Source organism: Chlorocebus sabaeus, chromosome 23 (genome assembly GCF_047675955.1).
Source record: "Chlorocebus sabaeus isolate Y175 chromosome 23, mChlSab1.0.hap1, whole genome shotgun sequence".
Lineage (NCBI taxonomy): Eukaryota > Metazoa > Chordata > Mammalia > Primates > Cercopithecidae > Chlorocebus > Chlorocebus sabaeus.
In genome coordinates this window covers 54,453,787-54,525,875 of record NC_132926.1, presented here as the reverse complement: position 1 = coordinate 54,525,875, position 72,089 = coordinate 54,453,787, and the positions used below count along the sequence as shown (strand labels likewise).

Below are 72,089 nucleotides of genomic sequence, written 5' to 3'. Positions count from 1 at the left end.
CCAAAGCAAGAATCAGACAGGTACACTCGCTGTTCAGAAATATTCTATCTTCTGCAGCCTCTGCTGCTGATACCCAGGCAAACAGGGTCTGGAGTGGACCTCAAGCAATCTCCTACAGCTACAACCTACAGCTGAGGATCCTGACTGTTAGAAGGAAAGCTATCAAACAGGAAGGACACCTACACCAAAACCCCATCAGTACATCACCATCATCAAAGACCAGAGGCAGATAAAACCACAAAGATGGGGAAAAAGCAGGGCAGAAAAGCTGGAAATTCAAAAAATAAGAGCGCATCTCCCCCGGCAAAGGAGCGCAGCTCATCGCCAGCAACGGATCAAAGCTGGACGGAGAATGACTTCAACGAGATGAGAGAAGAAGGCTTCAGTCCATCAAATTTCTCAGAGCTAAAGGAGGAATTACGTACCCAGCGCAAAGAAACTAAAAATCTTGAAAAAAAAGTGGAAGAATTGATGGCTAGAGTAATTAATGCAGAGAAGCTCACAAACGAAATGAAAGAGACGAAAACCATGGCACGAGAAATACGTGACAAATGCACAAGCTTCAGTAACCGTCTCGATCAACTGGAAGAAAGAATGTCAGCGATGGAGGATCAAATGAATGAAATGAAGCGAGAAGAGAAACCAAAAGAAAAAAGAAGAAAAAGAAATGAACAAAGCCTGCAAGAAGTATGGGATTATGTAAAAAGACCAAATCTACGTCTGATTGGTGTACCTGAAAGTGAGGGGGAAAATGGAACCAAGTTGGAAAACACTCTTCAGGATATCATCCAGGAGAACTTCCCCAACCTAGTAGGGCAGGCCAACATTCAAATCCAGGAAATACAGAGAACGCCACAAAGATACTCCTCGAGAAGAGCAACTCCAAGACACATAATTGCCAGATTCACCAAAGTTGAAATGAAGGAAAAAATCTTAAGGGCAGCCAGAGAGAAAGGTCGGGTTACCCACAAAGGGAAGCCCATCAGACTAACAGCAGATCTCTCGGCAGAAACTCTTCAAGCCAGAAGAGAGTGGGGGCCAATATTCAACATTCTTAAAGAAAAGAATTTTAAACCCAGAATTTTATATCCAGCCAAACTAAGTTTCATAAGTGAAGGAGAAATAAAATCCTTTACAGATAAGCAAATGCTTAGAGATTTTGTCACCACTAGGCCTGCCTTACAAGAGACCCTGAAGGAAGCACTAAACATGGAAAGGAACAACCGGTACCAGCCATTGCAAAAACATGCCAAAATGTAAACACCATCAAGGCTAGGAAGAAACTGCATCAACTAACGAGCAAAATAACCAGTTAATATCATAATGGCAGGATCAAGTTCACACATAACAATCTTAACCTTAAATGTAAATGGACTAAATGCTCCAATTAAAAGACACAGACTGGCAAACTGGATAAAGAGTCAAGACCCATCAGTCTGCTGTATTCAGGAGACCCATCTCACACGCAGAGACATACATAGGCTCAAAATAAAGGGATGGAGGAAGATTTACCAAGCAAATGGAGAACACAAAAAAGCGGGGGTTGCAATACTAGTCTCTGATAAAACAGACTTTAAACCATCAAAGATCAAAAGAGACAAAGAAGGCCATTACATAATGGTAAAGGGATCAATTCAACAGGAAGAGCTAACTATCCTAAATATATATGCACCCAATACAGGAGCACCCAGATTCATAAAGCAAGTCCTTAGAGACTTACAAAGAGACGTAGACTCCCATACAATAATAATGGGAGACTTCAACACTCCACTGTCAACATTAGACAGATCAACGAGACAGAAAGTTAACAAGGATATCCAGGAATTGAACTCATCTCTGCAGCAAGCAGATCTAATAGATATCTATAGAACTCTCCACCCCAAATCAACAGAATATACATTCTTCTCAGCACCACATCGTACTTACTCCAAAATTGACCACGTAATTGGAAGTAAAGCACTCCTCAGCAAATGTACAAGAACAGAAATTATAACAAACTGTCTCTCAGACCACAGTGCAATCAAATTAGAATTCAGGACTAAGAAACTCAATCAAAACCGCTCAACTACATGGAAACTGAACAACCTGCTCCTGAATGACTACTGGGTACATAACGAAATGAAGGCAGAAATAAAGATGTTCTTTGAAACCAATGAGAACAAAGATACAACATACCAGAATCTCTGGGACACATTTAAAGCAGTGTGTAGAGGGAAATTTATAGCACTAAATGCCCACAAGAGAAAGCAGGAAAGATCTAAAATTGACACTCTAACATCACAATTAAAAGAACTAGAGAAGCAAGAGCAAACACATTCGAAAGCTAGCAGAAGGCAAGAAATAACTAAGATCAGAGCAGAACTGAAGGAGATAGAGACACAAAAAACCCTCCAAAAAATCAATGAATCCAGGAGTTGGTTTTTTGAAAAGATCAACAAAATTGACAGACCACTAGCAAGACTAATAAAGAAGAAAAGAGAGAAGAATCAAATCGACGCAATTAAAAATGATAAAGGGGATATCACCACCGACCCCACAGAAATACAAACTACCATCAGAGAATACTATAAACACCTCTACGCAAATAAACTGGAAAATCTAGAAGAAATGGATAATTTCCTGGACACTTACACTCTTCCAAGACTAAACCAGGAAGAAATTGAATCCCTGAATAGACCAATAGTAGGCTCTGAAATTGAGGCAATAATTAATAGCCTACCAACCAAAAAAAGTCCAGGACCAGATGGATTCACAGCTGAATTCTACCAGAGGTACAAGGAGGAGCTGGTACCATTCCTTCTGAAACTATTCCAATCAATAGAAAAAGAGGGAATCCTCCCTAACTCATTTTATGAGGCCAACATCATCCTGATACCAAAGCCTGGCAGAGACACAACAAAAAAAGAGAATTTTAGACCAATATCCCTGATGAACATCGATGCAAAAATCCTCAATAAAATACTGGCAAACCGGATTCAGCAGCACATCAAAAAGCTTATCCACCATGATCAAGTGGGCTTCATCCCTGGGATGCAAGGCTGGTTCAACATTCGCAAATCAATAAACATAATCCAGCATATAAACAGAACCAAACACAAGAACCACATCATTATTTCAATAGATGCAGAAAAGGCTTTTGACAAAATTCAACAGCCCTTCATGCTAAAAACGCTCAATAAATTCGGTATTGATGGAACGTACCTCAAAATCATAAGAGCTATTTATGACAAACCCACAGCCAATATCATACTGAATGGGCAAAAACTGGAAAAATTCCCTTTGAAAACTGGCACAAGACAGGGATGCCCTCTCTCACCACTCCTATTCAACATAGTGTTGGAAGTTCTGGCTAGGGCAATCAGGCAAGAGAAAGAAATCAAGGGGATTCAGTTAGGAAAAGAAGAAGTCAAATGACATGATTGTATATTTAGAAAACCCCATTGTCTCAGCCCAAAATCTCCTTAAGCTGATCAGCAACTTCAGCAAAGTCTCAGGATACAAAATTAATGTGCAAAAATCACAAGCATTCTTATACACCAGTGACAGTCAAACAGAGAGCCAAATCAGGAATGAACTTCCATTCACAATTGCTTCAAAGAGAATAAAATACCTAGGAATCCAACTTACAAGGGATGTAAAGGACCTCTTCAAGGAGAACTACAAACCACTGCTCAGTGAAATCAAAGAGGACACAAACAAATGGAAGAACATACCATGCTCATGGATAGGAAGAATCAATATCGTGAAAATGGCCATACTGCCCAAGGTAATTTATAGATTCAATGCCATCCCCATCAAGCTACCAATGCGCTTCTTCACAGAATTGGAAAAAACTGCTTTAAAGTTCATATGGAACCAAAAAAGAGCCCGCATCTCCAAGACAATCCTAAGTCAAAAGAACAAAGCTGGAGGCATCACGCTACCTGACTTCAAACTATACTACAAGGCTACAGTAACCAAAACAGCATGGTACTGGTACCAAAACAGAGATATAGACCAATGGAACAGAACAGAGTCCTCAGAAATAATACCACACATCTACAGCCATCTGATCTTTGACAAACCTGAGAGAAACAAGAAATGGGGAAAGGATTCCCTATTTAATAAATGGTGCTGGGAAAACTGGCTAGCCATAAGTAGAAAGCTGAAACTGGATCCTTTCCTTACTCCTTATACGAAAATTAATTCAAGATGGATTAGAGACTTAAATGTTAGACCTAATACCATAAAAATCCTAGAGGAAAACCTAGGTAGTACCATTCAGGACATAGGCATGGGCAAAGACTTCATGTCTAAAACACCAAAAGCAACGGAAACAAAAGCCAAAATTGACAGATGGGATCTCATCAAACTAAAGAGCTTCTGCACAGCAAAAGAAACTACCATCAGAGTGAACAGGCAACCTACAGAATGGGAGAAAATTTTTGCAATCTACTCATCTGACAAAGGGCTAATATCCAGAACCTACAAAGAACTCAAACAAATTTACAAGAAAAAAACAAACAACCCCATCCAAAAGTGGGCAAAGGATATGAACAGACATTTCTCAAAAGAAGACATTCATACAGCCAACAGACACATGAAAAAATGCTCATCATCACTGGCCATCAGAGAAATGCAAATCAAAACCACAATGAGATACCATCTCACACCAGTTAGAATGGCGATCATTCAAAAGTCAGGAAACAACAGGTGCTGGAGAGGATGTGGAGAAATAGGAACACTTTTACACTGTTGGTGGGATTGTAAACTAGTTCAACCATTATGGAAAACAGTATGGCGATTCCTCAAGGATCTAGAACTAGATGTACCATATGACCCAGCCATCCCATTACTGGGTATATACCCAAAGGATTATAAATTATGCTGCTATAAGGACACATGCACACGTATGTTTATTGCAGCACTATTCACAATAGCAAAGACTTGGAATCAACCCAAATGTCCATCAGTGACAGATTGGATTAAGAAAATGTGGCACATATACACCATGGAATACTATGCAGCCATAAAAAAGGATGAGTTTGTGTCCTTTGTAGGGACATGGATGCAGCTGGAAACCATCATTCTTAGCAAACTATCACAAGAACAGAAAACCAAACACCGCATGTTCTCACTCGTAGGTGGGAACTGAACAATGAGATCACTTGGACTCGGGAAGGGGAACATCACACACCGGGGCCTATCATGGGGGGGGGGGAGGGGGGAGGGATTGCATTGGGAGTTATACCTGATGTAAATGACGAGTTGATGGGTGCAGCACACCAACATGGCACAAGTATACATATGTAGCAAACCTGCACATTGTGCACATGTACCCTACAACTTGAAGTTTAATAATAATAAATAAATTAAAAAAAAAAAAAAAAAAAAAAAAAAAAAAAAAAATACAAAAAATTAGTCAGGTGCGGTGGCAGGCGCCTATAGCACCAGCTACTCAGGAGGCTGAGGCAGGAGAATAGCATAAACCCGGAAGGCGGAGCTTGCAGTGAGCCGATATCGCACCACTGCACTCCAGCCTGGGCGACAGAGCAAGACTCCGTCTCAAAAAAAAAAAAAAAAAAAAAAAAAAAAAAAAAAAAAAAAAAAAAAGGAAAGAAGAAAGACAAAAACCGTTTGGTCCTACTTGTATGAGGAATCTAAAATAGTCCAACTCATAGAAGCTAAAAGTAGAATGATGGTTGCCAGGGGCTGGTTTGGGGTGGGGTTGGGGTCTGGCGAGGTATTCATTAAAGGATGCAAGTTTCAGTTATGCAAGATGACTAAGTCCTAGATTTCTACTGTATAATACAGTGCCTATAGTTAATACTGTATTATGTTAAGTGTTCTTATTGCACGCGCGCACACACACACACAAATAATAACAAAACATGTGGGAGGAAAAATGAATGAATGAATAAATAAATAACCATTTAATTTCCAGAGTATCACAACAGATTAAAAACAAGACCCAACTATATGTTGTCTACAACAAACCTACTTAAAGACACAGATAGATTAAAAATAAAGAAATCGAGAAAGGTAACTATGCTAATACTAATCATAAGAAAGCCAAAGTAGCTATATTAATGTCATGCAAAGCAGATTTTTAAGAGCAAGAAATGTTGTCAGGGATAAAGAGATATATTACATGATGATAAAGGGGTCATATGTCCAAGAAGACATAACAATTCTTAATGTATATGCACCTAACAATGCAATGTCAAAATATGTGAGCCAAAAACTGACAGAACTGCAAGGAGAAATAAATGAATCTACTATTGCAATTAGAGACTTCAACATCCCTCTATTAGTAATTGGCAGATCCAGCAAGCAGAAAATCATTAAGGACATAGTTGAACGGAACAGCACCATCAATCAACTGAATCTAAATTGACATTTATAGAATATTTCAGCAACAGCAGAATACAGATTCTTCTCAAGCTCACATGGAATGTTTACCAAGAAAACCCACATTCTGGGCCATAAAATACACCTTAACAAATTTAGAAGAATAGAAGTTATTAAAAGTATACTCTCAGACCACAATAGAATTAAATTAGAAATTAATAACAGAAAAATACTGAGAAAATCCCAAAATGCTTGAGATTAAACAATATACTTCTAAATAATATGAGGGTCACAGAAGTCCTAAGGAATACTGAAAGTATTTTGAACTAAATAAAATAAAAATACAACTTATAAACATTTGGGGAATGCAGCAAAGGAAGTGCTCAAAGGAAATTTGTAGCATTGAATGCAAACATCAGAAAAGAAGAAAGATCTAAAATCAATATAAGGCTTCCACCTTAAGGAAGTAGCAAAAGAAGGGCAAATTTAATCCAAATTAAGCAGAAGAAAAGAAATAATAAACATAAGAGCAGAAATTAATGGAATTCAAAATGGGAAATCAATAAAGAAAAATGATGAAATTAAAAGCTTGTTTTTTGAAAAGATCAATAGAATGATAAAGCTCTAGCCAGGCTAACTAAGGAAAAATGAGAGAAGATACAAATTACTAATACAGAAATGAAAGATAAGGCATCATTCCTGATTTATGGGCATTAAAAGATAATAAAGGAATATTAGGAACAACTCTATGACCACAAATTGGATAACCTAGATGAAATGGACCAGTTCCTTGAAAGACACAGTCTACTTCTTAAAAGTGTAACTCTTAGGATTCAACAATGAGAAAATACACAATCAAATTAAAAAATAGGCAAAAGGTCTGAACAGACACATCATCAAAGAAGATATATAGATGGCAAATAAACATCTGAAAAGACGCTCAACATCATATGTTATTAGGGAATTGCAAACTAAAACAATATTGAGATATCACTACCACCTACAGAATGGGTAAAATCCACGACATTGACAACATCAAATGCCAGCAAGGATGTGGGGGCAACGGGAACCCTCATTCAAAGTTGGTGAGAATGCAAAATGGCACAACTGCTTTGGTAAGACAGTTGGGCAGCTTCTTCCAAAGCTAAACATGCTCTTACCTTTCAATCCAACAGTCATGCTCTTTGATATTTGCCCAGAGGAACTGAATACTTATATGTACACAAAAACATGTAAATTAATGTTTATAGCAGCTTTATTCATAATTGTTAAAATTTGGAAGCAACCAAGATGTCCTTCAATAGGCTAATGCATAAGCAAACTGTTACAGAGTTATGCAATGGACTATTTTCCAGTGATATAAAAAATGAGCCATCATGTCATGAAAAGACATAGAGGAACATGAAATGCATATTACCAAGTGAAGGAAACCAGCCTGAAAAGACTACATACTGTATAATGCCAAGTATACAACATTCTGGAAAAGGTGAAACTATGGAGACAATAAAAAGAGCAGTGGTTTCCAGGCATTCAGGGTGAGGGAAGGAGGTATGAATGGTTGGAATATAGGGAAATTTGGGGGCAGTGAAACTATTTTGTACCATATTATAATGGTGGATATATGAATCATACTTTTGCAAAAACCCATAGAATTGTACAACACACAGAGGGAACCTTAATGTAAGCTATGTATTTTAGTTAATAATAATGCGTCAACATTAGTTCATTAATTGTAACAAATTTACTACACTAATGTAAGATGTTAATAATATGAGAAACTGTGATTGGGGTGATAAACAGAAACCCTCCGTATCTTCTGATTATTTTTTCTGTAAACCTAAAACGGGTCTGAAAAAAATAAAGTTGATTAATTAAATAAGCAAGAGAGACAGAGTTTTGGAGCCTAACAAAGATTCAAATCCTGATTCTGTCATTTATAATTTGTGTGGGCTTCTGCCCTTACATTTTAGACATTGATTTTTTTTTTCTCATCAAAAAATAAAGATAAAAATATTTACCTCCTAGAATTATTTTGGATTTGAGTGAGCTAATACACGAGAAGCTCCCGAGAGAGCCTGGTACACGGTAGACACTCAGCATTTATTAACTCTTCCAGCTTTCCCTTTCTTTATGAACATTAGTGCTTGATAGTTACTAAACAATGTAGGAGAAGATGAGCAAGAAATCGCCAGGAGCAGTAGCAGAAGCAAAAGTGTAGTTGAAGATGTTGGAGATGATCTAACAAGATCAACTCTTGGGGCTGCATAACACAAAAAACATTCCTGTCGAGAGACTACTGTGAACAAGAGAATATATTGAGCAAATGAGGCATTGAACTGCATTGACATTTATACACTATGTGGCATTTGAAAAACAGCAGGCAGATACATTGTGAACTGACACTTTATCTTTGAATATTCCCCTCTCTGAGCATACTTATGCAGTGCTGCCCAACATAATGTTGTAAAATGGTGGAAAGGTTTTTGTCCACTGTCCAATAGAGCAGGCATTCACCAAATGTAGCTAATTAGCACTTGAAATGTGGCTAGTATGACTGAAGAACAAATTTATTTTATTGTATTATGTTTTAATTTAAATTTAAGTAGTCATATGGGGCTGGTAGCTGTCAAACTGGACAGTTTAGACAGTCTTCAAGAAAATGATAAGCACATAGAAAGGAAAATCAGAAAATAACTTGATATGAAAGAAAATGAGGAGACAACATAATGAAACTCACAGGATGTAGCTAAAGCAGTGCTTAGAAGGAAATGTATCGCTGTAAATACCTATATTCAGAAAGAAGAAAGGCCTCAAATCAACAACTTAACATTTCACCTAAGACAGTAGAAAAGAAAACTAAATGCAATGCAAACATGGAAGAAAATTAGGATTAGAGCAGAAATTAATGAAACAGGGCCTAGAAAAACAATGAAGAAAATCAACAAAACCAGAACTTTGTTTTTTGAAAGAATAGACAATATTGACAAACCTTTAGCTAAACTCACCAAAGAAAAAAAGAGGAGACTTAACTTACTAAAATCAGAAATGAAACAGAGGACATTACCTTACATAAATAAAAAGGATTATGAAGGAATACTATGAACAGATAATAACAAGTGTTAACAAGGATTTGGAGTAATTGGAACTCTCATATTGCTGGTGGAAACATAAAACGTTGTAGCCATTTATGAAAACAGACCAACAGTTGCTCAAAAGATTTGACATTGAGTTACTCTATGATCCAGCAATTAGACTCTGAAGTGTATACACAAGAGAAATGAAAACACATGTCCACGTAAAAACTTGTACATGAATGTTCACAGCACCCTTATTCATAATAACCAAAAAGTAGAAACAACGCAAATGCCCATCAGTTGATGAATGGATGAGTAAAATGTGTGTCATTCATACAATAGGATATTTTTCATCAATAATAAGAAACAAAGTACCGATACACGAATAAATTTTGAAAATATGTTAAGTGATAGATGCCAGTCATAAAGGGCCCCGTATTGTCTGACTCCATTCATTTGAAATAGGTAAATTGGAGAGGCAAATCTGTAGCAATGGAAAGCAGATTAATAGTTGCCTAGAACTAGGGATGACGTCTGCTAGGGGTATGGGCAGATGATGACTAAGGGGAATAGGGATTCCTTTTATGGGTGGTGAAAATGTTCTAAAATTGATTACGGTGATGGATGCACAACTCTGAATATACTAAAGCCATTGGATTGTATACTTTAAATGGATGAGTTGTATGTCAACTGTACATCTTATAGCTGTAATTTAAAAAAAAGAACAAGCAAAGTGGAAGGAGCAATACTTCAGGCACTAACAATTTACAAAACTGTAGCTTCAGCAGTGGTTGTGCTTTGTTTCTGGGGTTCCTAGAAAACCCAACACCATGTGTTCATAATAAAGTTTCCAGGTTTCCCTGGGCCAGCCCAATCCCCCCTTGTTAATTTCCTACTAACCTTCGACCTAATCTCACCCTCAACCATACAAGCACACAGGAATTGAACCTGCATATGGAGTCTCATGAAACAGTCAATACTTTTTTCATTTTGAGGAAAAAAATTTCTATTTTCTACTGCTGAAATTAAATTCACATTGCTTAACGTTTTGTCAAATTTGGATTTGATGATCACAATAACATGGTGGTACAGTTGAAGTTTTGATTTGATCATTATTCTTCCAAAGATAACATGGATGCAAAATTTCATTTTTTAAATTTGTTTTGACTTTTAAAAATGCTTACACAGTCAAGGTTTTATGTTAGAATTTTGTACAAGTAGGATTTTTTTTTTTAATACTGATTTTTAGTTAATTCTTTAAGGAGAAATAAAATCTCATGGCAAAATCAGACTATTGGAGTGTCTGGCAGGAGCAGTTACAACAGTTGCCAAGATCTTTTTAGGTCTGAAAACCAGAACAATTACCCTTAATATTGTAGTTTCATATTCTTACATCTTTGGCTGCTTGATGTGTTTTTCCAGCCAAAACCAGTTGTTGGTGAGTAATGTAAGAAATTTGTTTTTCCCTTCTCTCAAGCACTGTTCCTCTCTGCAGTGGAATGGTAATCAGTCCTAACACCTTATTCATGTTTAATCTATATACGTTCCAGTGAGCACACCACTCCTGTCTATTGTTCTTTCTGATAGATGTTTCTAGTTATATAGAGCTTTACCTTGCCTATATTCAGGTAGAAGGGTTCTGATATTCATAAATGAAGAAAGCCCACACACACACAAAGACAGAATTCATATCTCAAAGAAGGCAAAATATTTGCAACATGCATTGCATATACAGGTCTAATTTTCTTATAGTGTGAAGATCTCCCATAAACTAATTTTTAAAAATCAATAAGATAATGTAAGATGGAGATCACAGAAAAAGAAGCACAAATAACCTTAAACACATCAAATAATTTTACTCTTAATATGATAAATGCATCTGTAAATTAGCAAAGATTCATATCTTTGATAACAAACTATAGTTGGAGAAGAAGTAGGGAAGCAGGCACTCATACTTCACTGGTGAGAGTATAAACTGGTATGACATCAATGCAGAATGATTTGGCGATATCCACTGAAATTCCAAAGACACATATCATTTGATCAAACAACTCTACTTTTAAGAACTTATTCTACAGATAATACTTGCACATGTGTAAAGTGAGACATATCTAAGTAGAATCAATATAGCATTGCTGGGATTAGCAAAAGATTAAAATGAACTAAATATTCAGAATTAAAACAAGTTAAATAATTGGCAATCTACTCTATCCGTGGAAGGTTTAGGTAAGGAGGTAGTAGAGTTGAAAGTTGAATGGGACCATGTTAGTACAATCTGAAATCTAAGCTAAAGGATTTGGACTTTATCCGGTAGTCAAGTGAGGGAAATCAAAGTTTTCAAGCAAGGATCATGTGGTCAGCCTGGTGGTGGTATGCAGAAATCTGAGTTGGGGTCAAGAGTTCCAGCACAGGCCTTAAATTTGCACCAGAGCTGTAAGGATAGTAAAGCCACAGATGCACGAGGCCATAGAAAGCTTCACAGTTTCAGAATTTTGATGACTGTAGTTGGTGGAGGAGGGAGAGCTGTGGAGTATTATTTCTAATTATTGCATAATAATAACAGTATTAATAAAATTAAAAGGGCAAAATCTGAAAATAGTTTCATGGATAAGGTAATTAATTTATCTTTCAGCTGATTGCATTTGAGAAGATAGTGAGCTTTCTATGTGGTTAGAAACTGGAACTAGCATTCTAGAGAAAGATTAGAGAGGGAGATGTAGAATCAAGTGTTTCTGTTAAAGCTTTGAATGTAGATTCTTTCTCTTGTGTATAAGCAGAGAATGTACAATTGGCTTTGCCATCTTGTAAAGAGATATACCAAGAGTATGACTGTGATATGGTTTGACTGTGTCCCCACCTAAATCTCATCTTGAATTGTAGCTCCCATAGTTCCCTCATGTTGTGGGAGGGACCCAGTGGGAGATAATTGAATCATGGGGGGCAGTTCCCCCATACTGTTCTCATGGTAGTGAAAAAGTCTCATGAGATCTAATGGTTTTATAAGAGGAAACCTTTTTTTGCTTGGCTCTCATTCTCTTCTCTTGTCTGCCACCATGTGAGATGTGCCTTTTGCCTTCTGCCATGACTGTGAGGCCTCCCCAGGCACATGGAACTGTGAGTCCATTAAACCTCTTTCTTTTGTAAATTGCCCAGTCTCAGGTATGTCTTTATCAGCGGCATGAAAACGGACTAATACAGACCCTTTCTGTCTAATGTAATGGTGGGGTGAAGGGAGATAGATGGGGGCAGTGGGGTAGTGGCTGGTGATAATCTCTTGCGAGCCAAATGCTAAAAGTTAGTTGACTATGTACTGGTTCCTGCCATTCTAGACTGGTGCGGAGGAACATGGTTTAAGCCCTGGTGTTAGCTCTTATAAGTGTGCATCTGGGGACAGCAGAAATAAAATGTGACACAGCCATCCCTTGTTAAATGATTCCAGTGCCTGATACCCACGTGAAATAAGTATTTCTCAAATAAGAAAGTAGGGAGTCCTAAAATAAAATAAATTTTGGAAGAGATAAGCAGAAGTTAAAAGGAAGTTGGAGAACAGATTAATGCAGCATCAAGAACCCAGGGGAAGAGAGAGTCTTGAAAAGGAATGGCCTTTTTTTCCATAAAAGTAATAGCCAGGCCAGGTGCGGTGGTTCACCCCTGTAATCCTAGCACTTTGGGAGGCCGAGGTGGGTGGATCACCTGAGGTCAGGAGTTTGAGACCAGCCTGGCCAACATGGTGAAACCCCGTCTCTACTAAAAATACAAAAAAGTAGCCAGGCATGGTGACAGGCATCTGTAATCCCAGCTACTCTGGAAGCTGAGGCAGGAGAATCCCTTGAACCCAGGAGGCGGAGGTTGCAGTGAGCCGAGATCATGCCACTGCACTCCAGCCTGAGTAACAGAGTGAGACTCCTTCTCAAAAAAAAGAGTAATAGTGTATGAACAAGTATAGAGAATAACAAAACCGACACAGATCTGTTTCCTGACTGCCAGCTACAATGACTCTTCTCCCAATTACCCTTCTCTTTTCATACAACACTGTATAGTTATGCCATACAGTTTGTGTTCTCCCCATCATTTTCTGTGTACTTCTGGTATAGTATCTGGCATTTTTTATTCTTGCATTTTTTGTGTTTTGATACATATATTTCCTGCTGCCTGTAATCTCCTTTAGGGAAGGAATTAAGTCCTGTTATTTCTGGTCTATGGCTTCTAGCATAGTGTTTTACTCAATAAATGTTGGTTGTGTGAATACTTAGAAATATTTCCAGGAACTGTAGCTTCTAGAAATTTAAGCTGTGGGTAATGCCACATGCCTATGCATATAAATTGCGGAAGGAATCTTAGCTCCTATCTTAGATCATATTTGGAGGTCAAGTTTAATTGACTCACACTAAGTAAAATGAATTTTATGTATGTGAAGGAAATGAAGAACTAAATTATCTCTGGAATAATATTTTTGATATGATGGGAGCAAAATTATGAGCCTTTTGGAAAAGAATGGTAAGAGCACTCTGCAGCATCAGCAACTGCAGTGCACTGATGAAACTTTATGATCCTAGGTGCATTCATTTATTTATTCATTTAACGAAGATTGGCTGCGTGCCTACTAAGTACTTGGGGCTAACATTGGGGATACAGTGGTGAATGAAACGGACAAACTTGCCCTTGAGTTAATAAGCTTGTATTTATGGAAGATGGACAGTAAACAAATAGATTTATATTGTATATCAGGAAGTGCTCAGTGTTATGAAGAAAAATGAAGCAGGGTTGATATGAGGAAACAGGACTCAATTCAGCAAGAGGGAGCAACTGCAAAGAGCCCAAGGTGTGAGGGGCTGGAAACAGCACTAGGCCAGGGTGATGGAACAGAGGGAGTGAGGGAAAGGGCAGTGGGAAGTGAGGGCAGAGTGGGGGCCAGGGATTGGGTCATATGGGCCTTGCAGGCCACGGTAAAGCTCTGCAGGAAAGCACCATAGACAGGCAGACGTGGAGCAAGTGGGCTGTTACAATGCTAGTGAGATTTCCAAGTGACACTGGGTGAAGTTGGGGCTAGGTGGGGGCAGGAGCATGGCGGGGGCGGTGGTCAAACACTGTTTCCTCTGTAGAACTGACAGAATTTATTAAAGTACTGGATGTGGAGTGAGAGAGAAAGTGAGGAGTCATGGAGGTCTCCAAGGGGTGTGTGTGTGTGTGTGTTTGTGTGTGTTTAAAATAAACTTGTTTTTGGAATAGTTTCAGATTCACAGAAGAATTGAAAGGATAGTACAGAGTTCCCATATACCCCATACCCAGTTTGCTTATTATTAATAACATCTTACATAAGTATGGCACATTTGTTACAAGTAATGAGCCAATGTTGCTATATTTGTATTAACTAAAGCCAATACTTGTATTCAGTTTTCTTAGTTTTTACCTAATGCCTTTTTCTGTTCCAGGATCTCATGCAGGATACCATAGAGAGACTGAATACCCAGTGGGTAATGACAGACCATATATAAAAACAGAGCTGTTACCCAAAACCTGTAGCAACCGGTCTAGGAAGCTAAACAACAAGCCCTATAGCAATTGGTCCCACGTGGCCAGAACCTAATAATAAACAGCTTCCCTAATTTTTGCTGCAGCTTCCAACCGAGGAAAAACTAAAGAAAGTCGTTTAAGTCCCAGGTACTTAGGAGGCACTTGAGTGGTCAACCAATCTCTGTTGAATGAATGAATGTACCCGTAACCCTGCTTCTGTTTGGCCCACCTACAGCTTCCCCATGATAAAAGCCTCCAATCTGAAGCTTCTCTTTTTCCCACTCTGCAGCTTTTCCACTGCTCTGAGTCTCTGCCTTTGGGTTTCCACCAAATGCAAGTGATGGTGGCTACTCCTCTGCATAGCAAGGTCCAAATAGCCTCTTCTAGCTCTAATTTGGGTACTCTTTGTTTCTTTCCATGGCAGAGTACATTTAGCTGTCATTGTCTCCTTAGGCTCCTCTTGGCTATGAGAGTTTCTCAGGCTTCTCTTGTTTTTGATGACCATGACAGTTTTGAGGAATACTGGCCAGATATACCATATAAAATCCCTCTATTCTCATGATTACACTGGGATTATGGTTTTGAAGGAGGAAGACCACCGAGGAAAAGTGTCATTTTCATTACTTTTTATCAAAAGTAATGAAACATTCTCTCAACGTGACTTAGTACTGGTGGTGTTGGACTTGAGCCAAGGTGTTTTTTATCAGAGCAACTGGAAAAGTATAGTTGCCATTTACTGAGTAGGAAGAGTACAAGAGGGGCAGGATAGTTTGGGGAAACACTGAGAGTTTTAATTAGTCTTCTGCTTAGACACCAAAGTGAAGCTATTAAACAGTTATAGAGTTTAGGAGAGAAGTTATGGTTGGACATATAGAGATGGAAGTCATTAGCATACAGGTGTTGTTTAAGGCTGTGGACTGGTGAAGATCACTGGGAGCTTGAAAAGGAGTACAAGTACTACCTACTGGATCATTTCAACAGGAATTTTTACTACAAATAAGGATAGTTGTGTTTTTTCCATGTTTAAATTTTTTTTAGCTCTTTTTACATTGTTACTTCAAATGAAAGGCTTCTATCTCACTACTTAAGTGTGTTGGCTATGTTATTTTTTACATGTCCATTATCAGGTTAATGATTGCTTCTATTCCTAGTTTAACAAGAGTTATGAATAAGAGTTCAATTTTATCAAATTTTTTACCTGCATCTACTAGTATTATCAGATTCCTTTTCTTCATAAATTTGTTAAATCACCAATACATTTTTCTGAAGTGGGACCACCCTTCCATTCCTGGGGGGAAAACAACGCTACTTAGTCACAATGTGTGTCATCAGTCATCATTGTCATCACCATTATCATCTATCCCCCAATTCAATTTTCTAACATTTCATCTAGAATTTTTCTTTTCTTTTCTTTTCTTTTTGTTTGCAGGGCTAGCTCTGAGGTAGTGTGCCCAGAGTCAGCCTTTTAATCTGTGTTGACAAGGAAGAATGTCTTATTTTCTTTTGTCTAGTTAGGAAGCTAACCATAATGAACGCTCACTACAGAAATCATTTAACTATCCCACACTCATCAGGGGAGGAAATTAAATCTCAGAGAAGGTAACCCTCAGACAAGAGTTGCTTTGTTAATTAGTGGCAGAAGCTGTGCTAGATTCCTAATCTAGTGTATTTTCCACCTGACCCTGCTGACCTGCTTAGAAGCAGGTCTATGAGATAGGAAACAGAAGGACACCAAATGGCTGTTCCCATGCAGTTGGTTTGATTGGTGAGTTACATAAATTGGACTCATTCACCTCACAGGTTCTCTTGTCAAAATTTCACTTCTAAGCGTTAAAGAAATGCTGAATTGCCAAAAGAAAAAGCACATGGCCCTGAGCTTTAAATATTGCTTGAAAATGAAGGTGCCTGTAGGAACAATTGTGTTATGTTTCCCTTTCTAAACTATCATAAAAATTAAAAGGGAAAAGTGGAATGTTCTGTAAATTAAAAGTCTTGAGAAACACTACTACAGATATTAATATTTAGGAGTTATCATGCATTGAGAGTTATTGCTTGAAGTTATGCCAACTTTTAATTTTGTAAAAACACAAAATTCTATAAAATAATTAGAATACTTTGTAATATGTTATTGCATATTAACAGGGATTCCTTGGCCAGAGAACTAATTTTAGTGGCATGGTTTCTTATTCAAAGGAAATTTCAAATTTTCCAAAAGAAACATTTGTTCTGTCTCCTACAAGAATATTTTTAGTGAACTCATATTTTGAGAAGAAAAAAGATGATTATGAGGATGTTTTGCAATGTGTGTACTGCACATGAATCTTAATAGAAAATTCACCTCAATTCAAAACATGTTTGTAGTATTCACTCATGTAAAAATTTGAATGTAGTGGTATTCTAAACCCCAAGTTACTACCATCAAGGAACTCAAATGAATAGAGAATATAAGCATGTACAGCCAACAATACTACAATGTAAAAAGATTTTATGGTAGAAGAAAACTTTGAGCAAGTCCTTGAAAACTGAAGAATACCTATTAGTAGAAGGTGGAAAGAGAAAAACATGCTTCAGGTAAAAGGACTGATAGGGGCAAAGGTGCATGGCTTCAGGCTTGGGTAGGGCAGATTCTTGCAGTGGGTGCCTGGGAAATATGGAGCAGGATGTAGGAAAAGGAGAGGAGTCTGGAAAGCAAGGGTAAGTTGAGTTTTTAAGATTTTATCATGTGAGCAAGAAGGAGTCATAGATGTTTTTATAAATGTGTGTTTGAGAAAAATAATTAAGTTTGCTCTTCTTCTTTTTTTTTTTTTACAATTTAATATTACTGTATTTCCTTGTAAGAGGAACGTTTCAACAAATTTTACAGGTGTCAATCAACAATTGTTCAAATTGGGCACATATCAAATCTAGCATCGTGAGTGTTTTATTTATTTGCAAGTGAATTTTAATCGTTACAAATGTTAATATACTACACAAAACATCCACAGGAACTTTTTTCCTCTTTTTTTGAATTGTATACAAACACTTCCTACATAATCCAATATACAACAGAGAAATGGTACATCTTTTTCTTTCAATTTACATACAATGGAAAAACAAGTATATATATATATCTATTTTACAAAGTGTAATAAGACACTAGAGCAAGTTGACAGTTTATAATTGAGAAATTATCTAATAAAAATATCAATTTTTTTCAGCATCAGTCACTTCCATAACCAAGTGTTATTCTGATTAATAAAACTTGCTGCCAATCAGAATTCTGGTATATACTCATACCATTACTCAACTTGTAGTACTGCTCCCCACTTTAGTTCTTCACAACCACTAACATAGAAAATTGTTGAAAAGTAGGGGCAAGCATTTGCAAAATCAAACAAAAAATCGCCAGCTTATTGTAAGCATGAACATGTATGATGGAATTTCTTCCCAGCAGTAGGCTTTCAAACCATCAAGAAATCACCAGAACTAAGTTTGCCAAGTTATTTTGCCTATGTCCAAGAGGAGATGCACTTATATATCCAACAGAGGAGCTGAAAATCAAACTTAGTGTTCAGTTTCGGGATGAGGTGGGAAATTCAGCCACAATTTTAAAATGACTGTCTTTAAAAAAATGACCACCAAAAATAGGTTCACTAAATTTATTTTAAAAATCATAAAATGTTTCTTTAAAAAGAGCATTACATCCTGCCCACTGCTCTGAACAGATGCCAGGGACATGTGGACTATTGTTACTTTTCCTCCCTGTCCCACTCCCAAATGTTACAGTGGCCACAAAACAAGGTGTCTGCAATAATTACATGGGGGAAATTTTTTTAAAATCACCAACAAAAACAAAAAATAAAATCCATTCACTCTGCTGCTGTTTCAAAATTTCAAAGTTAGTTTTTGCACGCCCTTCCCCCCAACCCTATTTGTAAGGAACTAAAACATTACATCTGGTGAACAGCAAAGATTTCACTACACCTCAAATGCAGAACACTGACGAAGCAGAGGAATGTTGGCTTTTTAAACCGAAGCAGATTAAAAAAAAAAAAAAGAGATGCAGGACTCCTTCAGTTCTTCACTAATCTTAGAAAAACTTTCTGGAGTACTGCTTCACATTGTTCTGCATCTAATACTGTGCATTCTGTATCTGGTCCTGTGTTCCTGTAACGGTAATGATCCGATTTTCGGATCCTTTTAAAGGCTCATCAGTTTTGATCATAGCCCCCAACTCATGATGGGTTTAATCTGCTGACCACTTTTGCCAATAATAGATCCAGTCAATTCTTTGGGAATAGTTACTTGTATAGTAATAATAGGTCCACCAAGATCACCATATGAGCCACGACCCCCTGCATGGGAATAATCACATCTGGAGCCCCCCTGTGGTTCATAAGCCATCTGCCATTCTGATGGGCTCCATGTATCTATTGTACAGTTCCAAGTTTCATCAGGACTGAAACCAACCATGCCATTGTAACAGTCTTTAGGTCTCCCTCTTCTGTCACAGGCCATTAGGTCTCCCCACTCTAGGTGGTGGTGGTGGTGGAGGAAGAGGAAGATTCCAAGCTCTGCTACCACCCCGGCCATCTCATCCAGGAGGAGGAGGAGGTGATCCTCGACGAGGGCTCATATCTCTTCTAGATGGAGGCATGGGACCCTGACCAGGAGGCATTCTGTCAAAACCACCTCTTCCCCACATCGGAAATCCCACTGGGCATCCAGGGTGGTCATCAAACATCATTGCAAAACCACCATAATCATAGGTTTCATTGTAAAAATTGGGATCATAAGGCTGTACAGGTCCTTTGATGGGAGACTCAGATATAAGATCAAGGATGATCTTTATGCACTCTACAACCCTATTCGGTTTTCCTCCAATAAGAACAACTCTGTCAGTGGGATGAGAACAGCATTCCTAGAAAAGCTTGATGGTTGTTTGAGTGTTCTCTCAAAGTTCTTTGATTTTAGCACCTTTGACCCCAACATTCCTCCTGCTAGACTCTGATGAATCAACAGCCTCAACTCGCAGTCAAAGTCACTTCCTTTATAGTGTTGGTAATTTAAGCACTCAACAGCATCAGATTCCAGCGGGAGCTGGCTGGTTGCAGTGAGTAATGGCAACTTCATGTCCTCTTCCAAGTTAGGGATGATTTGATTCAGAATTTCTCCAATTGTTTCAATATCAGCACTGATACTCAGTATGCACTCGGGGCCACTGCTGTCTGAGACTGAAACACTAGCACTGTAGTCCGTACAGAGAGCCTCGATATTCTTGCCTCCTTCTCCAATCACTGCCCCAGCAATCTTGCTCTGAAGCAGAATGCGTAATTCAACTATCTCATCAGTGTTTCTAGATCTTTCCATGTTTGTTCCTATTCCATTTCTTCTGCAGGGCATTTACCAAATTCACCATTGGTTTCAGTGTTAGGGAAGGTTTCTTCTGGCTGTACAGTTTCCACTTGTATTAAAGGGACACACCAAGCTATAGGCCACGAATAAGTGGGACACAGGCCGAGTTTGCTCCTTTAAGGAAAATTAAAATAGACTCTAGTGATGATTATGAGTGTGGGGGCAAAGGACAGGTATTGAAATTTTCACACAAAACTCGTGTAAAAATGAGTGACTTCTTGATATCTCTGTAATAGGATAACCTATAAGTTCTATTGTCCAAATCGTAACACTTTTTAGAATAAAAGGTGGGTACTTTAAAAAATAATGCTGGGACAACAATCCTAAAGTGGGAGTGTCCCAGACAAATTGAGAGGTAGGGTCCCACTATAGCTTATTAAATTTCCTTTAGTTGAGAGCAAACAAGCAAACAAACCTTGATTTGGAAATTACAATTCAGACTCAACCAAATAAAAGTCCTTTTGGTTTAAAATAGTTATCATGAGATGAATATTCAGGCAATTTTAAACTCAAAGAATAAGAGCTAACACTGTGAGTTAGGCACTGTGGTAAGCACTCCACACCTATTAAGTCATTTAATCTTCATACAAAAACTATGAGGTAGGTATTAATATGACTATTTGCCCCACTTTATAGCTGAAGAAATGGAGAGGCTGTGTTTAGTGGAAGGTCCAAGGTTAACTGGTGACCCAGCAGAGCCAAGATTCCAATCCAGGTTTTTTGGTGCCAGCTGATGTCCTAGTCCATGCTACATTGCCTCTCACACTCTAAGCTTCAGCTCACTTGCCTCCTAAATTTGAATTTCAGATGAACAATCTTTTTTTTTTTTTTTTTTTTTTTTAGTACAAATGTGTCCTATGCAATGTTTGGGACAAGGCCCCTCCTTCTTCTTGGTTGCCAAAGGAGCTTACTTATCCTCAGCATGGTTGAGCGCTGAGCGTGGGTGTGGGCTTCTGATCTCTATGTCTCAGCCAGTACCCGTGGCGCTGAAGTGTTCTTTTTGGTTGTGTAACTCACAGCCTGTTCTCACAGCCTAGTCTCCCAGCAGAGCCCATCATTTCTCAAGCCAGAATCAGCTCTGCCTCTACTCCTGGTTATGCTGCAGATGCCTAGTCTCAGCCTCATCTCTTATCTGCCTAGAAATATTCATATGAATATTTTTGAATGTTTGCATATTCATATGAATATTATGAACATTAAGGACTATCTTAAGAATATTTAAGAATAGGCCGGGTGCAGTGGCTCAGCCTGTAATCCCAGCACTTTTGGAGGCCAAGGTGGGTGGATCATGAGGTCAAGAGATCGAGACCATCCTGGCCAACATGGTGAACCCCCATCTCTACTAAAAATACAAAAATTAGCTGGGTGTAGTGGCGGGTGCCTGTAGTCCCAGTTACTCTGGAGGCTGAGGCAGGAGAATCGCTTGAACCTGGGAGGCGGGGGTTGCAGTGAACTGAGACTGCACCACTGCACTCCAGCCTGGTGACAGAGTGAGACTTCATCTCAAAAATGAAAAGAACAAAAAACAAAAAATCAAGAATATTTAAGAATAGACCTAATAAACCTGATTTGGGCTAGAAGAAAAGCCTCAACTCAAATGGGAAAGAGTTTTTTGTTTGCCTATGTTTGTGAGTAAGTAAAGCAAAATTCCACCATAGCACTTGCTCACTCATTATAGCTCCCAAATGAATTCTATCATATGTTAGAGACGTCCTGTAAGGAAGAATTTGATGAGTTGTTAGCAATGACTGAAAAAATAACAAACTAAGCAGCTCGTCATTCTGCTATAATTTTCCATTGACTCCCTTCATTGTCTGCCACCTAAGAAGAAATCTTCTTACCTTACCACCCACAAAGCAGGCAAGCAGCTGAGGTACAGCCTAAGGATTCTAGGTTCCAACTCCAGCTCTATGCACCATTTTCGTAGCCTTAGTTTCCATGTTTCTAATACTGGAATAATAACACCTGCCACACAAAGTGTTTTTGACGTTCAAATGAAAAGTGGTAAGTAAAACATAAAATATAGTAACTGTAAACCAAGGGTAACTTCAAAGCTCATCTTATACCTCATTGTCCATGTAGTGGGTTGAATAGTGCCCACCCCCCCAAGAAAGATATGCCCACCTGGAACTTGCTACTGTGAACTTATTTGGAAACAGAATCTTCATAAAACCTACAAATATCTTGAGATGATATCATTCTGGATTTAGGGTGGGCCCTAAGCGGAATGAGTATGCACTTACAAGGAAGTATGCTTATAAGAGAAAGGCAGAAGGAGATTTGAGACACAGAGACACAGGGGAGAAGGCCATGTGGAGACAGAGGCAGAGATTGGAGGTATGCTGGTACAGGCCAAAGAACACCTAGAATCACCAGAAGCTAGAAGGGGCAAGGAAGGATTCTCCACTCGAGCCTTTGGAGAGGCTCTGCTGACACCTTGATTTTGGACTTCTAGCCCCCAGAACTGTAAAGGAATCAATTTCTGTTTTTAGCCAACAGAAACATTAGTTGCGGTAATTTGTTATGATAGTCTTAGGAAACTAATACAGCTTACTGCCAACCCATCAGTAAACCATGACAGCTCCATCTTCAAAATACATCCAGACCGTGTGCCACCTCTACCTCCATTAGGGACACTAAGCCACCATCATCTCGTTACTGGTCATCCTGCATTCATCCTCACATGCCCTGCAGTCACACAGCAATCAGAGTGTGATCAGAAATTGATGTCAGATCTTGTCAGTCCTCTGCTCGAAACCCTCCACGTGCTTCTCATTTCTCTCAGAATGTAACCAAAGGCTTTCTCATGACCTACAAGGCTAGACACGATCTGGCCCCACTCCCTGTCATCTCTTCTTTATCACTCTCATAGTCCTGCTTCCTTGTTGCTCCGCGCACGTGCCGAGCACACTCCCTCCTTGAGTCTTTGCATGCTCTTCTTTCTGTCCGGATAAGCACAGGTCTGCTGCATTACACATCTCTGCTCACATCTCACCTCTTCAGAGAAGCCTTGCCCCTTCATCCTATCTGAAGTGGTCTACTCCAATTACTGTCAATATTACATCACTCTTTGTTGACTCCTCAAAGTGTACATCACAAACAGTACTTACTTTATTTTCCTGTTCCTACCCTCTCTCCTATTATAAAGAACACTTCCTAGGTATCAAGACCTTGTCTGTCTTGTTCATTACTGCATTTCCAGTACCAATGCTCAGCTCATTGCAGCCACTAATAAATATTTGCTGAAAAGATGGAGAAACCAACATACCTTATAGCTATTAAGGGTGTTCACCGGAGAGGATGAAGATGGTATCTGTTTTTAGCACCACCCCAAACAGCACGTTCTGGACAATAACCTGGATCTCCACCTACACACAGTCTTAGAGGATAGGAGTCACCACCAAAGAAAACCACCCATGGTAGTTGCACAGTGAGATCGGAAGTCAGAGTATTGCTACACAGTATTAACTTTTCAGTGAGGTGTTTTAGAATGCTTACAACTGTCAAGTTCAAGAGAGAGATTAATGTTAAATCTATAAATGAGTTCCTGAAAAAAAAATTGAGAACAACAAAAACAATTTTTTATATCTTTAATGAAAAACAGTTTAAAAAATGTTTTCCGACGGGTGCAGTGGCTCACGCCTCCCAGCACTTTGGGAGGCTGAGGCGGGCAGATCACGAGGTCAGGAGTTCGAGACCAGCCTGGCCAACATGGTGAAACCCCGTGTCTACTAAAAGTACAAAAATTAACTGGGTGTGGTGGCGTGCACCTGTAATCCCAGCTACTCGGGAGGCTAAGGCAGGATAATCGAGCTGAGATGGCACCATTGCACTCCAGCCTGGGCGACAGGGCGAGACTCCGTCTCAAAAAAAAAAAAAAAGTTTAAGAAGTTCTCATATGCTCTATTTTATTTGACTCTGTCACCTGCCTGAGTCAGGGATGGTGGACAGTGTTATTCTCACTTTTCAGGTAGAAATATGGAGACTTATGGAGACTAAGTGACCTGTACAAGGTCAGACAACTGCACAACTGGCATTAAAGTAGTCTCAGACTCAAATCAAGACTTCTGATTTGAAGTTCCTTATTTTCCTCTATTGTACTCCATTAATTAATTTATTTAATGTACATTATTGAACACCAACTATTTCAGGTACTGTGTTAGGTGCAGCATATAATGATATGAAAGTTGATAATCTGTCTGCTATTTTACAATTTAAAAAAAGTGCATACACGTACTTGGGGGAAAAATCAGTATAGTAACTGCTACTCTTCTCCCCTCTCCCTCTTCTCCTAATCCCTCTCTCCTGATATAATCACTGTTATCTGGAAATCTTTGGCTATACAGGCTAAGTCCCCTGTATCTGCAGCAAGGTCCTTCCTGGAGGTGCTGACTGGACTAGATGACCTTGGTTAGATGACGACCAACTAGATGACCTTGGCTAACTCATCTCTATCCCTTGGGCGGCTGTGACACAGGATGAGTGAGCTACGCCTGGTAAAAAGAGTGCCACTCTCGTGTAAGGGGGCTGCGAAGCAGAAAGGAGGTCAGCCCTTTGGAGAATGTCTCTACAGGGTGTGGACAGAACCATGTCTCGGTGGTTAGGAAGGTCTGGGTACCTAAGTTTAACTTGCCGCGGCCGGGCCGGGTTCACAGCGCGTGGGACAGGCCGGGCGTGGCGCCGAGGGGCGGAGCGACGGGGCGCGGGCGGGGCGGCGCTGCGCGGTACGGCGCGCGGCCGACGTGGCAGCCGCAGGAGCATGCGCCGCCGGTGGCCATCTTGTAGGCGGGGACGCGTCGAGGTGAGCTCCAGTGCACACCTTCGCTGTCTGCTTCAAGCTGTAGTTCTGCGTCCCGACCTGCCTAACATACCCGACTCTTCAGCGACCACGCAGGCATTTTCTCGGTCCCCAGGTGAGCGCCAGGTGGCTGCGACGCGCGTGTATGAGGCGGGTGGCATGGCATGGCATGGCATGGCTTGCAGGAGCCAGAGCCAGACCCCGAGAGACGGTGTCCCTGGAAGGTGGGCGGGCCGGCCGGCGCCACTGGACGCCTGTGTCGTTTCCGAGACCCCTAGTCGCGCGGTTCGGGCGCAGCTGTGGCGGCGTGCGGAGTGCAGCAGGCAGGAGTGCACGTCGCATGATGAGCAGTTAACGCTGGGGTGGCACGGTGGGCGCGTTTCGGGGGTCTCGCCCCGCGACACTTTGCTCCTCTCCAAGGACCGAGGCTGGAGCGCCTTGACCCTCAGGCCCCACGTTCCAGTGCGCTGACTTCAGGAGAGACTGGCGGCGACCGCCGGCGGACCTTAGCCCGGCCTTGTCTGGCCTGGAGACGTGGCAGAGCCTGAGGGGAGGCAGCTGTCTCCTGAAACAGGATTTCGGCCGTCCTGGCCCTGGAGAGGCCCAGGAGGCTCGAGAGTCATCACACCAGGACCGGCAATGAAAGGAACCTTATTTTCCCTGAGGTTACCCCATCGGTGCTCAGCGCCACTTGGGAGGGGTTTTGCATTCTCTAGTTTCTTTGTTTGGTCTTGGGACCTGCTTCAGGCAAATTTGCAGGATGGCACGTTTCCTAGACTGACAGAATTTATAGCCAATAGTGTTTTTGTCATTCGAAGTAGTTATTTTGAGAGACAACGTGCATTTCTGCGATCGTGACACGTCTTGGCATTCAGTTTAATTCAGTGAAAATTTATAAAATTTTATTTCGGGGTCAGATTAGACTCTAGCTAACGCTCACTGTCTGGTAGTAGAGGCAATCTTGTGGCACGAGTAGGTCAGCAATATTTGCTCTTAATGCTTTAAAGTTTATCAGAGCTTCACTATTCCATTTCTTGTAAACTTGTAAATAGCCATCCACTTTTTTTTTTTAACAGAAAAACCAAGACACAAGCAAATTGGAACAACAGGGTCTAGCCAAACTGAGAGCTCAGTTTTCCAAATTGTTTTTTTCACTTTTTCTTTAGTGTTGAAAAATAAATAGTACTTTTCGTGACAAGATTTGAGCCCTAAAACAGTTACTGACTCCGACACTTCAGTGGTGTTTTATCATAATAGGTTTTTTTAGTAGGAGGCACTGTGTTTATGCATGTAAAATTTACCTTAGTATTGCCATTACGCCAGTTTTCATATTTTAAGCCATTAAAGACAAATAAATTATTGATTCCACTTAATGGCTTTGTATTCATTGTACAGTTTCTTTTGCAGACACATTTGTTAATGTTAGGGATTCTCTTACAGTAGGACTTCTACTAGTCATTGTAAGGATTAGGGAGCATCTGTAGTAGAAGGTTGAATGACCAGTAAAAAATTAAATGAAGAAAAGAGGTAGCCTTGGTTGAGGAGTGTTAAAATCTCCAAAGGGGCATTTCTGTCTCAGGTTGTCTACCTCGATGTATAGGTACTGAACGAAAGGATTCAGCCTCCCTGGATCCCTGTTCTCTACTTAGTGCCATAGATATTTCCTATGTTCACAGCCAAACTTTTTGAAAGTGTTACACGTGTTAGTCTCGCCTGCCACTGCTCGATTCAGTTTACGCTGGAATCTTTCTTCACTCTTTACATGAAAACCACTCTCCCTGAATTCGTCTCCAGTTTGGCAAATCCATTGAACTTCTCAGACAGTGTCCTATTTGGCTTCTCTGCAGCATTTAATACTGTTGCAGATTCGTACTGTTGCCCATTCATACTGCGAAACACTGGCTTTTGGACACCACAGTCTCCTGGTTTTCTTCCTTTCTTTTTGCTTATCTCTTATTCTCTGCAAGCTTGTCTTCCATCTTACAAAACCAATAATTAGTTTTACATCATTTTCTCTTATCTCTTTCTTGCATAATCCCTCTCAAAACATGACATTAGACTATCAGTACACTGATGACACCCACATTTATATGGTTGCTAAGCTCCAGACCAGGTCAGTGTCTCTACTTAGATGTTTGTTTCAAGGAACTTAAACAGCATGTCAAAGACTAAACATTTTATGATTTCCCCCATCGGACTCCCCCAGAAAGAACATCAAACACATTGGCCTTTTGCAGTGTTTCCTATCTTTGTGCATGGCACCACCATCTATCTAGTTGTGCAAGTCATGCCTCCTTTCCCTGCCTCCATACCCAGTCAGTCACTGAATTTTGCCACCTAATCTTGTCTTGAACTTACTTGCTTTTCTCCATCTCTACTATCACTTGAGTCTGGGTCAGAGTTTTTCAACTTTGGCACTATTGACGTTTGGGGCCACTTAATTCTTGCATGTAGGCTGTGCATTGGAGGATTTTTAGTAGTATTCCTAACCTTTTCCTGCTATATGCCAGTAGTAGCCCTCTCGTTGTGACAATAAAAAATGTCTTGGACATTGCCAAGTGACCCGTTGGGGGCATAATCAGCCCCTCCCACTATGAAAATCATTAGTCTAGCTTGTTATATACTTCCGTTGGAACTACTTCTATATCTTCCCTAATGGCCTGTCTGCATCTACTGTGTCTGCCCAGTGGCCCAGTCTACATACTTTGTTTAGATCTTTTCAAAAAATAAATATGAATTGCTAATGACTGGAATCAGCCTAAATGTCCTTCAACAGGTAAATGGATAAACTATGGTACATCTATACAATGGAATACTATTCAGCAATAAAAAGGAACCAACTTGATATTTGCAGCAGCTTGGATGAATCTCAAGAACATTATGTTGAGTGGAAAAAAGCCAACTTCAAAAGGTTATACGTTGTATGATTCGATTTATGTAACATTCATGGAATGAGAAAGTGATAGAAAACAGAGCAGTGTTTGCCAGGGCTTGTGGCTGATGGGAAGGTAGATAAAGGAACAGCCTGAGGAATTTTCTTTTTAGTGATGGAATAGTTCTATATCCTGGTTGAGGTGGTGGTTATATGAGATTGTGCATATGATGAAACTTCATAGAACTGTCCACATACACACACAGTAAATGTAAAAATGTGAAATACAAATAAAGTGTATAGCTAATAGTATTGTACCAATGTCAATTTCATGGTTTTGATCATTGTATTATAGTTATTTAAGATGCTGTTATTGAGAGAAGCTGGGTTTGGGGTACTCAAGAACTCTGCTGTTTTTACATCATTTTTTGGAATCTAAAATTGCTTCAAAACAGTTAAAACAAAAGACAGTTATGCTACCCTCAGCTTGAGTGCCTTACAATTGTAGAATATAATAAATTTCTCTTCATAGGTTTTAGCCTGTAAATTGTTAAGTACTATGAGTTCTGAGATCTTCTCCAAAGAACCAATGTATCAGTATGTTCAGATCCCCTGTTCTTTGTTCTTCATTTTAAAGTTTAAATTCCTAGTTCTTTATGGCTCCTTGACCCTAGTTTCAGTAAACAACCCCCTTCTAGCCTCTATCAACTGCTCTGACCTTAGTCACCCTTGGTCACCTGCTCTGACCTTAGTAATCCTTGGTCACCTGCTGTGTTCTTAGTCATCCTGGGTCACCTGTTCTGTAACCATCCTTCTTGCCAAACTACTTACCCTGCTGCTCCGGCTCATACCCTTGCTGTCTTGAAAATAGCCAGTCGGAATTAGGTTAGACTGTGTGGTCCAACCGTAGCCCATAGGGGAAAGACACAGCAGTATGGACTAGCTGCATTAGGATAAGAACCCCTTCCCCTCCATTGTTCAGGTGTGCTCTTGACATTGCTCCATCTGTGAGATGCACCTGTCTATACAAGTAAAATTGCCTTGCTGAGAAAGGCAAGCTCGAGTGCTATTTATTTTGCGGCACTGAAAATTTATTTCTGATACAATGACATTCTGTTCTTTAAAAATCCAAGTTTTTTAACCTGGTTTATAAGGCTGAACACCTGGGCTTCTGTCTGTCCCTCCAGTCCTCATTCTTCCTTTCTCTCCCTTCACATGGATTTTCTTGAATGTATCTTGTTCTCCCCAACTCAGTTGGTATATATATTTGCTATATGTTCACTTTTTCTGGACTCTGCCTTTCTTCCCTTTCCCAATTAAGTTCTTATCCTTCAAATATCGGTTTATCTTTGACTTCTTTGGGGAACCCTTTCCTTACCTCCAAGTCAAAAATCATATTCCTGTTCAAACAAAACTGTGTTCTCACCCTCAGAACACATAATTCAGCTACGTTCGTTGTAAATTGGTTTTATTATTTGATTGTTTCCTGTACTAGACTGAAGTATCCTATTTGTTTTTACTAATCATTGTTATTTCCAGAGGCACTAGTATAGTGGTCGTCAAGCAGTTGACCTTCGCTAAAAACTTATTAAATGAATGAAAATATTAAAAACAAATATAGCATATTTAGAAGTTGGTTCTGTACTTGAGATACACTTCAGGATTTGTAATTTTAAAGAAAGTTTTCTCATATTTTATAATCCATTGTTGTCTATTAGGACCCTGCTATCTGATGGCATTTTTGCTATAGTTAATTTTTCTAAAACCTCAGATAATGCAGTTTATCTGTTACTGGATATGGTTTAAATGTGAACTAGGAAAATTGTGAATTAATGTTTTTATCAAATGAAGCACATTTTATTTTATTTTATTGAGACAAGGTCCTGCTTTGTTGTCTAGGCTGGAGTGCAGTGGCATTCTCACTGCTCCCTGCAGCCTTAACCTGCTGGGATCAGGTTATCCTCTCACCTCAGCATTCTGAGTTGCTGGAACCATAGGCACATGTCACCCTGCCTGGCTAAGTTTTTAATTTTTTGTAGAGATGGAGTCTTCCTATGGTGCCCAGGCTGGTCTCAAACTCTGGTCTCAAGGGATCCTCCCGCCCCTACCTCCCAAAGTGTAGGGTTACAGTCGTTAGCCACTGTGCCCGGCTTTTTTTTTTTTTTTTTTTTTTTATGTTAATGGGGATATCTTGTACACAGTCCTTTATGAGAGAAGAGGATGGGCTTCAAAAATACATTAAATAATTATTTGTTTTTAGAGATGAGGTCTTGCTGTGTCACCCAGGCTGGAGTGCAGTGGTGCAGTAATAGCTCACTACAGCCTTGAACTCCTGGGCTCAAGCCATCCTGCCACCACAGCCTCCCAGAGTCCTGGGATTTCAGGCCTGAGCCACCGTGCCCAGCCTCATTGTTATTTTAAATTTAATAATGACTGAAATTTATATTTATTTACTTGTTTTTGATTTTTAGAAATGAGATCTTGCTATGTTGCCCAGGCTTGTCTCTAACTCCTAGCCTCAAGTGATCCTCCCGTCTTGACCTCCCAAAGTGCTGGGATTATAGGCATGAGACACCGCACCTGACTCAGACAAAACTGTCTCTAACATGCATTCATGTGGCAGAAATCAAATTAGTAATTTACTGTTTGAAATGTAGTAGATAATTAGTTGTGTTGTTATTATGAAATTATTTCCCAGTTATAAAGTATCTACATGGGAATGTTACAGATTGTTTGATATTAAATATTCTCATAGATTGCTTTCTTAGAAGTTTGGACAAACTCTTTATGTGGAAATAAGTTGCATTGTAAATAGTAAAGGTGGACGTCTATCTCTTGATGATTTTTTTTTTTAGTTGTTCTCTAACTATTCAAGCTTTAAAAATATACTTGTGGTTACTGTGTAATGTTTGTTACATTTTTGTATTTTTATAGTATACCATAATTGAAGAAAAATGATGGAAGAGAGTGGAATAGAGACAACACCACCTGGGACTCCTCCACCAAATCCTGCAGGACTGGCTGCTACTGCTATGTCTTCTACCCCTGTTCCATTAGGTACACGTAGTTGTCTAACGTCTCATGTGTTTTGAGAATAGTGAAGATACTATCATCTTTTCTCAGAGTCAATTAAGAAAAGAATACATATATTAAAACTTCTCTATTAATTTTTAGGATGAAAGGAAATAGCCTTTTTAATTTAAAGAATAGAAAGACTTTTGTATTTAAAGTAAGAAAACATCAGTGTTTTGCTTTAGGTAGACTTTTGTTCTTTATGTTTATAATTTTACAAAACATCATTTATATTATGACAAAAGTATCCTAAAAATCATGTGTTAGCTTTGTCTACTGTTCTTTTTCTTTTTTTTTTTTTGAGACGGAGTTTCACTTGTCGCCCAGGCTGGAGTATAGTGGTGCGATCTCATCTCACTGCAACCTCCGCCTCCCAGGTTCAAGTGATTCTCCTGCCTCAGCCCCTGGAGTAGCTGCGATTACAGGCAAACTTACCACCATGCTCGGCTAATTTTTGTATTTTTGGTAGAAAGGGGGTTTCACCATTTTGGCCAGGCTGGTCTCAAACTCCTGATCTCAAGTGATACACCTGCCTCAGCCTCCCAAAGTCCTGGGATTATAGGTGTGAGCCACTGCACTTGGCCTACTGATCTATGACTTTGTGGTGATTAACCTGTCTGAGCCTTCAGGGCATAGGTTTATATGCTCAAACTAGCGATGAAAAATTGCTTTATTTTATTAAAAATACACCAAAACAAACCAAAAAGCAAAAGGGAACAATACCATAGATGCATACAGCTGCTGCTTTTACTTACGGGGATTGAAAGTCATTTACACTCAGTTACATTTGTTGTATATTTTAAATTACACATTTTAAAAGAATTCTTATGATATGCTCTGGTAAGTTTAAAAATTTTGCAAGGAAGTAATGAGACAGTTTGTAAACTAAATAAAAAACATTTCTAATTCTGTGGTTTTATCCTTTCCACTTTTTTCTAGCGGCAACCAGTTCTTTTTGTTCTCCAAATGTATCCTCTATGGAGTCCTTCCCGCCACTCGCATACTCTACTCCTCAGCCGCCCCTTCCTCCTATGAGGCCTTCAGCGCCATTACCTTTTGTGCCTCCTCCTGCAGTTCCTTCTGTCCCACCACTTGTTACTTCTATGCCACCTCCTGTTTCTCCATCAACTGCTGCTGCCTTTGGTAATCCTCCTGTATCCCACTTCCCACCTTCAACTTCTGCTCCAAACGCTCTTTTACCTGCACCCCCTTCGGGTCCTCCTATATCAGGATTTTCTGTTGGTTCAACTTACGACATTACAAGAGGACATGCAGGGAGAGCTCCCCAGACACCCCTGATGCCATCATTTTCTGCACCTTCAGGAACAGGTAATTCTCTCTTATTAATACTTTGAAATACATGGCTATTAATTAATGTTTTATTCTTTTTAAAAATAATAGCTTTATTGAGATGTAATTTATGTATTCTACAGTTCACCCAATTTAAGCATACAGTTCCATTGTGAGTTTACATACAGAATTGTGCATCCCTTATCACAATTTTATAACCTTTTCATAACTTTAAAAAAGAAACCCTATACTTTTTAGCAATCAGCCCCTACTGTTCCCCGAATCCTCACAGCTCTAGGCAACTACTAATCTACTTTCTATGTATATAGATTTGCTTATCCTGGTCATTTCATATAGATGGCATCATATAATATGTGGTCTTTTGTGACTGGCAACTTTCACTTAAATATTTTCACTTAACTATTTCACTTAAATATTTTCAAGGTTCATCCATGTTATAGCATTTGTCGGTACTTCATTCCTTCCTTTTCATGGCCGAATAATATTCCATTGTATGAATATGTACACCACATTTCGTTTATTCAATTAATCAGTTAATGTTGGGTTGTTTCCACTTTGTGGCTGTTTAGATAATGCTGCTATAAATATTTGTTTACAAATTTTTATATGGACATGTTTTTATTTTTCTTGGGTGTCTACCTAGGCATGGAATTGCTGACTTACATGATAATTCTACACCAAACTATTTTCTAAAGCAGGTGTACCATTTTACCTTTTTATCAGCATTGGGCAGGGTCCCACTTTCTCTGCATTAATGTTCTTCTCTTTATTCATTTCTTTGGTTTTCAGAGTTACTTGTCTCATGTTTTTGCCATTTAAATTATTAAAATGAGGCTGGTGTAATTTAGTATATGATTTCTTTATGTGATATACAACTCAGTAGATGATTAGTATGGGATGTCAGAAAATTCCAAAATTTTGTCCTAATATTTGTTCATTTATAGAGAAATTTGAAGGTAAAATCTGAGTTTTTTTAAGTTTTACTGAAAAAATTATCAGGACTGACTGTTCCAGGGAGTAGTGTTTTTTTAGCCAGGTAAAAATTCAAAAACAAATAAAACCTCACGTATGCCAAAAGTTTGTGATATTAGGTCATTTCCTTTCCTAGGTCAGTTACATCTACTTATTTTGTTTCTTTGGAATAATTGTTGCAAACGAGTTATCAAAACTTTGTCCTTGTCATCCTCTGCCTGTTGTTTCTCATTTTAGGGAAAAGAAGCAACTTTGCTGTGATTTTTATTATCTGTCTTTCCCTGTCTACCTTTACAAATGAAACTTATTGCAGAGTACAAGTACTATATTTATGTGTATGTATATGTGAATTTTCTTTTTGAGTTAACATGAAGTATGTAGAGTACGTGTAAGAATTGCATGCTTTTTTGTGATGAACTTCAGTGCTCAATTAATTTTATGGATTAAAGAGACCTGAACTACAGCTGTTCATATCCAAGTGCTGAATAGGACAGACCTGAAGAACTTTTGGATACATGCTTTTTGTCGATTTTCAGGATACTTGGTGTAAGACTATGTAAAGGGAAATACATTTCTCTTTGGAAATTCTGTTTAATTTGCATTTTATAAAGGTTTGTGTTAATCTTTGAGTTTATAACTCAGTCTTCAAATGCCTGAATATTAATATTAAAGTTGTTTGGGCAACTTTTTCCTTTTTATAGGAAAAAGTTTATGGAATAAATTATACATATTAAAATTTTTGCCATTGACTAGGTCTTTTGCCAGCTCCTATTACTCAGCAAGCCAGTTTGACACCTCTGGCACAGGGAACTGGAACCACATCAGCCATTACTTTCCCAGAGGAGCAAGAAGACCCTAGAATTAATAGAGGTCAGGATGAAGCATCTGCTGGTGGAATCTGGGGTTTTATTAAGGTAAGAGGTATTTAAAAATTATGTTTAATTTTCTAATTTTAAAACTAATAGTTTTCATTAGTGAAAATTTTGAAAATATAGAATGGCACAAGGAAAAATAAAATTCTTTTTTATTAGCAGTTTTCTGTAGCTGCTATCAGTCTCTTGCCTATGCATATCTGTGTAAACTTTCCTTTGAATTAAAATCAAATTGAAGTAGTGACTGGTCAGATGGATACTATTTCGTGTTTTCTGGTTTTTACTGAGCATATATCATGGACATCTTCCTGGCCATAAAATATTTTTTTCAGAAATGTATTTTGGGTTTTCTTATGGCTGCTTCACTATACACGCTGTTGCATTTATTTCCCATGTTTTATTTTGCTATTCTGCCTATTGGCATTTTCTAATTGTAATTATTTTTCTAAATTAGTTGATTTATTTTAATTGACAAAAATTGTATGTGTTTATTATGTACAGCATGATGTATATATGAAGCATGTATACATTCTGGAATGGCTGAATTGAGCTAATTAACATATGTAATACCTCACATACTCACATTTTTTTGTGGTGAGAAAACTTACAAAACCTTAAATATAAGGTTTCATATTTCAAGAATATAATATGTTGTTCTTAACTATAGTCACCATGTTGTGGAAGAGATCTCTTCTAATTGTAATTCTTATCAATAAATCATCATAATGATTAGGTCTGGCATGGTGACTCATGCCTGTAATCTTAACACTTTGAGAAGCCCGGGCAGGGGAATTGCTTGAGCCCAGGAGTTCTATATGAGACCAGCCTGAGCAACATAATGAGACCCAGTCTCTACCAAAAACTTAAAACAATTATCCAGGCATTGTAGCGTGTACCTGTGGTCCCATCTACCCAGAGGCTGAGGTGGTAGGATTGTTTGAGCCCAGGAGGTCCAGGCTGCATGAGCTGTGATCATGATACTGCATTCCAGTCTGAGTGACAGAGTGAGACCTCATCTCAAAAAAAAAAAAAGAAACACCAAAAAACTGTGATGAGCACTATTGTATGTAAATCTTTATGGACATCTTTTTTTTTCCTCTGAATTAATTCCTGATGAACATTTGAGTGAACATTTGAAAAAATTGGTACATATTCCACTCTTGGAAGTTTATACCAAAATACACTGGTATAGCATGTTTCACTTGCCAGCAGTAGTTATTAATTTGGACTAGGATATTATCTGATTTGACAGGCAAAAAATAATACTACATTTTAATTTGCTTTCCTTTGCTACTGAATTTGAACATTTTCTCATATGATTTTTAGCCATTTGTATTTTTCTTTTGTGAAATATTGGTTATGTTCTTTGCCTAGTTTTAAATTGGGATGATTTTCTTTTGTTAATTTGTAAGAGTTCCTAATACAGTAAGAGTACTTTTCTGTCTGCGCTCATATGTTGCAGTTTTCTCAACTTTTAGTTTACATTTTAATGTTATTACCCTTTTTGACAAAAAAGTTCTTCAGTTTCAGGAGTCAGTTATATCAATCTCTTCTCTTCTCTTCTCTTCTCTTCTCTTCTCTTCTCTTCTCGTCCCTTCTCTTCTCGACAAAGTCTTGCTCTTGTCACCTAGGCTGGAGTACAATGGCGCGATATTGGCTTACTACAACCTTGCCTCCTGGGTTCAAGCGATTCTGCTGCCTCAGCTTCCCAAGTAGCTGGGATTACAGGTGCCTGCCACCACGCCTGGCTAATTTTTTTGTATTTTTAGTAGAGACGGGGTTTCACCATTTTGGCCAGGCTGGTCTGTAACTCCTGACCTCAGGAGATCTACCCGCCTCGGCCTCCCAAAGTGCTGGGATTACAGGCGTGAGCCACCGCAGGTGGCCTCTCTTTTTCTTTACATTTTTTTTCTTTTTTAATGCTAAAAAAGACCTTTTCCCACTATGATACTGTGATAAATGTTTTTCTGTGATCCCTTTCTAGTTAATTTTTTAGACACTTAGCATTTAATATAGTTGATATTTCTTTACTATATGAGAGAGAGATCAAACTTAATTTTCTTCCAGCTACTCAATGGAGTCTTTCAATATCATATCCCCATTGATTTTTTATGACTCCTTTATCTTCCTTAGGAAATTGTGTGTTAAAATCAGCTTCTGGCCTCTGTATTGTAGTCCATTGCTGTTTCCCTGTTCTTGTAGTAGAGCACACTGTTTTAATTATTTACTTTGTGTTCATTGTACTAATATTTGCTGACGTGGGGATGTGGAGCATTCAGTGATAAGATAGAAAAGACAGTTCAAGTCTGCATTTATAAATATATATCAGTATTTAGTTGTATAAGTTGTGTAAGTGGCTGATTTCTCTTTTCTTCTGAATTTTTCTTTACTCATCTCTCCCAATTTTTTTTTCCAATGAATTTTGAAATCATTCTGCCAGATTCCAACATTCAGCTAAGGGTTTGTTTGCAATTTTATTATTATAATTTATTATTATATTAAAGATTTAAAATTGATAGATGGTTGACTGATTTATAGTATTTGAGGTTCATGTTTCAGGAATGTGGTATTTTTCTAAGCTTGTTTTTTTTTAATACCCTTCTGTACTTTAAAAAAGTTTGTTTGCATACAGACCACAACATTTTGTCTCTTGTTAGGAGCATGTGTCAGTGTGTTTGTCATGAATTGTGATACCCAGTTCAACTTTATAGGTCTTATAAATAGCAGTAAGTCATGATGTTCCAGCATATGGTTGGTTGGCAGTCTTAAATTTCAATTTTATGAACTAATCTTTTCCTGAGTCACCTTAGTTTAATGGCAGATTGGAAGATGGGGAATCATGGCAGGTTAGTCAGATGCCATCTCAGGAGGCACTGCTCCCTGGAGTGTCTTTTACCCTCTGTGAAATATTGCACAGGAAGGAATACTCAAGACTTGGTTCCTTCTGTCTAGTAATAATGGCTCTAAGAATCCAGAGAAATAGATCTGACTATAAATGGAGAGTTTGGGAATGTTTAAAATGAGAAACAAAAAGTAGGAAAAAGAAGAAACTAGTAGAAGATAGCAAAATGTTGTGTGTTAAGGTAATAAGTAACTGTTCTGCCCCCAGATGAGAGGTGTTTTTACTCTTATTTATTTTTTATTAGGGAACAAGTGTGGACTTATGTAGACACCTGATTGGGACCTTTATTTGGGACCCTAAGGGATAAGTTTTGCCCAATCTTTTATATAAATAGGTAGAAATGAAATTATATATATGTAATATATGTATATACACACATATATATGTGTATATATATAGTATAGCATCCTTTCCATACCCGTGTTACTCAAAGCGTGGTCTGTAGATTGCTGCTGGTCTGCACACTGCTATGAGTCAGGAAGAAAAATTGAGAGTATCATTTAGAAACTTAATAGCCATTTGATATTGTCATGACCTTATATATCTTACAGAAGTACTGGTTTAGGATGCATTGGAAACTTAAAAAAGTTTTCTTCACAATCATGGTCATGGTGTTCCTCACTTAGAGTAAATACTTACATATTAATTTGTTTTATGCAGGGTGTGGCTGGGAATCCTATGGTGAAGTCTGTGCTTGATAAGACAAAACATTCAGTAGAAAGCATGATTACAACGCTGGACCCTGGCATGGCTCCCTATATCAGTATGTACATAAGTTAGACCAGTATCTGCCATTTTTTTTAAAGTGTATGTCCATGTCAGCCCCTAATTGTAATTCTGTGTTTCCACTGATTGTGTAATCAGTGGAAATTCCTATTATGTTCTTGCATTAATTTGATTGTCAGTCTTAGTTTTTGGTGTTACTAATTCATCTTTTTAAAAAGTCATCATTAAATAACTTTTGAAAATCTCACAGAATGATCTTAGGAGTAAAAGCCATGAGTTATTAGTACACTTGCTGATTTTAATTTTAAATACAGGTTAACATTGCTTTATATGAATTTTACTTTATTCACTACTGACATTTGAAGTAATGCTTGTTTCATACTTTTTTTTTACATTTCTCCTGTTATCTATTTTAATTAAATATGTTTATGTAATTGAGGAATAATATTTTTGGAGTAAGCAAATCTAGTTAATAATATCTGATGACTGGATATATTGGGAAAGCTATTTTTAACCACCTCTGAACACTAATCATCCAGAATCTTCCAGACAGTTGATAGATACTGTCTGCTATTTAATTTTTATGTGCATGTCCAATATGTGAAAAAATACCACTTACAAGTCTCAGTGACCAATTATTAGTAATTCTGTAAAAGATAACTTTTAAGTCAAAATTGTGCAGCAGGTACCTGAACAGAGATTTCAGTGGCAATAAAAAGCCAATAGCTTTCACAAGTCTTGACTATGTTGGTAGTTTACTGTCTAGTAAATATCAAAGGAGAAGGCCTAGTAATGGTTAAGTGTCTTTATTGAATGCTTCTGCCAGACACTTTCTCATAAGAGCTCTGCAAGGTAGGTATTTTCCTCAAGTTTTGGATGAGGAACCTAGGTTTATAGGGATGTAATTTATCACCCTAGATCACACAACTTGGTGAAGCTGTATTGAACTTATGTTCAAATTTTTTACAGTTAGCCACTTTGCTTCCCTTGTAGTAGAAAATTGAATCAAGCATTAAATCAGCTGAGTTGTTCTTTGTGTTTGTAACTGTCCAAAGGATTCAAAATTGGACTCTGCCATATATGTTCTTTTCTTTGCAAGTACATATTTTGCATGAAGGAAACAATATTTTTGGAGCTTTTGCTGTTTTAATGGCTGTACTATGTTAGACTGTGAAAGCAATTACCTTATTTAATCCTTAGAGCACACCCTATGAGGTGCCAGGTGTTTTTCTTCTTCTTTTCTTTTTTTTTTGAGAAAGGGTCTCACTCTGTCACTCAGACTGGAGTGCAGTGGCAAGATCTCAGCTCACTACAACCTCTGCCTCCTGGGTTCAGGCTATTCGTGAGTCTCAGTCTTCTGAGTAGCTGGGACCACAGTCATGTGCCACCACGTCCAGCTAATTTTTGTATTTTTAGTAGAGATGCGGTTTCTCCATGTTGGCCAGGCTGGATGGCAAGTATTTTTCTACAAAGAAACAAGCTCAGTGACTTCCCCAAGGTAAAGAAGCTAGTAAATGATAAAAGCAGAACTCATACCCAAGGAAGTTTCTCAGACTACTAGTTTTCATGATACCAAGAAAAATGTGTAACACTGAGGGGAAAAAAGAAAGGTACAGAAATGAAATTTCTATTATTAGCAAATGTCATAACTTAATCAGCTTTAAAAAGTAATAAAATTGAATTAAAAAAAGCTGACACTTTTACTGACAGCAGAGCATCACCATTCTTATCTAACAAAACAACTCAAAATAAATCTTAAGGTTTTTTAGTTTTTGTTTTTGTTTTTTTTTTTGAGATGGAGTCTCACTCTATTGCCAGGCTGGAGTGCAGTGGCGAGATCTCGGCTCACTGCAACCTCCACCTCCCGGGTTCAAGCGATTCTCCTGCCTCAGCCTCCCGAGTAGCTGGAACTAAAGGTGCATGCCACCACGCCCAGCTAATTTTTGTATTTTTAGTAGAGACGGGGTTTCACCATGTTGGCCAGGATGGTCTCGATTTCTTGACTTTGTGATCCTCCCACGTCGGCCTCCCAAAGTGCTGGGATTACAGACATGAACCACCGTGCCCAGCCATCTTAAGGTATTTTTATACAGATATTCTAGGAATCACTTGATGTAACAATTTCAAATGTGTCAAGAAACTCAGAAAGTATTAGAAATGGCAGGACTACTCATCACAAGCTGAAAAGCCATTTTCAGCTGAAGCTTAATGGAGCAGTACTTAGCTAAGATCAAGAGATGTGTCCCATGTGGAGGAAAAAAGTGAAAAAAAAAGTATATTCTTCCTTTCTTTTGTGTTCTAGTAGCTTCTGACGTTTCCAGTAAAGATGTGATCTGTGAAACATGTCAGTCAGGAAAAAGAGATCCATTGTTTTTAAAACCCAAATATTTGAAAATACCTCTCACTGTTCCACATGATATTTATTAGGGAAAAACAGCCTTGTTTCTAGGGCACAATGTTTTACATTATAAACAATTTTCATGAAAAATCTTTTTTGCTATTAATGCCAAATATCAGAATGTGCCGTGTTTAGAACCAGGGCTTTGAATTCATTGTATCATAGAAACGTTAAGATTTCTATTTGTGGTATATACTCAGAACATTGTGGGGATACTTAATAAAAAGCTTGATGACCCCATATTTAAACTATTTTCTAGGTAAAAAGTATATTTCATGGTAGTCCTTGTTTAGTACGTAACTTCTATGCAGCTCTTTGACAAATCACTTACTATCAGTAAGTCTTTATTTTAATTTTTCATAAATAGAGTATACTAAATGTGTAACTTACACTTAACAAGCCAGATATGTAATTTCTGGCTTGTGATATGTAATGTCAGTTTTAAGTCCTGACATTAGTACTAAGTAGATATGTTACCTTGGTCAAAACTTTGTTGGCTTCAGTTTTCTCAACCATATAAAAAAGATAATGATCTATAGCTTGCATGGTTTTATGAAACTGGTAATAATTATGTAAATTAGATGTCAGCACCTGGTATATTAAATTTCATTAATTATATATTAAATATATATATTATATTAAATTTATATATATATTTATTTATATATATTTTTATTTTATATATATATAAAATATTAAATTTCATTAATTTGAAATTTAAATTTTCCTCTGGTCTTTGTAGAATCTGGAGGTGAATTGGATATTGTTGTGACCTCAAATAAAGAAGTAAAAGTTGCTGCTGTCCGAGATGCCTTCCAGGAGGTCTTTGGCTTAGCTGTGGTTGTGGGGGAAGCTGGACAGTCCAATATTGCCCCACAACCAGTGGGCTATGCAGCTGGATTGAAAGTGAGTAATAGAACACCATTTTCAGGACATAGAAACTGGCATTTAATTTTTTCATAATTCTGATAATCTGTTGTCTTTATGGAGCTAATAGGCTTTTCCATACTGAAATAGCGATGAACTTTTGTTTTAGTGGACAGCCGTATTGTATTATGAAGATATAGTGGAGTTTTAATTTAAAGAAATCTAAGATAGGTTTTGATTATTGTGGGAGCGAAAGAAACATTGAGAGAGCACAAAAAGAGAGTAGTTAGTCCTAAACGAGATCTTCTTAATCCAGCATTAGCATTCAGATCAATTACTGAGATGATAATATCCCTTGAATCCCATAAACTTTTTGTTATCCCTATTGATAATGCTTAAAAATGTGTAAGTTCTAAGAATTCCATCCTCTCTTTCATACTTTATTTTCCTCTCTTTATATTATTACCAGCATACAGTCATACAAGAACAAATGAACAGTTCATTGGCATACAAACATCTTTCCCACCTTGAAAAAAAAAGAAAAAACCAAAGGAAACCCCAACAAATTCTTTGACCTCCCTTCCTCTATAGCTTAATGACCTATTTTGCTTCCTTTTGCAGCTAAACTCCAAAGAGTTGCCAGCACTTTTCTTGTATCCTTTTCACATTCAGTTAAGTCTGCCTCAGTTAGGCTTTCACGTCCAGCACTCCACTGATAGTGCTCTCAAGCTCATGCTAATGTTCTCCATCTTATGTGACTTATCAGAGGCTTTTGAGACAGTTGATCATGCACTTCTCTTTAATGCTTTTTTCACTTGACTTCCAGGATACCACACTTTAGTTTTTCCCTCCTTCATTGATTGCTCGCTCCTTCTGTACTTCCTTTGCTGATTCCTCCTCTTTCCAGTCTTCTGACGGTCACCTTCTCCTTACCTTTGCTGATTCCTCCTCTTTCCAGTCTTCTGACGGTCACCTTCTCCTTATCAGTTAACTCTCAGACTATCCCATGGCTTTAAATACCATCTCTGTGCTGACAGTACCAAATTTAAATCTCCACCTGAGACCTTTCTGTAGATTCTTGATTTATATATAAGTTGCCTTTTTGACAACTTTACTTGAATATCTCAAACTTAATATGTCTAGAACTTAACTTCTTTCCTCCACATTTGCTCCTTCTAGCCTTCTCCAACTTAATTGATGGCAGTTCTGTCCTTCCGTTTTCTCAGGCAAGAAACCTTGGAGTCAGCCCTGACTTCTCTCATTACCCACTTCTCATCCAGCAAGAAATCTTATTTGTAAGACAGACAGTTCTTGTTTTTCAACATAATTATGTTCTATAAGGTTGCTACACACTGAATTCATGAATACTGAGCCATTGCTGCCAGGTGAGATATGATGGTTAGGTCCCTGTGGGCCTCTGGTCACATTTTTGCCAACCTGTCAATATGTAACTTTGTTTTATGCTTCTTTCTGTTTAAATACATTTTTATACACATACATGCACATATTTTTGATTCATTAATATTGAACTCTCACAATCAGCAGTACTATAACTCATGCTTGAATGCAGCTTATTTAACACACTCGTTTTCTCAGTAAGGCATATCATAATCTTCTGCTTAGGAACACTACAGCGCTCCAGCACTACACTTGGGGGCCATTTGAAAACAGCAGCTAACATCAACAAACACAAAGATGCAAAAAAGAGGTGCTAAATAGACCCCAAAAAGGATACCTGTTTACATTATGTCAGCAGAAAGAAGAAGACAGGGCACTACCTTGTTCAACCTCAGCTAGGAGTGTATGCATCAGGCAACTCAAATTTCTCATAGCTCTGTGCATGTCCGATTTTGAGGTTGTAAATAAATTTCAGTGTGTAGTCAACTTCACAATTATGTAGAATCCACAAAAATAATAGGATCAACTGTATTTATGTTTAAGGATAAATGCATTTTCATGTATGACATTCTGTTACTTAAAGGAGCTTATAATAGCCTACATTTATTGAGAACATCCCATGAGCCAGGCACATAGACCCTTTACCTGCATTCATTTAATGCCTGTAAAGCATTGGAATGAGGTAATTGACATAGCATATTTCACTGGGGAAAAAGTCTGTTGCATTAATTATAATTAGTCACTAAACACAAACCCACACTGACACTAGATTAATTTTTAATTCTACTAGGTAGTGCTACATAAGTTTGAGGTGCTCTTTGAGTTGTATTTAGTACTTCATTTAAATAGAATATGAAGTCCCTTTCTTTTACACATATGCTTACTCACTGCAAAACCACTTTTCTGTATTAGGGGCTATTAGGCAGTAGTTATACTCTATCTAAATGTAATGCATTGTATATAATATGAATTAAATTACATGTTTTCTGCCTTTTCACCTTTCACAGTGGTCTGTCCTTACACACACAGCAGAGCTGCCAAAAGCACATGCACTTTGAAATGCTTCTTTTCTGTAGTAAGTTTCTCTTGAATTCGAGCCCTAGTGTACATTGCCAATAAGATTTTCTTTGGTCATAGGTGTTTAGACTTAATAAAATTTAGCAAAACTAACTGATGGTTGTAGGGTTTGAATTTAATCTAGAAATGAAAAAAAAAGTACAATAAATGGGTAAAATAAGTATGTATACATAATAATTGTACATTAAACCAGTTATATATATATACAGACATATATATACACAGACATATATATGATAAACCATAAGCATTTATATGGGCGAGTTTTAGTTGAAAGACTAGAACATGTCACATACTTAGATTGAGAATGTATTTCAAGATTGCCCAGGAGGTTTTGCAAGTTGGAAAGAGTTTATAGGTCTAAGAAGGAAGACTTTTCAAGATTTAGTTGCAGAGCGTAAACTGAAAAAAATCCTAAATAGAAATAGGTTATTAGACAAAATGGTGAGTTCATTTCGCTGAAATTAGAGACTGAAATGAGGGTTTTCTCTAAATTGTGAAGCATTATATAAATGTGATATGGAAGTTGGTAACCTTATTTGATGGAAATTATTGTAGTTGCATTTATCTTGTTATAATAACATTTGACAGATTATTTTACTGCTGATTTTTATCCTTCAAATTTACACATATGAATTTTTCCCACAATTTTCAGTACAAGCTCAAAACTAAAATTCACTGAAACTAATATATAAGAAAGTGATTTGTAAATTTGTTGGGTTTTTTTTTTTTTTTTCTCCAGAAACAGTAGAGGGAGCTAATGAGAAGAAAAATAATGTAGAATCTTAGAGTATAAAATTTTAACCTGTTTTCTCCCCAATCAGATTTTATTTGAAGTAAATGGGTTTTCTGAACAAAACTTAAGTTGCCTTTTAGAAATAGGAAATTATTTAAGGAAGTAAATCAGTTCAGCTAAAATTAAAGTTAGGAAGCTTCTAGAACTTTTATGCTGAATATTAACTTTATTGAAAAGCCAGTTGTAGTTATGACTACTGTTTTATATAGTTTTATATTCAACAAATATAGTATCTATAAACATTTATGAAAATATGTAAAATTTTAACTATTCACTGAACCAAGTTGCTTAGTATAAGCTCTTACAGTATTGTTCTTCAGTTCTGAAATGATTATTTTAATATGGTCTCTAAACTACCTGATTGTTGATCTCTTATATTGCTAAAAAATAAAATTTCATTCTCAAAACATTGGTAGGGACTAATATTACAATGTCTGTATTTGGAACTCCAAAAGAGGCCACATTTAATTAATGTAGTGGTCAGAGGAAAAAGAAAGGCCAGATATAACCCCGTTTTCATTTTCTTACAGATTTTATTAAAAAAACAAAAAACAAAAAACAAAAAACTTGTCTACCTAGCTTATTATCCTGTTTCTTGCAGGAACTAATTAATTTTAATTGTTTTGTGAATCCTGTGAAATATAAAGCTCTGTGCTGTAGGATAGTGAAAAATGAACAAATTGAGTCTCTGTTCCCTGGAAGCATAAAATCTAGGAATATTTTGTTGTAGTGCATAGCTGAGATATCACTTTCAAAGGGTTTGGGGATGAATCTCTTTACATCTTACTAATCCCTTAATAGTTTTTACTGAATTAACGTTTACTTAAGCTTTTTAAAAATCAAACTTTAGCCATAACTGCCTCATGGGAGGAGTGAATTAAGCAAATTTGTAACATCCAGTATAAATAATTAAGTTCATCTTACCTGTTACATTGCTTTCAAAATCAACAGCTGCCTCTTTAAGTGTTATTAGATTTGGTGATGTCATGTTTACACTATTTGTATTCTTAACATTGACCACATAGGCCTTCAGAAGCCTTTATTTTTTTCTTTGTTCAATTTTTTATGTGGTAAGTTCTTACTGAGAACACCTATTAAGTTAGGCACTTTGCTGGAAACTAGAGGTAGAAGAGTGAGCAAAAATATACAGTCTTGGTTTTATTGTACTTTAAATCCTATCATCTTTATCTTTACAAGCTAATATCCTAAATTGTCTTCTCATTCAGTTGTCACTTTCTCTTCTTTATTTCAGTTGTCTCTGAAATAAATTGAGTTTTCTCGAGATGTGTCCTAGCCTTCTTAATTTTCATTTGCATGAGAATTGACCATTTAATCTGATATTGTCTGTTTAACTCTGCTGTCCTTATAAGAATTATCAATGGCTACTTTTGTTCAGACTTTTTATCTTGTGTTTTGAATACATGTTCATCACATTGTTCGTGGTTAGCTTTTATGAAATGGTTCAGATAAAAGCATAAAACAGAAACCTTTTCCCTGAGTAATCCAGCTTTTAGTTTTCTATTACATTAATCAGTTCATGATTTTGAGTTATCTGTAGTGTTCTCAGCCATTCAGTTTTGCTTCTTTAATGGTAATTATTTTGTTGAATAAGCTGTGGTGTAATGTATACAATGTATACATTTGCAGCTTTTTATTTTAAGTAACTGGTCATTTTGGTGCATGTGTATTTAAAAGGAATCAGAAGAAAGAGAAAAACGTATTTATTATTGATATGATTGTCTACCTGAAAAATTCAAGAGCGAGTTAACTGCAAAACTGCTGGAGCTGATAAAAACTTTGTATGTAATAAGATGGCCTCTTGCCAGATCAACATTAAAAAATACAGTTTTCTTAAATTATTTAATAGTAACAATGAATAAGAAAATGTAATATAAAAATAATCCACTTCACAATAGCAACCAACGTCATAATGCATATGGAATAATTTGGAAGGTATACCCCAGACTGTTGATACTGAGGAAATATAATTGTACTTTGTCGTTTTTTACTCTATATTTTTGTATTGTTTGAATGTTTACAGTGAGTATATATGTGTTTGCCTATAAATGTATGCATGTATTGTGTAATCATAAATTAGTATATTTAATATTTAGTAATTTGAAATGGTTTCTAACCTCTGCCATTGTTGTTTAGGGTGCCCAGGAACGGATAGATAGCTTGCGTCGAACTGGGGTGATCCATGAAAAACAGACAGCTGTGTCAGTAGAAAACTTCATTGCAGAATTGCTGCCTGACAAGTAAGAAGGTTATTATGTTTCTCTTGGAAGCAAAATATAATTGGGTCTGGGAGTTGACACTGAATACTTAGCAAAAAGTGTCTCCTGTTTTATGACCAGAGAGAAAAGTACATTTTGATGCTGGCTTATATCACTTAACTAGCTGTGTGTCTTGCATGACTTAGCTGGCATTTCTATCCTTGTGTCTCTTTTTTAATTCTAAAATGGAGATGGTCATGCCTGCTTTCGGATATCATGCTAATAGTTACGTATTAAAATGGCACTAAGTATAACATGATAGAGTTTGTGTGGATATAACTGACCATGAGTAGCAAACACAATTATTCACATAGTTATTCAAAGTCATGGAATGTATGGGCAAGAAGGCCTGATGGCATTCACTAGGTTTGAGTTTCTAGTGAGCACTGTCTCTCCTGTACTCATAATAGTTTAGAAAAACCTCCAGACAGCATAATTCATCATTGTTTTTGAGGGCTATGTATTTTTAATAGGTGGCTTTTTATGGGAAAAATTTTTAATTTGCTTAATTGATTTATGTTAAAATAACTTCCCTTTGTTGAAATCTACCTTCTTTGGTAATTGCATTGTGGTTTTGTTGTTTTTATTTTGTATTTGTTTGTTCAGTGTTGAATAACAATGGGCATAGCATTTTGTGGCTTGTAATATGCAAAATATATCCTCCAACTTTGAGGCATATTACAGGCCAGTGGGAGAGAAGATATATGTAGTACACAGATGAGCAGTTTTAAGTAGTTATATGAAGAGAAACATAATTTTTTGCTGACAGGAAATATATAAAATTTCAGTGGAGGTAACTGTGGAGATAGTGTCAGGTGAAATTCATGAATAATTAGGGCTTGAACTGGATTTTGAAGAAGAAGTGAAACTTGGCCAAACGGAGCTCTGAATTCTAGGTTGATAAGTTTCAACTTTCTATGTAAGCACTGAGAAACCATCCAGTGATTATTGTGTCACTTTTTCTGTTAACCTGTTATTCATTTAATAATTAACATTAGAAATTACAATATGCCTTTTTGATGTATTATAATAAAAATTTTAACTTGTGATAATACTAGTACTACTATTAATACTATTCACTCCCTTTTCACCTTTTGCGGTATCATTGTTAAGTATTTTAATTCTGCATATATTTTAAGCTCTTAAAACATAACTGGTAGTGTTCTTTGCAGTCAGTATTTGTTTGTTTATTCTCTGAATTCTTTCCTGTGTTTCTGTTTTTCTGTCTGGGGTCATTTTTCTTCTAAAGAAAGCCTAAAGTACTTAAACCTTTGATAATACATTACAGTTCAGAGCTGCTCACTACCAGTTCTCTCAGCTTTTGTTTACCTGAAAGTGCTTTAATTCACCTTTATTTTTGCTGGATGTAGAAGTCTAGGTCGGCAGTTTATTTTCTTTCAGCACTTTAAAAATGTCATGATATTGTTTTCTGGCTTCCGTCATTTCTGTTAAAAAGTCTTCTCTCCATCTTCTTGTGTATTATCTCTGTGAAGATAATATGTTGTTTTCTCTGGCTGCTTTTAGGGTTTTCTCTGTTGTTTTATTTTTTGCAGTTTTAGCGTGGTATGATTATATGTATTAGCTTGCTTACTTGCTCTCCTAATTATTTTTTGTGGATTCACTGAGCTGCTTGATTCTGTGGATTAGTATCTTCAGTTTTGGAAATTCTTTACAATTATGTCTTCAAAACTTGCTTCTGGCCCATTCCTCCCTCTTCTCTTTGTAGGACCTTAATTACATGCCCATTCACCTTTGGCAGTGTCTCACATTGTCAGATTTTTTTCCCCACTCTCTTTTTTCTCTCTGTTATTGAGTTTTGACATTTTCTATTCACCTGTCTTCAGGTTCACTAATCCTGCCTTCTGCTGTTTCCAGCGTGTTGTTAAACTCTTACATAGATTTCTTACCTTTTAAAACGTAGATTCAATTTATCTCTTGAATGCCTATATCTTTTAATCTAGTTGGACTATCTTTACCTCTCTTTTCTTGAATATGTGAACCATAGTTACTTTTAAATCCTTATTTACTAATTCCAATATCAGAGTCACTTGTGGGTCTGTTTTAGTCTCCTTTTTCCTTTTGGTTTGAATATATGGTGCTGTCTCGCTGAATGCATAGTAATCTTTGAAAACCATTGTTTAGAAAACAAAACAAAACTCTAGAGTCTTTAGGTGATCTTGAGAAGTTTCATCCTTTCTTCTATAATAATAAACACAATTGTAGGGGTGTGAGGAAGGGAGGGTAATGTAGTGTACTTCAGTCACAGTCTGAGCTGAGTCAAGGCTAGGTCATTGTTCTTAGATATATTCACTGGCATCATAGAAAAAAACTCTCCTCGTACCTTCAGTAACACTTTTTAGGATGTCCACACCTGAAAGCTTGGTTAGTATGTTATTCATCATAGACATTACGGTCTGCAAATTATGCAAAATAAAACAAAATAAAATTTAACTAAGCTTGACTTTATGGAGGCTTCACAAATACATTATCTTCATTGAGAAAGTTGTTGTTGTAAAATACAAAATATCTATTTGTCTACCAAATAAAATAAATGTCATTATTTAGTGTTTTTTATTTTAAACAGTTTTAGGATACGAACACTATAGACACTATAAAGTGCCATTTTAGTATTCAGTAAAGTTACTTATGTTACTCTATAGTTTACTTGGTTGTTTTTTTGAATGTGTAAATGCAAGTCTACTAATCCATTTTATATTTCATTGCATTTTATTAGATTTACATTAAAAAATAGACATGAAACATTTTCCTGCTTCATATCCTTTTATTGTTTAAATTCATGTTTTGAGGGTATCTGGTGGTTTCATGATTTGGGTTAGCTAAAATTTGGGTGGTACTACAATTGTTTTCACTTAAGTCATTTTAAAAATTTATCATTTTGTATAATATGTAAGTCTTTTTAAGTGAAGAGAAGTGTCCTGAATTTCATGAGGCTGTTTTCAAAGACTGACTCATTGTGAACAATTCAGAAATTGTGATTAGAAGGGTTTATTAGTAATGAAGAGAGTATTTGTTAGTATTTCCTCTGAGTGAACTTATTTTTTAATTTGTTATTAACTTAGTTGGGTATATATCATGACAGAGTTGGTATTATAAAATTTCCCATATTTTAGCAAGTGACAATTGAAAAATATTACTCATCATAAGCAGTTTGCATATACAATGTATGTAAATTTACCTGTTGCATATTTGAGTACCCTTACTTTGATTATTCTCCCTTCCCATGGAAAGGAAGCTTTCCATGATAAGTGTTTTTAAATTATTTTTTCTTTGTGGTTATTGTCTATTTTTTCCTCTTAGAATTAATACAGAGTAATTTTTTCTGTTGTTTTTATGAGTTGTCCTTTTGCAAGTTGATAAGAAAAAGATTTCCTTTTTGAAATCTGTTCTATCTGAATAATAGTACTTGTTTTCTCTTTTTGTCTATTCACGATAAGTTTTATTTGGCATGTAAACCATCTGAACTCGTATTTCTGTTGCAGATGGTTTGACATTGGTTGTTTGGTGGTTGAAGATCCTGTCCATGGCATTCATCTAGAAACATTTACACAAGCCACACCAGTGCCTTTGGAATTTGTACAGCAGGTTGGTTTTCTCCTTTGCTTTTTCATGATGCTCCAGAGAAACTTGCAATATTGTTTTCGAAATAAAAATTCGTGTTCATTTTTTTGTTAGAAATATGTTCTTGATTTTGTTTCAGTCATTTTTCTTTAGTATTTTTCTTTGCTTTTTAATTTCCTGGTTCTTCCATGTTGTTTTGGTACCTTCCTCCTTTTGTTTTCCAGGTGTCTTTGAAAGGCAATACCTTACATGGTTAATCATTATTTCTCTCATTTTTTTCTTTGTTTTTACTCTACGTTCAGGAAAAGATTTACCTTTTCTAGTTGTTTTATGTCCACCTTTCGTTTGCTTTCCCTTTTATCTCACATTTCATTTCCACTGTTATCTCCATTTCCTTTCCCTTGATTTGATTGTCCTCCTGTTCATCTTTAGTGTCTTTAGTGAGGTCAACATTAGAAACCTTATAGGCACGTGTCTTTAGGTTTTTGGCTGAAAAATGGACCTAATAGTGTACCTATCCACACGGTTTCCAGGAGAATGTAAGTATAAATGATAATCCTTATTCCTCTTTTTTTTTTGGTATGTTTAATCCTTTCGTGAACAAAATGGAATATAAATATATACTTGCGTTGGTATCTCTGTGATCTTAAGTGGTATTCTATTAACTTTTTTCTGTCATTAATTTCATAAAATTTTTGTTACAGTTGTACTTTGTACATTGTTAAATATCATTTCAAAACTGCCTTTCAAACTTATTTGGGACATGAAAGCATTTGAGAATCTAAGAAAACTATTGGGCTGTCTCCCAAGAAAAATGCATGTATGTGTACTTTCATGGAAATTTGGCATATGTGTTCATATAATCCCTAAAAGTAACCTCTGGTCTACTTAGACATTTACAGTTTAGAAAGGGGGCTAAGAATTGATGCTTAGAATTTGAAATTTTACTGAAACTTTTATTCCATATTTTCATTGCAGAAGTTCAAGAAAACCTTTTTATAGATATTAACATTAAACTCATTTCACTATGAAGGTGATTAAAGAACTGTAAGTGAATACTATCTATGTATACTGTTATGCCAGTAAATTAGAAAAATTAGGTGAAAGAGTGGATTTTCTAGGAAAATAGAAATTTTGCCGTAGTTAAGAGTATTAGGTTGAACCAGATGACATTGTTGCCTTTGAGGGTCAGAAATAGTTAATATTATTGTCAGTTTCATATGATTCCACTTAATTGAAGCATTAAAATGGAAGAACTTTATGTAACTTAAAAAAAAAAAATCACTGAGTACCAATGGTGTTATAAGTGAGTTCTATAAAATGTTCAGAGATGATTCTCTTGCTGTATGAGGTATCAAAAATAGAGTTAGAGAGTTTTCCAGTTAATTCTGTGAGACTAGCCTCTTTTAACTTCAAATGAAATTATAGTCCAAAGAACTAAATGTCAAAGCCATTGGTAAAATTAATAAATAAAATTCAGAAATGTATAAGAACATTGTATCCTGACCATGAAAGATTTGTCCCAAGAACAACAGAATGGTTCAACAATAGTAAATTTATGTAATTCAATACGTGAACATCTGCATTGAAAGGAGAAAAAAGATTTTGATAAAGTTGAAGGTATTTACTAGAAATAATCATACTAATAGCTCTTAGCTAACTAGTATTAGACAGGTATGTGTGTACTGCAAAATCAAAGCAAACTTCAGATCTAATAAATAAAACATTGGAAACGTTATAATTATGAGGATGCTCCCATCACTGCCACTGTTAACATTGCTGTAGACCTGGGGTCAGCAAACAGCGGCTCACAGCCAAATCTGGCCTGCCATCTGTTTTTGTAAGTAAATTTATTGGAACACGCCCATGCCAGTTTGCTTACTTATTGTTTGTAGCTGCTTTTGTACTATAGCAGCAGAACTGAGTAGTTACAACAGAGAACGTCTGGCCCACAAAGCCTAAAATATTTACCATCTGGCTCTTTTCAGAAAAAGTTTGCTGACTCCTATGTTAGATGTCTGACCATTGCAAAGGACAATTTTTATCTTGTTTTTAGGAATATATACTGGAAAGAAGTAGACATGAAAGAATGAAGTGGACTTGTGTGTACCAGTACCAAAAGATAGCTATTACATATTGCTGAGTAAAAGTCAAAAACAGCACATCTAGTATGATCCCATTTACTAGCAGGGGGGTGTATGTGTGTGCTTTAAAATTTTAGTAAGAATAGGGAAAAAGGCCTCAAAAGATACACAGCAAACTGTTAATAGTGGTTAATTCTGAATAATGGTATTTAGGGTGTTATTTGCTTTTTACTTTGCTTTTTATTCTGTTTGTTTTATTTTGTGTCATTTGGTTTTAAAATTTAGAAGATACAAAACTGTGTGCATTGAAATGTCTTTTTATCCTCAGCTATTGAACTCTCCTCCCTGTTTCTTTTTATTCATTCTGAAATGTTTTACACTTTTTTGTTGGAATTTTTTAATTTAAGGGAATAGAAATCAGCCCTTCAGGTAATTAGAATTATCAGTATATTTTAGTAAAAATCTGGAAATAAATTTCATACAATTTGTACTTGGTTAAACTTAAGTATAAATGATTCCCCACCCCCGTAGAAAACCCCAGCTGTTCTGGATTTTTGCCAATAATATCAAATACTTTGTTTCTAAAAAATGTGGTCCTTGGCCTAACATCACAAGCATCACCTAGGAATTTGTTAAAATGCAAATTCTCGGGTCCTAACACAGGACTAGTGAATCAGGAGCTGCATTTTAACAAGATATTCAGGGGATTCATATGCATGCCATAGTTTGAGAAGCACAGTTTTACTGGTGTCTCTGAGGACCTTAGTAGTATATCTGCTGTTTATCTTCTTTGAAATATAGTGAAATACTGATACTGTGGTATACACGTTGGAAAAGAGTACTTAGAGCAGGGATTCCCAAGTGCTGGACTGTTTGCATAAGATTTACTTGGAAACTATTTTATGTATGTAATACTGTACTGTTTCTCTTGGAACCAGCTGTAAAGTTTCCAATTCCGTTATCTTGGTGTCTCAGTTATCTATCTTAGTGGGATGTGAGAAATTGGATATTGTTTAAAAAAAAAAAAAAAAGAAAAACAAGAAACAAGAGCTCCTCAGGTGATTGTAATACATGGCACATTTGGTAGTCGTATAACTGTATAGATCTGTTCTAGATGTGGCTATACTCCTCTGGACTATACCTAATACCCTAAAACAGAAAAACCACATCATTCTTGGATATAAAGCAATGAGTTTATTCTTCTTTCATTCCTTTGTAGATGAATAAATGATATGACTAGGAGCAAATACAAGTTGAGTCAATTAGGAATGTTGCATCAGTGGTTGATCATGTCCTGGACTGGATATTATTTGATACATATTAATAAGTGAATTACGTTTCCAAAGATAATTTCCATAATTGAGCAACTCTTTTCTGAATGGATTTAAGCCTTAATTTGCAGTTTTCCTCTTTCAGGTTGAAATTTTATTACTATAAAAGATAACTTTAGCACTGATTTTAGTACCAATCTTACTATTAACCTGAAGTGACACTTAATTTAGAATAAGAACTTAGACCTTCCGACTGTTAGCCCCATTAATGGGGATATTTTTTAAAAAGTAGATGTGTGTAATATTATATTGATTGTGGTCTAGCATTGTAACTTGATATAATTGGCAGCCTAATTGTATTTCTCAGAGTTTGTCATAATCTATATTTAAAATAACATGAAATACTTTGAAATGTCACTTATAGCTAGTTCCAATGATATTTTTAAACATATGATAAGTAATATCAATTTCATCTTTCCATAGGCTCAAAGTCTAACTCCCCAGGACTACAATCTGAGGTGGTCAGGCCTTTTGGTGACAGTGGGTGAAGTCCTGGAAAAGAGTTTACTGAATGTCAGCCGGACTGATTGGCACATGGCATTTACTGGGATGTCTCGTCGGCAGATGATCTACAGTGCAGCCAGAGCAATAGCAGGCATGTATAAACAGCGCCTGCCACCCAGGACAGTGTGAGAGGAGACTTACTTAGGAGACTGAGATTTTCCCCCCACTTTTAGCTTGATGTTAAAGAAGCAGTTGTACCTTCCTGAATTGAATAGCCTAAATGAATCCAGTAGTTTTTATCGTTTTCCTGTAGGCTGCGATTTTTCTTTTTCTAGAAAGGCATTGTGTCATTCCAGTAGACAAAAAGAAACAAATCCTTTTTATAGTCATATCATTTCATCTATCGTAGTTCTCAAAAAAGAAAATATACAAATATATTTACAGCACAATTTAACATACCAAATTTATAAGTTGGAAATTCATGTGCAAAGACATTTAACTTAATGCCATGTACTTGATTATTTTGTTCTTTACAGAAGACATTATTAAAGAACATGTTGGTTGAATGTTTATAAAAGCATGATTTCTTTTGGTTTCATCTCTTTTCCTGTCAGTCTTTGATGCCTTTTGTATGTGCACACGATCTCAGGGCTGGTGCTGAGCAGCCTGCTCAACAGTCACTATAAGACAACTACTTGTAGGGAGATGTTCCACATTTCCGTGCATGTTTTCAGTAATATGGGCCAAAATAATGGAATTGATCATTTTCTTTTTTGGCCATCATGTACACATATAATCTGGAAAATCATACCTTTTTCAATTTTAAACATAACTTTTGGCATTCCCAGATTTATACTATGAACATTGGGGTAATACATTTTATTTTTTCATTGTTATATGACAGCTAAAGGGCAAATGATTCAAGTATATTTTAAATCAGAAGTATTCAAGTTATTTTTGTATAATGCTGTTCAGTATTTCCAAGAATAAACTCTGACAACGGCCATTGTTTCTGCTTCCACTCATTAAACACTTTAATAGAGAAATTTTTGAGAGGGGGTTACTGTATTGCTTATGGGATAATATGTCTCTTTAAGGATACTTACTTGGTTTGCCTTAAGCATTACTTTTTTAACTTTGTGCCATTTGGCCTTTACTTTTTATGGATGTTTTCAAAGAAACTTATTTTATATTCAGTCTAGTTTATTTGGTCTATTGTGTTTCTATTTAGTGGAAGCCTTTTCCCCTCAAATAATATATTTTATCATTTTTGGACTTATATAAATCATAATTTTTTTTCTTAATACTGTTGGACTTTGTATATACAAGTTCAAATAACTTTTTCGAAGACAGTTTCTTATATAAATGTAATTTAATTTTTTTACTCTTCTCTACAGTTCTTTAGATGTAAAAGAATTAGCACAGTCTCTGGCAGTTTTATAAAAGCTGTTGAAGCTCTTGTCCTGCACTGTTTTTAGGTATCAGGTTTGCTTTGTATTAATGCCACTTCAAGTCATTATTTGGTTTCTGCTATTTTTTACCTGAGGATAAGAAGAATGAATATTAAATTTGAATATTAAATATATGTTACTTTCTAAGCACTGTGTAATGACTGTTCAGTGAATATCAGACTTCTGTGTCATTAAAAGTCATGGGAGACAGCAGAGAGAGGTTACAGGTTGCCTTGGTGCACTTTTGTCCAGGAGTAACAGGGACAGAATAGTTTCTTTTCCTTCCTTCAAGTACATTTCTCTACCATTTGCTTCTATACTTTATTTTAAAAGCTATCCTTTTCTAGTAGTATTTTATCATGGCAATGGCATGATGACAAAACAGTCTTTCATTACAAACTGAAGGGAAGCATGTCCTTACTTAAAATAGTTCTGCTGCTTTCCCTCCTATCGTAAGGAAATTTTACAGATTCTAAAAATATCTTAGTTTTTCTTTGATTTTTATTTTACCAAGTCACAAATGTCTTTTTGATGTTTTGAGAATTGTTCTCATAGAATCACAAACATTGACATTTCATTAGATGATTATTTTCCTAGAATCCCCAAAGAGCAGTGGCAGAGTTATTCCATGGCTTGGTTGAAGCTGGATAATTTTCCTGCCCATGGTGGCTTGATAGGCCTTCTGCTCGGAACAGTGTGAGTAGGTGAGGAAGATGAGAGACGGGCAGATGGAAGAGAGAAATACATGAACTGATCTGACCTCTCTGGTTCTGTTTGTGGCCCAGAGTTTTTGAAAAGCAGCAGAGCATGACTGACTTCACATGCTCAGCTTTCTCAGCCTTTTGTTTATTTTGTTGTCCTTAGATTTCCCTGTTGTAAAAGGGGCAAGAAAAGTAACTCATTATCTCTAACACACCATGGCAGCTTAGCCAGATAGTCTTGGTGGTGGTGTTTAGGCATAAGATATGCTGATCATCAATCTGAGGCCAGTTTCCTTCACTCATCATCCAGCCCAAGTGTTCTGTTCTCTTCCTGTCCGTTTCCTTGTAACTCCTGCTCTAGCCTTGGCGGAGCGGGAGTGCTATTTGCTTTTGTTCTCCCTCTGTCTTAGGAAAAGCCATCTTTAATATAGTTCTTCACCACTGTTGGGGTTGTTTTGTGATTTTTTTTTTCTTCCGAAGAGCTCTTGTATTTTATATTTTGTATATAAAATTTTGTATTTTAATCCAAATTATTGCATTTTATAAGCTTGTACACATATATTTAATTAGTGTGAAAGGAAACAGAATGCAGGAAAAGTAATATCAACCTTAGTTGACAAGGTGCTCAGATTATTCAATTCGGGATCTTCCTTTTGTTAGGTTTTTGAGACAACCCTAGACCTAAACTGTGTCACAGACTGCTGAATGTTTAGGCAGTGCTAGTAGTTTCCTTGTCCGATTCTGTTGTTATTACTTTCCTGTTCTTTGTTCCTCTTTTTTCTGAAGATTAATGAAGTTGAAAATTGAGATGGATAAATACAGACAAAAAGATAGTGTGATAGTATAAGTAAAAATGCAGATGAAAGTGTGTTGTATACATCCATTCAAAATTATACAAGTTAGTAATTACTCAGGGTTAACTAAATTACTTTAATATGCTGTTGAATCTACTCTTCCTTGGCTAGAAAAAATTATAAATAGGACTTTGTAATTTGTGAAGCCAAATTGATAATATTCTATGTTCTAAAAGTTGTTGAGCTATACATAAATTATTAAGAAATACGGATTTTTATTCCTTGGATATGGTGTTCATTTTATGATATTACACAGGATGATGTATTGGGTGAAATCAGTTTTGTAAGTATGTAAATATGTCATAAATAAATAATGCTTTGACTTATTTCCCAAGTTGTATAGTGATTTTTTTAAATGCTAGTTTATATTGAAAGGACACGTATTTGTTTTTTATCTAAATTTGTTACTGGCTGCCAAGAATTCTTATACAACAGCAACTTAACCACCATATTTCTAGTGGAACTGTAACATTCACATGTACCAGAGTTGTTAACTTCAGAGTCCAAGAACTCAAAATATTTAGAGGAGAGGACACATTGGAGATAAAGGTAATAGGCAAGAAGTTAAGGCCTATGGTCATGAGGACACTTCTTATTGGGTTTTCGAGTAGTTTTATTTCTTAGAGTAGTTTCAGTGCACAGCAGAATTAATTAAAAGGAGGGAAAGTACAGAGATTTCCCGTATATCCCTTTCCTCTGCATATGCATAGCTTCTTCCCCCATTATCAACACACCCCACCAGAGTGATCCGTAATCAATGAACAATAAACAATCGATGAACCTGCATTGACCTGTCATCTCCTATAATCCATTGTTTACCTTAGGCTTCACTCTTAGTGTTGTACATTCTTGGGGGTTTAGTCAAGTGTATAATGACATGTATCCATCATTATAATATTGTAGGAGATTTTCACTGTCCTAAAATGTTTTTCTGTCCCCCAACTCCTGGCAACCACTAATCTTTTAACTGTCTCTATAGTGTTGCCTTTTCCAGAATGTTATATAGTCGAATAATACAGTATGTAACCTTTTCATTTTTTTTTTGTTTGTTTGTTTTTTTTTTTGAGACGGAGTCTCGCTCTGTCGCCCAGGCTGGAGTGCAGTGGCCAGATCTCAGCTCACTGCAAGCTCCGCCTCCCGGGTTCACGCCATTCTCCTACCTCAGCCTCCCGAGTAGCTGGGACTACAGGCGCCCGCCACTGCGCCTGGCTAATTTTTTTCTATTTTTTAGTAGAGACGGGGTTTCACCGTGTTCGCCAGGATGGTCTCGATCTCCTGACCTTGTGATCCGCCCGCCTCGGCCTCCCAAAGTGCTGGGATTACAGGCGTGAGCCACTGTGCCCGGCCAGTATGTAACCTTTTCAGATTGGCTTCTTACATTTAGTAATACATATTTAAGATTCTTCCACGTCTTGTCATGGCTTGGTAATTTATTTCTTTTTAGTGCTGGATAATATTCTATCGTCTAGATGTTCCACAGATTACTTACCTGTTTGCTTACTGAAGGACATCTTGGTTGTGTCAAGTTTCGACATTTTGAGTAAATCTGTGTGCAGGTTTTTGTATGGACTATTTTTAGCTCATTTGGTTAGTAAATGCCAAGGAGTGCCATTGCTGGATGTATGATAAGAGAATGCTTAGTTTTGTAAGAAGCCACCAAACTGTCTTGTATAGTGGCTGTATTGTCCCCCCCACCCCCGTTTATTTTGTACTATATTTGGTATTTTGAGTTTATGATCTCAGGACAAGAGATTTTTGTCTTGATTTGGCCAAATTTGGGGCAGGGGAGCAGGAGATACCAGAAAACAACAGAATATTGATTGGGGGAAGGGGCTCCTGGGTGGGGTTTCTTGGTTGGTTGTCGGAAGACAATAATATTGTTTTAAATAGACCAGAAGAATACCAGTTCAGGACCTGGGAAAGACCCTGTTTCTTTATATTTAATTTCAGAATTAACTGGAGGAAAAAAAAAATACGTTGGCACTAGAAACAAAATTGGCAAAACGATATCAAGGACGTTTAAAAATTTACAGAGGAAAGAAATCTTATACTAAAGTGAGCTTATTTTAAGAAAAATGTCACATTTTCTTAAGAATAGTGGTAACACTCGTTTTTAATAATTTTTTTTTAAATTTTCTTTAAAAAAAGCTGTAAGGAGTGAGGAACAAACACGTAAGTTTCTATTAGGCACTGGAGTAGAAACTTAAACCAACATTATGTTATTGAGCCCGTACATATTTTTACTCCTGTTTTTATAGATAAGGTAAGTGAAACTTAGATTAAACTAGTTGCCCAATATCACAAAACAGATGAATCACAGAGAATTTAAACAATATGTGACTTGCTGAACCAGTCTCTTCCCACCATCCTGATTACTTCAGGAAGTTATGGGTATATAATTAATCCTATATTTGTTGATTGTAAGTGAATTCAAATAATGGCATGAGGACTTTTCCTTAGTTTATTTTTAATCTTACACTATTATGTTTAGTGAAAACTATTTCTACTCCATATTTTTCTTTTGAGTTTGACAGGGCTGTTTTGGGCTTTCCTGCTGGTATGAAACTATGTTCTTGACATTTGGATATCCTCCCCAATTTGAGAAACCATTAACTAGGTTTGAGTATCATTTTTAGGATAAAAGCCACAAATGTTCTCTAGTGACATCAGGAAGGTATTTGAAGAAAATTTCTTCTTAAACTAGTCTTCAAGCAAGGTACTGAACACATGTCTTTTAAAATATTTAAAAATTACTTTTGTTATTGACATGTACATGTAGGAAACTACATAAATCACAAATGAATTGTCACAACATGGATACTCTCAGGTAACGACTGCTCCAATAAAAAAAAAATACACCAGCATCCCAGAGCACCGTTAGACCTCCTGAAATCACAGTCCCCGCCTTCCCTGCTAAGATAACCAATACCTTGAATTCTAACAGAGATAGTCTTGCTGGTTGTTGAATTCAATATAAATGGAATCCTCAGATACGTTCTTTTACCTCTGACTTCTTTTCTTCAGCATTACGTTTGCATAAATCATTTGTGTTGTATATAGTGGTATTTGCTTATTTGTCTTGCATAGTGTTACGCAAGTTATAGTGTTCTGTTGTCTGAATATACCACAATGTATTTATCTTTTGTTGCTGAACAATTGGGTTGTTTCCAGTTTTTTTGATTGTAATGAATACAGCCCTGGTTATCTTGTACAATTCTTTTGATCCACATATGTGACATTTGTGTTGGAAATATAGATAAGATGAATTGCTGGGGTATAAAGTATGCATATGTCAATTTTAGTAGTATGGCCAAAATATTTTCTAACTATGCCTAAATTTACCCTCCCATCATTACTATGATGTTATTTCTACTTACTGTATATCCTTGTAAACACTGTATCCTTGTCAAAAGACTTGAAGTCTCTTAAAATTAATTATATTGTGGTTTTAATTTGCTTTTCTCTGACATTAAGGAGAAAGTTGAGCAACTTTTCATGCATTTACCATTTGTGAGGCATCAGGTTTCCTGCCCATTTTTCCCTTGAGTTTTCTCTATTTCTTAACTGATTGTTCGAAGTTCTTTGTATACTCTAGGTACTATGAGTTGCTGATATCTCCACTTTTTATTTCTGTAGTGGTATCGTTCAGCGAGCAAAAGTTTAAAATCATAACATACAGGTGGTATCGCTCTCTTTTTTTGTGGTTAGTGCAATTTGTCCTGTTTTAAAAACACCTCTTCTTTTTTATTTATTTATTTATTTATTTATTTATTTTTTATTATTATTATACTTTAAGTTCTAGGGTACATGTGCATAACGTGCAGGTTTGTTACATATGTATACTTGTGCCATGTTGGTGTGCTGCACCCATCAACTCGTCATTTACATCAGGTATAACTCCCAGTGCAATCCCTCCCCCCTCCCTGCTCCCCATGATAGGCCCCGGTGTGTGATGTTCCCCTTCCCGAGTCCAAGTGATCTCATTGTTCAGTTCCCACCTATGAGTGAGAACATGGGTAAAAACACCTTTTCTTACCCCAAGTTCTTAAAGACATTCTATGTCGACTTATAAAAATTTTTATTACGTTTTAATTTTCACAGGTGAGATGGGAAAGTCTCCTGGAATTATTTTGTATGCCTGTGCGTGGTGTGAAATAAGGGTTCAGTTAAAAGTGTTCCCCTCCAAAGTGGATATGCTGTTGTCTTGACATCATTTATTGAAAGGACCATCCTTGGATTTATTGGGCACATTAACTGAGTTGACAATCTTCTACCATGTATGTTCCCTTCTCACCCTTCTCTAAACAATTCTAAATGTATTTAAAATTCTCAGTATACATTATTGGTTTTGTTTAGAGTCAATGATTTATATTTCCCTACATTTTACACTTCCCATTGCTCTCTCTTCCTGTATTTCTCAGCTTCCTCTTGTGATTACTTTCCCTTTACCCTGAAGAAAACCTCTTTATAACGTCCTTTACTGTAGATCTTGTGGTGATGAACATCCTTGCTTTCTGGTTTCATTTGACAATGTTTTTATTTCACACTCATTTTTGAATGATATTTTCACTGGATATAGAGTTCTAGTTCATTATAGCCTATCAATATCTGTTTTAGTTTTTGAGATGGAGTTTTGCCCTTGTTGCCCAGGGTGGAGTGCAGTGGTGGGATCTCAGTTCACTGCAACTTCTGCCTCCCGGGTTCAGGTGATTCTACTGCCTCAGCCTCCCGAGTAGCTGGGATTACACGTGCCCGCCACCACGCCCGGCTAATTTTTTGTATTTTTAGTAGAGACGGGGTTCACCATGTTGGCCAGGCTGATCTTGAACTCCTGACCTCAAGTAATCTGCCTGCCTTGGCCTCTCAAAGTTCTGGGATTACAGGCGCGAGCTACTGCGCCTGGCCACCTATCAATCTCTGTCTTCTGTTGTTTCTCTTCATGAACCAATGATCAGTCTTATTGTTGCTTAGAAGGTGATACACCCTTTTTCTCTGACTGCTTTTCAGATTTTCTGTCTATGCCTTTGGATTTCATCAGTAGTGCTGTGATGTGATTAGAATGTTCAACTGCCAAATTCTGTATCACCTCTCTTGAGACTGTAATTATACATATGCTAGACGTTTTCCCTTTTTCCCATATGCCTCTTTTCTGTTTCTATCCTTTTGGTTCTGAACTTCAGTCTGAGTATTTTCTTTCAGTTTCTCCTCTGCTTCACAAGTTCTAGCTTCACCTGTGTCTACTTTCCCATTAAACTCATCTGTTGAATTCTTGGTCTATTTTTCAGTTCTAGAATTTATTTCCATTGGATTTTTTAATAGTTTCCACGCTTTGATGAAATTCTCCATTTTTGTTTCTTAATTCCTTGAAAATGTTAATTCTAGTTATTGTAAAGCCCATATTTGATAACTGTATCTTCCGAATCTCCTGTGGCCCAGTTTCTGTTACTTGTTCTCATCTCTTGGTTTTTGGTGAAAACTTGTCTTCCTGTAATGGTAATGGCTGAGGATTTTGGGGTTTTCTGTTTGCTTTTAGAGACAGGATCTCACTCTATTGCCCACCCAGGCTAGAATGCAGTGGCACAATCGTAGCTCACTGCAGCCTCAAACTCCTGGGCTCAAGCAATCCTTCCACCTCAGCCTGCTGAGTAGCTAGGACTCCAGGTGCATACCACCATGCCAGCTAATTTTTTAAAAAAATTTTGTAGAGACAGGGTCTCCCTGTGTTGCCCAGGCTGGGCTGGTTATTTTTTGTTGAGGGCCAGACATTGTATATGAACAGCTGTTGAGGTAATTTGAGGCTCTGACATTATTTTTCTTCAGTGAGCATGCAGTTTTGCCTCTGGCAATCAACTAGGTTAGGGGTATATTTGTTTAATCTCATTAGACATCAAAATAAGGTGTTTTTAGTCTTTTTGAGGACTGGACTGCTTTGTTTTTGGTGTACTCTTACTCTTGGTTTGTACCTGAAACCCTGAAACCTGGGGCAGGCCCTGCACTCTAGTTTCTATCTCCATAGTCCTATGAATCTGTCAAAATCTCTTCTCGATTTCTTACCATCTCAGCCACGGTTTTCATTTCTTACAATATTCTTAGGGGGCAAAATGGTGCCATGCGTATGCCCTTTGTTGTCTCTCTTCTCCTGGACCTTAGTCACACAAATTCTCATTTATTTGGTAGCTTTTTGATGATTTTAAACAGACATTTTTTATATGATATTGATCTGGCTTTTTCATATGTTTCTGGTGGGAGAGTTGAATCTAAAAATCCTAGTTCGCCCTTGCTAGAAGTGAAACTTACTTTGTTTTTTAAAGGATGGCTGTTGGGCTTTTAAGCATACCAGGGGCTGGGAGGGTGGGATGTATAGGATTTATGATTTAATAGAACTTTAGAAATGAATAGTTCTTTGTAGAAATCTGTTACATTCCAAGGAAGTTCATTTACAAGGTAATGTGTCAGAACAAGTGGGACTGTAGAGGAATTAGCTTTTATATGCAGCCCGGTCACACCTCAGCCTGTGTACCTGCACACCTCTGAGGCTTTCACTGGGGAGGAGGGAGTCACAGGTGGGTGAAGAATTGTTGACTGCTGATGGCGGCTTTTGTGCTGGAGCAGCTACTTACTTTACAATCTCCTTGCCTCTTCTGCTTCTGTGTAATTAGTATTATTGTATCAATTCAGTAACAACTGCTAACAGTCAAATGGTTTCTGTGTGACGCCTTACTATATATGTATTCCAAATGTATTTTTGTAGTCCTTTAAAATAGGTAATAATAATTTTGTTTCACACATTTGACAAAAGGTTGTACCACTATAATATAAGCCTGCTGAGCACCGGCACCGTGTTGTCATGTCTACCACTATACCTCAGTGCCTCGCACAATGATAAATATTAATCAATTAAAAACTAATATGTTTCAAATAAAGGGACTCAAGTCTCTTTGACCCCATAGGCCATATTCTTCATGTACTATGCAGTGTAATTGTTAATAAATGTTTTAATTTTTTTAATAAAAACACTTAAAAATACTACATGCAAGTCTGACTTTAAAGGACTTTGAATCACATAATGTTGTAGAAAGGGGCTGAAATTGATCTAAAGAAGACAGCCCAATAGACCTGCTCAACTTCTGGCAGGAAACTACTGGAGGGTGGAAGAGCTAAAGGTTTAGAAACCTTGGATTTGAAACTTGTGCTCACCATTTGGCAGGAATAAAATTTCAGGCAAGTTTTTCATCCCTTTCAGCCTCAGTTTCTTCATCAGTAAAACAGAGGTGTTGATACCACAGGCACAAGAATGTTGTGAGAAATAAATGAAGCGATACATATACTTAGTTCCTCTGAGTCTATTCATTATGAACATCTCCCCACACTGAGTGTGCTTCTGATGTTTAAAAACAGGGATTTTTCATGAAATATAGCCCCTAAATGCTAGCCAACTGCTTACAATTGCCTGTTTTAATGCTAGATAATTAACTTTTGGGTTTACCATGAGACATGCCAACCTCTACTCGAGATCCTTCTTATGGAGTGAAGGTCTTAGTTTTTCAATAGTACTTTTGACCATATTATAATTTGACAGATATATTTCTGAAAACCTTTGCTTCCTGTAGAATGTTGTGCTAGAGATAACAGAAGTTTTGGGGAAAGATGGGATTAGGGACAGATCAATAAAAACCTGTATAACTTTGAAACCAGGCACTAACAAAACTGGTAATGACCTCAATTAGAATGTTAGCACAAATTTTACAGCACTTTTTGTTTCTAATACACCAAAATAAGAGGCCTTTACCTAATGAACAAAAAAGGTGAAGGTAGATTGATGGACAGGGAAGGCAGTGATAAAGGATTGAGCATGCTGAGCTATGGAAAAAGAGCAAAATACAGAAGGATCAGGGAGAACGGTGCAATGAGCACTTCCAGACAAAGCCGGAGGCTCCTCTAAGCCAGAAAGAAGAACATGGGCTGATGGGCATTGAGTGTTTGTGATTTTGCATTTAGGTGCTGCTATTTAGTTACATAAACCAAAAAGACTTCTAGGTTATACAAACAACATTCACCCATTTACCAATTTTATTTAAGCTAATTGTTACAGAAACATGAGCTGTAGCAGAGTAGACTGAACTTGCTATTTATCTTACTCATAACCATTAGAAACTAATTACTGCCATACACAGAAGCCCTTTGTAAACCACCGTGTAAAAGTCAAAGGCCTGTAGGGGTCAGGCAAGCAATAGAAGTGAGTGAGCAGGAAGACACACAGACTTCTCGGAAGAGGCATACCCCATCTACAGGGGAGAGGCATGCTCCGTTTCAGCCACTGTTGCCATGTGGGATGGAGGACTTGGGTATGGCCAGATCACTTGATTTTTTCCCAGAGAATTCAGATATCTGGATTTTTTGGTAAAATCACCCAATTCTTAAAACCCTGACCAAAGAAGGTAGGTTAGGGGGTTGGGATTCACTTTGGGCTCCCAGTTGTGACCTTCGGAAAATAACAGACTGTACAAACCTATGGATACCTGTTAAATCCCCAGGGAGCTTTAAAATATGAGCATTATGATGTTTGTAGGTGGCACGGCCTCAAGGGCTGGGATTGCATGGGAGGCTACTTAATGTGTATTCTAGATATTGAAAATAGAGTTAAATTCAGTTGTCTGTCAAGTAGGTTACCCAACGTTTTTTGTTGCTTCCCTATAATTGGGCTGTTTCAGTTGTGCTTTCTCCTAAAGAGTGAAAAAAACTAGTTTCCTTTTGCGTTTGCAGAATTGGTTTGTCCAGGATACATGCAAACACTTGGTGGAAAATTAAAACCTAATGCAATCGCTTCAAACTCTTCCTATAATTTCCCCTTATCACTATGTTATTTTACATGAAAACAATGTGTAGAAAAATGTTCAAATGTTTCTAATAAACATAGCGAATTGGATTCTCAAGTCTCTTCTGTGACATAAAAACTGAAATAGTTTTGAAGCTGAAGCACCAATTAACAGGACTAGTCATGGAAAGAACACTTACAGGAACAAAACTTAATACTAAAATCTTTAGATTTGCGTAATGGTTTGTTGGCAAGCCAGGTCTTTTTCCCCTGTTTCTTTTGCTTATGTTAAATGCTCTAAAAGGGTGGAGGCAAGTATTCTTGTCAGCAGAGACTTGGCAACTAATGTCTCCTTCCTGGTCCCCTGTGCCTTGCTTCAGCCTCAAGACAGTGAGACAGCCAGCCACCCAGGCAATGTTTTATGAATCTGATGCTATGGAAAGGAGGGCAGTAAATTAGGGAAGCTGGAATTCGCCTGTCTGTTTCAGAACACCCCATTTGGGGTATATGAAATGTGTGCTGCCAGCGGGAGTCTCTGAGACAAGATGATGAAGTGGCAGTTTGTTATATGATTTTATTTTTTCAGCTGACTTGGCCCCAGTGGATATATAGGAGGTGAGAGGGGAAAAAATGATTAAATTACCTAGTAGTAAAAACACACTTTCCCCTTGCTTTTAAGTAGGAAAGTAGGGAATGGTCGACGAATATTTCCATGAAGTAATAATTGATCCCTGAATAGGCTTCCATTAGTTAAAAAAAATCAGTTTATGCCATATGCAAGTGAATGTGGATGAAATCATGGTGGAAAGGAGAGATACATTCAATATGAGATCAGAGAAATGAACTGGATTGTCTGTTTCCATGGTTCCTGCAGGAATCTACTCTATCATATTGTATCTGCCATACTGTATGTGTATGTTTATAGTCATCCCTCAGTATTTGTGGGATATGGGTTCCAGGATTCCCCGTGGAACCAAAATCCGCAGCCTCATTATTCCATGGTCTTCCAGAGGACAGAGGAATTGTGTGAATTTTGGAGTATAGCTGTATTACCTGAGGTGGCCTTTAAAAACTCAGCTCCCATACTAGGGAAGTTCTCAGAGATACAAGGTAGAAAATGTCCTTTCTCCAAAAGAAAAGTGAAACTTCAAAAGCATTTAAGAACCCTTATCTTAGAGACCAAAGGATGTCTGCTGAGATTTGCCTTCTGAATTACAGAGAGACAGACAACTTCTGGCCTCCCAGCTTCTCCCCTTTCTCTTCCCTTCTCATAAATCTGGGATTGGTTAAATTAGGAAGAATGGATTTCTTTAGCTTTAGTGACTGAACACTGTTCACCCTGTCACTAGAGGGCACCAGTTGCGCATCAAATGTCTAATATGTAGGCGTCAATGCCCACAAACATTTTTCAAATACAGCAAAATGTCAAATGGAAATGGCTTGTAATAAGGTGGTTCCCCTAGTATCCCTGTTCTTATTTACCCCATTTCTGCTGCTGAAAGGAGCATTCTAAATTTGACTTTCTAGTGCTTTCAGAATTTTCATTCAATTCAGAGCTCTAATTAAAGTTGCAGATAGGAAGAATAAATCTTGTTTTTCACAAGATTACATGATGGCACTAACTTCGCTACCATTTATCTGGCTCTTGCCCTGTGCTGAGTAATATGTAAAACCTTATAGGAATTTTTTCACATGGTTTTATTTCAGATCCTGCAACAAATGAAAATAGTTGTTATCAACAGGAAGTCTCCACCGTAAGCTAAACTATCCCATTCAATGTAGAGTATAGGTATGTCTCTAGAAAACCTACAAGTTGAGTTTTTCTCTTGAAATTTTACAAAGAAAACCTGCCCGGGAATTTAGTTTATGTTACTCTTCTCTTCATGGGATTGCACAAAGTGTTATAAGGAAGCTGCCAACAGTCTGGTTTCTACTGACTTTGCCTCAGGGGACTGACCCACTGTGCCAGCCCTTGCTTGGGTTTACACCGGGAAGACCGGGCTCATTGTTTCTCATCTGTGATGCTTCCCCTCAACCCATAGTTAGGTTTTGGCAAAGGAAAAAAAGGAGGAAGTGAACATTCAGCCCAGACCATTTGATTCTGTTGATTGCTGACAGGTGCTGTGTTCTGAATAGAATCAGAGACTCTGTCCACCTCAGACATACCCAATATCAGGTCAGCTATAATTTTCCCTGTTGAGAGGTCACAACGTTTTGGCCTTGGGAAAAAGGCACGTTCCTGACTGTGTGGCGGCAGTTGCTGTGTGTTGTCCAGTAAGATCTTCAGTCATAGTGGGCTTTGCAATGGACACTCTAAAAATGGAAATGAACCCAGCGTCTCCTTACAAACTATGTGAGTCCTGACGGATGAGCTTCCTGACCCCAGGCGAAAGGAATTGGCCCAAATAGAAGGTCCAAGGATGATTAAGAAGTATAAATTCCAGTTGCTCTTGGAATCTGTGCGTCTTCTCCAGAACTGAGGCAAGTGAGTCGGAGGGGCACTCCCCGTGTGAGGTGGGGCTGGCTGGAGGAAAACAATTCAGCATCCCATATTGAAAACCCCTACATGTCTGCCCCATCATCTCAACAATCTGATGTAGAACCCTTGTTTCTGTCCTGTAGAGGAAGAAATGAAGGCTATTCTAGATTTTAAAATTTTCCCAAGGCTATGCTGCTTATTATAAGAGGTAACAAGATAACAAATATCAGTCACTACTGATTATGCACATATCCTGTACCAAGAACCATCATTATCTCTTATGCAACACCACAAGGGAGGCATCACCATACCCACTTTGTCCTGAGGCTGGGAGAGGTTAAATCACTTACCCAAGTGCACCACCATCCTCCCCCCGCCTCAGCATTGTCACCACCCTTTGGTGACAACCCTTCCCTGCCACACAGTGTCCCCAGATCTGCTGCTTCCTTCTAGAATAGGAAAAAAAAAGTCTGATAAACTAATTCACTTGCATACCCTGGAAAAATTGTGACTGCCAAGACCAGCATCTCCCAGAGGATGTATGGGAGAACAATAACCCTCTGCTTCTATCCAAACAAAGGATCCCTTCATCAAATACATCTAGAAAATTTAGAGTGCATAGGAAAAGGCTCTGAGAAATTCTGGAATACAGAAGAGACTTTCTTAATCAAGAACAGCCCCTTTAATTTGCACTGTTGAGGCACAGAAAACAGTACCACAAAATATGGTAAGTTTGCATGCTGAATGCTTTGAAGGAAAGAAAATGGAAAGGTCTCGGAAATAAGCCTCAGAACCAAGGTCTCTCTTTGTCCTTCCCCCTTGTACCTGTTTCTCTTATCCTCTCTTTTCCCAAGCACCGTAAGGGACTCTGTCCCAAATTTCCTTATCTGGCTAAGGTAGCTTTTTTTCCAGAAGAAATGCAATTGTCTTAAGACCGTCCTTAGGGGTCCCATCAAATAACCAGGAAAGATTAACAACAGGAGAAGAGACTGGGAGTTGTCACCACACCCAGACAAACTTTTCATCTATTCTTCTGAAGGCAGCTACTAAGATTACCTGGGAGACTTTATCTGTATAATAAGACAAGCTTTTTTCATAATGAAGGTCCACCTTCCTGCCACCTCCCCAGAGCCCAGAGCCCAGAGCCCAGAGCCCAGAGCCCAGAGGAACATGGTCTCAGACCATTTTTCTTTGGCCTCATTCACTTCCACGGAAAATCGGTTACTCCTTCATCACCATCTCCCCTTCCCCTTTGAAGAAGGGTATGAAAGCATCTAGGCCTCATTGAGTTATTGGGTAATCACTCTATTGTGATTTCCCCTGGACACTTTAAATACATTTTGTATGCCTTTTTCTCATATTAACCTGCCTTTCATCCATTCATTTTCAGTAATCCCTCAGTGGGCAAAGAGGAAGATTTCTCTCCACCCGACAGCATGAAACACCTGTATTATGAGTATTTGACTTTGAGCCCCATTTTCATCTGTAAAATGAGTTAATATATGTAAAAGAATATAGAATAGTGTATGAATAGTGTATGACAGTTAAATTCAGTATAAACAGTAACTATGGGGCCCTAATAAATCAATAAGTTAAAAGGAACCGGGAAGGAGCCAGGCTGGTAGAACGCGGACTGGACCTAATCCAGGACCTAACCCCACTTGCAACCCTTTTGTGTGAAAAACCACAGCCAATATCTTGCAACTCCAGAAACGGAAGGCATACGGGTTGCAAAATGGCTAAGAACATCATAGCATTTCCCTTGGGCACCTGGAGAGGAAAGGGCTGACAGTTAAAAATTACCCCAACATAGTCTTAGCATATAGCATAGCACAAGCTTACTTGCACACAGCCCTCTCCAGCACGACCTTACAAAACTTCCCTCCAGCCCCTGCATCTTTGCAGGTAGGTCCTTTTCTGCTGTGCTGCTTGTTGCATCCTTGCAACATATCTGCATACTTTCTCTAATAAATCTGCCTTTCTTTACCTATGACTGTCTTTTAAATGAGCCCAAAGAAAAATGGCCTGAGACCATGATCTTCTGGGCTCTAGAGGAAGTGGCGGGAAGGTGAACTTTCATTATGAACACCACCAGCCAGCCATCACATCTCCGACAGCAACAGTTATTATTACTATCATCACCACCTGTAAACAAGGCACTACGGAGCCCTTGTGGGGCAGAATTCAAGGATGTGGGGCACGTGTGTGCAGATGTTTATTGACAGAGCAACCTTTCGGAGTCCGCTTGGCACATGTGAAAAGTGTGGCTTAAGGGAAAGATATGGATTTTTGATCAGATAGATATGGGCCATGTTCTAGCTCCACTGTTTACCATCAGTGCAACCTTAAAGAGTTATATAACCTCTCTATGCTTCCTTATCATAAAATGAGGATAAAATAGTACCTTCCTCTTATTTTTTGTGAAGATTAAGGGGCAAATAACTCAACAGTTGTGGATTGTTATTACCATTAAAAAGCCAGTGGAGAACACTTGTTGAGCATGAGGGTGTGACGCCTCCCAGCCGAATGTTAATTTCCCCAACTGCATGTTAGAAGCTATTTTGGCAAAGAGTAAAACTGTCTTCACTTTAAAGTTTATTTGGCCAAAAGCATATTTGAAGCTTAATCTTCTCAATATGATAAAAAATGGAAGAAAATATGATAACGCAATAGAGAAAGAGATTGATAGGTATGAAAAAGCATATGGAGAAGAGTGAGTAAAATCTCTGGAAAAGAGTGCAGACCTCTCCTTCTGCTTTGGATCAGTAAGTCTGTGTAGCCACATCAGATCTCACCCATTGGAAGACCATAAGCTGCCCATGGGCATGAGGCAATGAAGGGCAGGGGTGTCATCGTGGATGGGTATGACATAAAGAAAAAGTGGAAGAAGAGGGGAAGGAGGAGGAGAGAGAGACACACACAGGACAACCAATAAAACCTTGCATACACGTCACAGAACCAAAAGAAGGAGTAGGTTTTTTGTGTGTTTTTATATCGAAGACAAATTGTATGCTCTCTACATCACACAGGTAGGGCAGCTGTCTATACACTGAGTATGTTAAGGACTTGGACATCTTATAACAATACACTTAATCAACTGCCTTTGCTATGTTAAAAAGACAAATCTCAATTGAAAATGGATTGATTGGAAGCATGACAGAATATTTCAGATCAATCCAATGGAAGGAATCCTATGGTTGCTGTACTGATGAATAAAATAATACTTGGAAACCACTTACCACCAAAGTGGGTGCTCAATAGATCTCTTTTATTCCCCTTCTGTCATAAAAAAGGCAGGAAGAAAAAAAAAACAACAAAGGTACACAGGAGGGAGGAAAAAAATGAGGGAAAGGAACAAAGTAGAAAGAAAAGAAGCTAAAAAAAAAAGAAGGAAGAAAATTTCCCCCGAAAGACTTTATGCCAGCTAAGACATGAGAGAAGTCTGTCAATTTAAATGTTGATGATATTTGTGGACATTGCAAGAAGTTCTCCGTACAATGTCTTATGAGTGAGTAAAATCCCATAGTATAAGAGGCTTTTTTTGATTAGACGTAACAGTCAATTCACTAGATAATACAAATTATATATCTTAAAGAGATATTACTACCAATCAGATTTGACATTTTCTCTTATGCCTGTTTCGTATCTCTAAGGGTTGATTTTAAAGGGGAGAATAACACTTTTGACAATAGTTATGCAATG

The 72,089-nt window shown here is 37.4% G+C and overlaps 1 protein-coding gene and 1 pseudogene across 1 annotated transcript; one reads left to right on the top strand and one right to left on the bottom strand.

The window, feature by feature from the left end:
- Positions 1–18,125: 18,125 nt before the first annotated feature.
- LOC119628039 (heterogeneous nuclear ribonucleoprotein K pseudogene) lies at positions 18,126–20,620 on the bottom strand (annotated as a pseudogene).
- A 4,458-nt stretch (positions 20,621–25,078) lies between these two features.
- PRRC1 (proline rich coiled-coil 1) lies at positions 25,079–57,419 on the top strand. Its single transcript, XM_008014300.3, has 9 exons — positions 25,079–25,225; positions 30,917–31,039; positions 31,994–32,383; positions 34,091–34,251; positions 37,772–37,874; positions 40,978–41,141; positions 46,528–46,631; positions 50,150–50,252; positions 54,067–57,419. Exons 2-9 carry the CDS (start codon positions 30,937–30,939, stop codon positions 54,274–54,276), a joined length of 1,338 nt encoding a protein of 445 aa, XP_008012491.1. The 5' UTR covers positions 25,079–25,225; positions 30,917–30,936; the 3' UTR covers positions 54,277–57,419.
- The last annotated feature ends 14,670 nt before the right edge of the window (positions 57,420–72,089 follow it).

Bases quoted from the DNA above. Each gene is read 5' to 3' on its own strand.
- PRRC1 (XM_008014300.3), top strand. From the start codon at position 30,937: ATGATGGAAGAGAGTGGAATAGAGACAACACCACCTGGGACTCCTCCA. The intron at 34,252-37,771 runs GTAAGAGGTATT...TGTTTTATGCAG, and splicing joins GAATCTGGGGTTTTATTAAG to GGTGTGGCTGGGAATCCTAT. The intron at 41,142-46,527 runs GTGAGTAATAGA...ATTGTTGTTTAG, and splicing joins GCTATGCAGCTGGATTGAAA to GGTGCCCAGGAACGGATAGA.